The sequence below is a fragment of the Triticum urartu genome, chromosome 3 (assembly GCF_003073215.2).
Source record: "Triticum urartu cultivar G1812 chromosome 3, Tu2.1, whole genome shotgun sequence".
Classification (NCBI taxonomy): domain Eukaryota; kingdom Viridiplantae; phylum Streptophyta; class Magnoliopsida; order Poales; family Poaceae; genus Triticum; species Triticum urartu.
Genome location: NC_053024.1, coordinates 700654225 through 700726313, shown reverse-complemented (window position 1 = coordinate 700726313; position 72089 = coordinate 700654225). Strand labels below are relative to the sequence as shown.

Here is a 72089-nt window from a genome sequence, read left to right as displayed (position 1 = left end):
AAAAAAAGGAAAGGAAATATTTAAAACAACACAGATGAAGCACTTCTCAAGGACAATACCACTTTTTCATGACAGTATCTAAACAGTAGCACAACACCAATAGAGATGACAAAGCTCAATCATATGGATGAAATCAGTGGGCGAGTACCAACCTTTGTCAGGAGGCTTATTGTGTAGAGCATACAGATGAAGCAATTCTCCGGAACCATCTGTTGCAATCTACGGTGGTGGCCATGCTTACTATATACTCCTCGATTAGTTTAATGTTTCCAACATCATCTTGTGCGGTTCCACTAAAATATATGGTATCTTCAAAGAAGATCCCTGTTTGCACAAGTAGAGATACTTACATATTACATTAAGAGTGGCATCAAATCAGTGGAAAAACAATTGCTTGTTCCAGCCATAGCAATAAATTAAGATGTAGAACTATATCATTACTTGTGTCATCACAGTTCCAGTGCTTCATTACAGCACCGGGAGTTGATTTTTCTTTTTCTTCGCCTTGTTCTTCCCCTTCATCACTTGGTTCAATAACAAACAAGCTCCGCCTTCAATGTAAGATTTGGCATGTCAATTAGGGAGCACAAGTATAGTACTAAACTTAATTTTCTGATGAAAGTAGCAAAATACAGGCCAGCAGTTGTGAAATATCCTTATCTTACCTCAATGGAATATTATGGTGCATATACAGATTGGAAGTCTTGTCTCCATTTGTGCAGTTCACTAAAATCAAGCAACATTATCGTACAAGTAGCACAACATATGAATGCACACTGCAGAATCATGTGAAAGAAGGCTAGTACTGACCTCTCATGATGCGGAATTCAAACAACTCACAAGAAGAAGATCTAAACCAAATTCGCCTTAATGGATAGGAAGTAAGATCTCCTCTTGTGCAGTTCCACTAAGATCAAGCAATCAAGCAACGTTGTCGGTGTGAAATTTTGGTTGAACTGCACAAAACACTCTTAAAACAAAAGTGTTTTGTGCAGTGCAACAAAAAGGTCACAATGGCAATGAGGTGAAGCAGATAACCCTGTTTACACAGAGGTGCAAAGGAAACAATTAGTGGTCAATAACGGTGGATGACACAGAAGCCAACAAAAAGAAGCATCTACCTTATCTAAATGGGAAACAAAGCAAGATAGTAGCATTTCTCAAATGGTGGCATTGATTAATATTAACAATAAAATTCGTTAAACATATAATTTGCTTTTAACTGTGGCATTGCATCAATTTTCCAGCGGCATTATTAGAGGGTGTTTGTTTACAGGGACATTTTGGTGTAGGGACTAAAAAAACTCCGTGTCAGTCCCATCTAAACCAAAGAGGAGGGACTTTTAGGGACTAAAAGTGGGCATTTGGGACTAAAGAACGAAGACCCCGAGGGAGTCTTTTTGGGACCTTTTCCAACAGTTGCCCCTGCCATGCATCGCACCTTGTCTCTATTAGTTCATTACTAGGGGTAACATGGTCTTTTAGCATGTCATTTAAAAACCTCTAGTCCATGTTTAGTCCCTGGAACCCAGCAGGTAGGGACTAGGAAGTTTTTAACCAAACAGGGCCTTAGATTCACAATAGCTAATGAGTTGCATGGGATAGTGGACGCACCAGCACCATGTGCATCTACCGATGTACTGTGGTCATGTACAGTCTGTTGCAACAAAGAACAAGCAACCAAGGAGCATATTTGTGTTGGTCCTAGTTTTGTTATCTTTAGACGCCTTTCCCTATGTGAGCGCAGCAAATCTAGTCCTGCTCAAACTCTACAACCTTGTCCCTTCCTTTCCTTTTTGAACTAGTACTTCCCCCCCTTCCTTTCCTCTTTGAACCATGTCCTAGATTTATGCGATACAACTTTCCCCACTACTTTCCCCCATTCCTTTCCTCTTTGAACCACGTCCTAGATTAATGCTATACAACTTTCCCCCTTCATTTCCTCTTTGAACCACGTCCTCGATTCATGTTATATACAACTTTTCCCACTACTTTCCCCCACTCCTTTCCTCTTTGAACCGCATCCTAGATTCATGGTATACATGCAGCTAGAGCAATGCATGTGGAGTAAGTAAATTATACCTTAAGGTTCTTGGGGCGTGGTTCGGTGGGCGACGGGACGACGGCGAAGAAGAAGGGGTCGGAGGCCCTCCACTACAAGAAATATGGCCAATTATGACTCCCCATTTTTGTCGTTAATTCGTCATTGCTTTCGTTTATTGACCTTTTTTGACCAAATTCAGAAGGTCAACAGTTGGCCGTCAAGAACGAACAAACGTGACCTTTTTCGGAATTTTTGTCATGGCCACCCTTGACCAAAATTCATTAAATCTTTGACCAAAATTATGGTCATTACTAATGAGCCTAGACCACGTAGGATCTGATGTGGCCGAGCCAACGTGGCACATGCGATGACATGGATGCCATGTAGGATCAGTCCAAATCAGTTGTTTTAATGGGTTGAGCCCAATAATTCAGCCCACTTTTAAATTTACTTTTGGGCCACAAGCATGGGCCAAGCCCAACAGATCAGTTCTTGGGCTGAGTTGTGCAACCAATTTATTTAATCCATCATTAATTGGGCCAGCCCTTTTATCTACCCAACAAAAACATTTTGTTTTTTTATGTCAAAGGGCCTTGAAACGGTCCAGCCCACTAACACAATTTCATATTTCAGTCCAGCCCTTATTGAAGGGTGACCAACAACAACCAACAGTATCTCAAAAATAAAAATACATTGCACAATTTGGCAGTCAACCAACAAAGGAGAATATAATGACAATAATAATATAATTCTCCAGGATTTCAATAACTTAGGCCCAGCATTATCTTTACACCATAGGTTCATAAGATGCACCAAGCAAAATAACCAAACCAATGTTCATAATATGGTCATGTCCATATTGTGCACTAGTAACCAGTAACATAAGATGGCACCAACCAAAACAACACAACCAGTGAAGGAATGTGCTGGAGGGACATTCTTTGAGAATGTCAGCAACAATAGCAGCATCACTCTTTGGTTCTCCACCTTTTGGTACCTCTTGTCCCATAGCACTTTCCATGTCAGCCTGACATTTAAAGAAAGATGTACACATGAGCAGAGTACTATGTCCATCAATATATTGCAGTTGGTTCTGAATGACTAGGAAACTTTATAAGAAAACTATTCAAGAATAGATTTCCTAGTAGCAGCAATTTAAGAAGATAACATCATAATACTAATACAACACCTGACATTTAACAAAAGATGGGAAAATCTATACTTCACATGACGCACAACAGCGTCTCGTGCGACGGCTACCGCGCACGGCTAGCTACAGCGTGGTGCATTGTTTGCTCAATACAGACTAGCAGTGATTGCTACATGGGCTGGACAACACATGCTTTTGTATATCTAGACTACATGCTACTAATTAAGTAGTAGTTATTTGAAAACTTTGTAGCAGACAAGCAGAACAAATCTTACTTGCTAATTATTTTTTTGCAAGTTACTGTTAGCTACATGAAATAAGCATGGCATAAGGTTTACTAAACAAGTAAGAATGCGAAACAAACCATTGTTGAAATTTAAATCAAGCACATAGCTTAAGTGGGAACATGGAGCAGAGAAGAACTTAGTACGTTTTAGGAGCGCATATGTTGTTTCTTTAGTACAGTATACAGTATCAGATAAACTGCTGCAAGTCCTAGACATTTCATTCAGATCATATATGAAATGACACGAGTTTCTCCATTCTGAAAGCTGGGAAGATAGATGCTTCAGGCAATCACTAGACAATTAATCAAAGAGCATACAACGCCCTCTCTTAATTACCAGTGTCCAACGACAAAGCAATGCCTGCTGGACTACTATAGGAACTGAAATTGCATGTATACTATCGCATTTCCAGTACCAAAAATGAATGTGCAATGCGATTAGGAAAGGGAAAATAGCAGCCATGCAACAGAGCACCGGGACAAACAAATAAACTATAATAAAACAGGAATCACATACTGTACTACTTTGAACGAATCATCTCTATCAGATCCGTCGAGCAGAAATCATATAAGGAAATCAAGTGTAACAAGGATGAGGTAAACAAGCCACATCAACACATTAGAGAATACTAGAAACTTACTATCGCTTGAGTTGTCCCCTCCACTTGGAGTGGACGACGATCTGGTTGCTGAGCTTCTTCCTGCCTGTGCCCTTGTAGAGAGGGTCATGGTAGGCACGGCCACGGACATGGCCATTAGCTGCACCCACGACCCCTCAACGCTCTCACCGCCCGGAGAGGAGGTGCCTTCCATATGGGCTCCTTCGGGTCTGATAGAGCAAGAGCGAGGTGGGGGTTAGTAAACATCAAGGATGTTGTTGTTCTTGGTCAAGCTAAGTAAAAAATCAAGGGCATAACAGATTCAAGTAAAAAAATTAACATGTGTACATCTTGCGCAAACTATCATCATATATAAAAAAATACAAAAAATATATGCAAACAACTGTATAATGGTTAAGTGCTCATACTTATATCATATCAAGCAATGGCATTTAGCAACAGTGAGGATCAACTTCACTATTGACATATCATGAATACTTAATCCTCAAGATGCAGAACACTTATTTACAGTAGTTTGGGTTTTAAAATGTTTCATCTTGAAGCATCACACTAGCAAATGATAGGAAAGATCACAGGAAATAGCACTACCCTAATCAAGTATACTACAAGCATAAAAAAAAGTCAAACAAGCTCATTGCGCATTTTCTTTCAGCGTGAGACACAATAAGCATAAGTAACCACTAGGAAAATAAATTGCTATCTACAGGCCCTATTATCAGCAACAAGAACATTAGGCGATGAAGAATATAATTCCAATGTAATTTGTTAGCGAAACACACCTTGCCACCCCAACCATCTGACGATCCAATAAAATGTCTAGGAAATTCTATTGAGTGGCATCGGTCACGATTTCTATCTGGTGTGCTAGTAAATATGGACGATGGATGAACATCAAACATATCAAGAAAACAGTACATCAAGGCATCAACCTAATTTCCGTAAGAAAATTAACTCAATTTAAAGAGCTAGATGGCAGCTAAAAACTAACTCCCAATCTATAAGGTTCAGTTCAACAGAGTTGGGGCAGACCAACTGTATAATACTGTATCAAGGCAGCCACCTAATTTTAGTAAGCAAATTAAATGAATTGAAAGAGATAAATCTTATTTTCTACTTGGCTCCCCACACTCTACTCCACTGCGGAGGCACCAGAACTAATTTGCAATCAACTCCGAAGAGTAAGTAGAGTATATTTTAGAAATCTGGAAATAGACTAACCTATTTAATCACAACAAGGTGGCATGCATAGAAATATGGAAATAAACTAACTTATAAAATACGAATCAACAAGAGCATCTTGCCAGGCATGTGGCAGACCACACTATCTACCATGAGCACGAGCAGAGCCCAATCAGATCGGATCCTTACTTAGTGCACATCTTGTAGTCCCCCTGGCTGCACGTCGGTCACTCCTTCGCCGACACTCTCAACAATTCTATCAGCAGCTATGGAAGCAAACTTATCAGTGCATAGTTATCTTTAGCTATGGATGATAATACCTGAAATCACACAAATTTGTGGGCTTACCCAGCAGCCTTGTCACCGAGAATGCAAGGAAAGAGGCCCTCGGGATCCTGCATAGCAAAAGAAATCCTTTCATGACACGAACACAAATTCTAGTAAATCTCTACAGCATGCAGTAGGCTTTCAGATTTGCACAAACATTTTCTACTATACATCATGTCAATTCACTCTACACCCAACCCGACACTATGAGGAACAACTCGTACAAAGCTACATGGAAGTTAATTAATCCCGAATTACTCAGTCTCATCGCAACCATTGACACAGTGGAATAACACTGACGATAGGGAAAATCCAAGGATAAGTTGCTGGGGTTGGGGGAGGTGGTGACTAGCAGCAGTGCCAGCGCTGGCTACAAGCCCTGGGCAACCGCGACCATTGAAACCTAGATTCGAGGAAGCGCATGGCGAGGAGGATGGGGGGGTGACGGACCTTGCCGCTCCAGGTGTAGTAGACGGTGTGGCAGAGCAAAGTGGAGAGGACCTTGACGCAGACTCGCCGGCCAGCGGCGGCGCCACCTACACGTCCTCGACCACCAGCGGCCTGTTCGCCTCGTACGCCACTGCCGTTGCACGCAAACCGAACCCCAGCTCAGAGGCGGCAGAAGGGTGAGGAGGGGGCGCCAGGTCAGCCTTAAGGCACCGCGGCCTCCGGGGAAGACGAGGCCGCCATCATCGCCGCGCAAGCAGCCAGCCGCGAGCGCGGTCGGCAGGCGCCGCGGTGGCTTTGGGTTGCTAGGGTTTGGGTTGGGTGGCTGAGACTTGAGAATGAGTGAGAGACGTTCGATCCATTGGGTGTGGACGGTCCAGATCGGCTACAGTGGGATGATCCGTGGGAAAAGCCCTGATTGGTTTAGAAAATTTATGACAAAAAATAGTTCTAAGTACTAAAACTAGAGGCATTTTGTGAAGCAGCTATCAAAAATATTTTGCAAAACGGTTCATCTAAATTTTTCACTCAAGTTATACCACATTTTACAAATGATCACCAATTTGCATGCATTTTTTATCTTTCTAGCTATTTTTAATCATTTTTCTTGTTGCAAAAATGGTTTTTGTGAAGAACCTACCAAATATTTGTTGCAAAATTGGACCAAATCAATTTTCTAAAATACTAGGTCATATTTAATGTACAATTGATCAAATGGTTCGGTGTCAAAAGCTTTGATCCACCTCTCGTAAAAAAGAGAAATTTCCGTCGATTCAGCTGGAAGTGGATCAAATTTGAACTGCGGCTGCCTTATAGTTTTCTCTTTAATTTTTCCAAAATTCATTTCTAGGTACATAAGTATCTATTTAATCAGAGAAACACCAAAAAAATTCCAAGATTCAACCACTAGCTAGGAACGGTCATTCCCGCTGTTTTGACCGCATTTTGAAACCGGCATAAAAAATTCAAAAAAAAAATCAAAAAATTGAAAAACCTTCGCATTGTGTCACTATATGTGACCAGGTTACAAGGAAAAATAATAAACTTGTAATACGGTAATTCTTTTAAAAAACTGTTCTCAGAAATTAGCTATCATGTGCGAAGATTCATGGCTTTCAAGCCAAATGATCAATCTTATGACCACATTCATGGCATAGTTTTTTAAATGATCTCATATTGTGCACAAGGGTGTATCTTGGAATGGAAAACAATGTTTCCTAAGAAAGTTTTCATTTTCTTTGGACGGAAAATTCATTTTCCATTTTTTTGAGTGCCCAAAATGAGTTTATTTGTGAAGGACTTACCATATATTTGTTGCAAAATGGGACCAGATCATTTTTATAATATATTAGGCCATATTTAATGTACAATTTACCAAATGGTTGGGTGTCAAAATATTTTATCCACCTTTGGTGAAAAAGACAAATTTTTGCCGATCCAGCTGGAAGCATGTCAAATTTGAACTACACCTACCTTATAGTTTGCTCTTTATTTTTTCCAAAAATCATTTCTAGGTATATAAGTATCTATTTAATCAGAGAAACACCAAAAGTTTTCCAAGATTCAACTACCAGCTAGGAACGGTCATGCCCGCCGTTTTGACCGCATTTTGAAACGGGGATAAAAAATCTGAAAAAATCAAAAAATTGGAAAACCTTCGCATTGTGTTATTATATGTGACCAAGTTACCAGGAAAAATAATAAACTTGTAGTACGACAATTCTTTTAAAAAAGTGTTCTCAGAAATGAGCTATCATGATTGAAGATTCATGGCTTTCAATCCAAATGATCAATCTTATGGCCACATTCATGTCATAGTTTATTCAAATAATCTCATATCGTGCACAAGGGCGCATCTTCGAATGGCAAACAATATTGCCAAAGGGAGTTTTCATTTTCTTTGGACAAAAAATTCAATTTTCATTTTTTGAATGCCCAAAATAAGTTTTTTTGTGAAGGACCTACCATATGTTTGTTGCAAAATGGGACCAGGTCATTTTTATAATTTATTAGGCCATATTTAATGTACAATTGACAAAATGGTTGGTCGTCAAAAGTATTTATACACCTCTGGTGAAATAGACAAATTTCCGCCGATTCAGTAGGAAGCGGGTCAAATTTGAACTGCAGCTGCCTCATAGTTTGGTCTTTATTTTTCCAAAAAATCATTTCTAGTTACATAAGTATCTATTTAATAATAAATACATGGTTTGGTGGCGATACATCGAGGTTTGGACGGTGGCCGAGGGCCCCAACTCCAGAGCGCGTAAACTCGCATGCCCGCCACGTGGTCACCGCGTGACCGTGGCGTTGCCTTGTGTTTTGGGCAGCCTAGGCATGTCTAGTGGGTTGGTCACTCCTCAGGTAGGTTCTAGGAAGAAAATTACAATATAAGATTCTCACAAGGAGACCGAACTATGCTCAAACATGAATTAGCAGCCAAGTGTTTGATTAGTGGTACGGGAAATGGGCATGGCCAATGAGCATGAGTTTTGGCTGAGGATGATCAGCTACTAAGAAAACTGTCTTCACAAATTTTCAACTCAAAAGGAGGAGCCTAGGTGGTACTTGCTTTGCAAAGTACCACACTAGACAGAAATATGAATGTGGAAGCTGGGCTCAAAATAATGAATGTTGAATGTTGGTTTTCATTCTACATTTTTCTTTTAAATACTTGTTTAACTTTTTTTTTCAAATGCTTGCTTTAACATTTTCTAAATACAAGATTGACATTGTTCACACACATTGTATATTTTCTGTATACATTTTTCTTATACACGAGACACAAATTTTTAATACACAATTAACAATTTCAAGTGCTTGGTTAGAACTTTTTGAATACATAGTCAACATTTTTATATACAACATTTAAATGTTTTTTAAATACAAGATTAATATTTTTTATTTACACATTTTAACATTTTCAAATGCTTGATTTACATTTTAATATAATTGTTTAACATTTTTTAAATGCTCGATTAACATTTTTAAATACATGATCAACTTTTTCCACACACATTGTATATTTTTTGTACATATGTAAGATTTTCAAATGCTTGGTTAACATTTTTTCAAGCGTTTTATGTGAAATTTGTTTTCCAATATATATAGAATAATTGGAAGTATAAATAATAAACGAAAGTAAAAACAGATTGAAGAACAAAAAACAGACCAAAAAACAAGCCGCGGCCTAGTAGTTGGCCCACTCGGCGGACGAAAAATATAAAAGAAAAAAGGTGCCCTTGTCCCACCAAGGCCCAAGCCCACTCGACACTACCCATTAAATAGGTTACGGCAAGAATGTACCACTATCTTTGTTACGGTGTGGTGGTTTGTCTCCTTAGGCGAACTCGACTAGTAGCTAGTTCGAATCACGTAGTGTGGTTTCTTTTTTGCTTTATTCACCTTTGTGGGACGGGTCCTTTTTTTTCTTTGAGAGTGGCGTTTTGGCGTGGTGGCCTTTCTTTTTTGCTTTATTCACCTTTGTGGGACGGGTCCTTTTTTTTCTTTGAGAGTAGCGTTTTGGATCTTAGATGTAGATACACCTATTATGAAATATGTATAGAAAAAATCTCACGTGTACATCTGGACATCCTATGTTCGCACACAAAATCTCGGTAAACAAGGGCATTTTTGTTGCATGTGTAAAAAAGATTAAAAATAGCTTCTGATAACTATAATCAAGCATCGAAAATTGTCTTTTTTTACACAAGTCACAAAAAATGTCATTTTTCATTGAAACTTGATGCACACACATATAGTGTTCGGATTTACACGTGGGATTTTTTCTCAAATTTTTTTAACTTTTTAAAATATGTATTTAGACAATGGGTGCATATACACCTATGAGCCAAAGTTATTTTTCGCCTTTTTCTGCTTTATTCACCTTTGTGGGATGGGTCCCACATGTCATTTGTACTATGTTAGTTGGCCTCGTCTGTAAATGTAGACCCAGTTTAGTCAATAAATCAATCTATGGACAGACTGACACTACAACCGACACATAAGCCAAAATGATACGACACATAGGTAAAATTGATGATGTTGACGTCCAGTCATCCATGTTACAACACCATGACCATCTGGATTGGTCATAATCAGCTAGAAATAAGGCTGTCGACCATTGTTATCTGCTTATGACCATTTTGTGTAAGGCAATTATGACCTTTTTGACCAAAATAGTCACTATGGTTTATGGTTTCGACTCTCCTAAACAGGCCACGACCAATTAGATCGAAATGGTCATAGATTTATAACGATTTCTTCCACGGTCACTGCCAGAAGGTCACAATTGAGCATATTTCTTGTAGTGCTCCCGCGCCGCCGCTGGGTGGAAAGTGAACAGCTGCGCCAGTAGTCCCTCGCCGACGGCGATAGCGTTAAGCCTCGTTCCCTTCCCGGCGGACGGATCCTGCCGGCTCTTTGAGCAGCAGTGAGGGGAGAGAGAGGCCAACGAAGTCTTGTTTAGATCTGGAGAGGGCGAGAGAGTGTGAAGAGAGCAAGTACAAGCGCTGAGGCTCCAGCGGGAGAGGGCGAGAGAGTGAGCCAACAGGCTAACCAGCTACACAACCCTCCTGTTATGTTCAACGAGAGGGAAATAACCTTTTATACATTCCTGCATTCGTGTGACAAGCATGCCGTGTTTTTGTGTGTGTGTGTGGGAGTCATTGGGATTTCAATCATAATCGTGTCATGTGGCTTTTGTGGTAAGACTATCCACAGTGGTGCAGAAATAATGCAGCCTTAGTCACCTTACCTCTCTCCACGTAGTATGTTGGGTCCCACCAGTCAGAGGGTGAAACAAACAAATTAATAAGAAATATTAAAAGCGCCAGCGGTGTATCTTACCTCACACATCTCGCTACTGCTCGGGAACACTATCCAATTGATCCATCTGTTCGCTCACGTACTACTTTAAGTGAATCCTTATTATAACATGCACACAAATTTTGGGCACTTGTATTCGACTTAAGTCAGTGTGCCACCGTATCTCGTATACTTACAACTCCCTCCATCTAGGTGTAATAAGTCACGTTAGAAGGTGCAACGGGACCAAGGTGCATGCGTGTGCGTGTGCGTGTGTGTGTGTGTGTGTTTAACACCATGTGTGTGTTAGAGAGAGCGACAGATCGACCTACTCCTACAAAGAGATGGTGTGTAGTGTATGATTTTAGCTGCGAGAGTCGGTGCATCCTCTTGTTTCCGGGCGTGTCTGGTAGGGACATGCGGACAGCTGCCACGCCCGCTCCTGACCAGCCTGGCTCACCCAAAGCCCCTCCATCGCCCGCGCGCGCTTCCCGCTCGAAACGGTCAGCGCCGCTCCAAAGAATCGGTGCTGCATTCATGCCCGGGCAGAGCGGACGCGACCTCTCACTGGCGCAAGAGTGATGGTTGCTTCGTCCGTCCAACTTACTGCTGGGTCTGTGTGATTTGATGACTCATTGGTCTTTATTACTGAGGTGGTAGGACTGCTGGATGTCCCACGCTTTCGGCGAAAGGAGGTATACTACTACCACTAGATTACAATTTTCTCCATTCTTACAGCGGAGGCGTGCAAGTGCAGTGAAAACACGCAGACTCAGTGATTACATGGCCCACCTCACACTATCACCGTGCGACACCTAACTCTTTACATAGTACTCCCTCTGTTCCTAAATATTACTAGATGAGTCCCCGCGCGTTGGCGTGGAACAGCGGTATATCTCTCTGCGCAAAATTATCGATTTCATAGAACAAAAAAACTCTATAACCACATGACAAATGTGGTAGCCAAACTAAATAAACTCCCATCATCATTTAGATCATCCCATGTAAGGAAAAAAGATCAGCCAACTCCTACTGCATAATGGAATTATATTTTTCTTTTTGACATGTTAATGGGACTTAAAAGCTCACTTACATGCATGCTACCGGTGCATGCTTGCATGCAGACATGTTGATGTGATTTAAAACCCACTCACATGCATGTGGCACGGTATTTCTGCATGCTTGCATGTGGCTTAGTGCGGAGCCTCTCAACCTCAAGATCAGATGACTATTATGGACTGATTCACTTCATCTAACGGCTACATCAATTTTGATGACGTGGCTCAAGGAGAGGATAGAGAATTCCTAGTAGTGGGGGCTAGCTATTACTAGTAGATATAAGTCTTTGTAGAGTTTCCACTACATATGGAACAAAATAAATGAATCTACACTTAAAATGCATCTATATACATCCGCATGTGGTTCATGGTGAAATCTCTATAAAGACTTATATTTAGGAACGGAGGAAGTACTAGTATAGTACGTACTGTAATTTATCAGTGAGATAAATTTGTACAATGCTATGAAGCTTCCAGCTTCTGTTACATGTATCTTGCATCCAAGGTTGCCCGTTGCAACATTTTATCAAATACAAAGGAGACTAACATGCATGCTATTGCATCTCAATGATTGACAGATCATAGCAAATATGTACTCCCTCCGTTCCAAAATAAGTTTCTCAACTTTGTGCAAACTTTAGTACAAAGTTGTACTACTACTAAAGTTGATACTTATTTTGGAACAAAGGCAGCTAAAGAAAAAAATGATCCATGCAGTCCCTAGCCCTTGAACCATGAACCCTGACCATGCTTCAATTTGCTGGCAACGTTCGAGCTTCCTAATAAATGAAGTTTGCAACCTTTTGACCATCGTATCATTTTGTGCAGTTTCACCAAAATCGAGATGAGCATCCCTGTGGCAAAGAAATTGAATAAGCGTGATTAGAATAAGATTACTGGGACTAGTTGATGAGACATAAACTCATCACAAATACAGTACGTAGAAGCCAGTAGAGGTATGTGCGGGGAAAAGAAGTAGAGAAATATCCACAGGGAGTGATGTGGGCAGCTGGAGTAGTGGTGCAAGCCGACTGTAAAGGGAGTTGTACCTGAGGGACGTAGCTCAACCTTGAGGAGGGCGGCGGGAGGCGGCAACTGCCCACATCGCGGCAGTGAGCAAGGGACGAAGGCAACCTCACCGGCTTTGTGAGAGAGAACGGCGGGGACCCCTGATCAGGACGTGCCGACAGTGGGTTTTCGCCGTCGGCGACGGCCACCACATCTACACTAAGCATCCACCCCTTCCCCAAGCGGATGTGATTCGCTGGGATGTTAGAGATGTGGCCACAGTCGTTTTGTGCGAGAGAGTGTGAAGAGAGCAACCCCAGCAAGCAACCGTGTAGGCTGGCCCACCCTGACTATGTATATAGTGGAGCGGTTTCCTTTTCTCTCCATATGAACCTATCATATTGCGTACATTCCACTAAAGAAAAAAACTTTATTTATAAATGACGCGGCACCTACTACTCGTTCTCCTATAACCTTGCGCTTGGCATCTCCAAAATATTGACCTTGCGATTGGCTCTTCGCCTCTTCGAGAAGTCGAGCAATAATGGTAGTGCAGTATATATCGTTCTGGTTATATGAGACCGAATGAATTGCTGCACGTCCACCACGTGGGCGAGGGTCGAGGGGCGAGGGAGAGTGCTACATACGGAGCAAAATGAGTGAATTTACACTCTAAAATACGTCTATATATAAATCAGCGTTTGGAGTATGTACTAGTAGTTCATATTGAAATCTACTAAAGGACATATATATTCCAAACAATATGATATAATCTCTATAACCAAGGAAGTAGGGACGAGGAGTAAATGGAGGGAGTAGTAAATTTTTCTCCTAGTCCTGCGAGCCATCGCGCGCATGGGCGAGGGAGCGGGCGTAAGGCGTAGTAAGCAAGCTTCACCTCATCCTGCGAGCCACCACGCCTGTGGGCGGGGGAGACGGCGTACTAAGCAAGCTTCTCCTCGTTCTGCAAGTTGACGGGACACATCAAAAGTACTCCAGTGTATAGAGCCTTGCCTCTAAGGTAGGCCCCACATGGTTTGCCTCTTTTTTAACATAACACGTGAAATCGCAATTTGTTTGTTCATCCGTGGTAGACGATCCTCCCTCCACCAAGTGGACAACCAGTACACGTGCCAAATTACCACGTGGGCTGCCTTTTTCGTACAGAAATGAGCTCCACCGTGTACCCGCGCGGGTGTGGTTGGGAAAGAGACGGGAGTACGTGTGCCGTGCATGCACCTCTTCTCTTCGTGCACGTCCCCCACCTACGTGGGTGTGTGTGAGAGATACAAACCGCGTTCGTGAGTGTTTTTTGTTTTGGGGTGGGGGTTGATTTCGTGAATTATTTGTGGTAATATGTGCCGATGACATCTCAAACAAAATTTGGCATGCAATGTGTGTGAAATGGAGGCCTATCCATATCATACATAGAGGGTCGGGCAATCCACGAGAAGAGAGGGAGGGGTCATAGCTATCGATAGAGTCGAAGAGAGGATCAAGTGGGTGGGTGCGAGATCGATGAAGAGAGCCATTGAAATTGTGTGTGTGTACAAGTCAAAGATATAGGGCGACTAGCCTACCGGAACGTTAGAGGGCACACGTCAAGTTTGTGTGTGGCAGGGAGACATGACTAGAGCACTCAATGTATCGGTGTTTGTGGGGGGGAGGGGTGGTGGGAGGGGTAGGCAGAGGCCTAACTATAGAGGTAGAACGACTCGTATATGTGTTGAGAAGGAGAGACCCAGCTATGTCTTGAGGGAGATCGGTCGACATCCATACATAACTGAAGGACGGGAAATATGATGGGAGAGAGAGGAGAGAGAGAGGGAGGGAGAGGGAGGGAGAGGGGTAGAGTGCTGGATGGGTGATGGAGTTGCTTCTCGAAGATGGTGGGAGAGGCCTACTAGACAAACTGAGGATGGAACTGCAATGTTATCAATAAGAGTGGGGATGTGTTTCTGTGTGTGCCTGTGCGTGATAGATCTATCGGGACGCATCCATGGATGATGAAGGGGAACCATGTGTTTCGTAAGCAAACCTAACTAGATCGGTAGATCAATTGTTGTTTGTCGGAGGAAGGGATAGACACAACTAATGAGGTAAATCGATTGCTGTGTGGGTAACAACGAGTTATAAGGACCTAGCTAGCTATATGTATAGCGAGAGATCGGTCGGTGTACGTCCATTTGTTAGAGGCAAATAAGGCCCAGCGAGATGGATAGACAGAGAGAATGGAGCTAGGAGGTGGTGCGAGAGGCCCAACTACTAGCTAGATAGGGGGAGGCGTGTGTGGTTGTGAGAGCGATGAAAAGAGGGGCGAGAGTTTACACGTGTGTCTAACCGTATGAGAGACACGAGGCAAGGACACATAAAGGAGGAGATTGACGGTGTGTTTGTATGTTGTAGGCAGGCATCGCTGATGTCTACTACACAACCTTCTTCTTGTAGACGTTGTTGGGCCTCCAAGTGCAGAGGTTTGTAGGACAGTAGCAAATTTCCCTCAAGTGGACGACCTAAGGTTTATCAATCCGTAGGAGGTGTAGGATGAAGAGTGATAAAAGTAAGTGTAAACGGTATTGCAATGCTAGGAAACAAGGCCTAGGGTTCATACTTTAGCTAGTGTAAGTCCTCTCAACAATACTAACCTAATTGGATCATAAAACTATCCCTCAACATGCAACAAAGAGTCACTCCAAAGTCACTAATAGCGGAGAACGAACGAAGAGATTATGGTAGGGTACGAAACCACCTCAAAGTTATTCTTTCCAATCAATCTGTTGGGCTATTCCTATAAGTGTCACAAACAGTCCTAGAGTTCGTACTAGAATAACACCTTAAGACACAAATAAACCAAAACCCTAATGTCACCTAGATACCCCAATGTCACCTCAAGTATCCGTGGGTATGATTATACGATATGCATCACACAATCTCAGATTCATCTATTCAACCAACACAAAGGACCTCGAAGAGTGCCCCAAAGTTTCTACCGGAGAATCAGGACGAAAACGTGTGCCAACCCCTATGCATAGGTTCATGAGTGGAACCCGCAGGTTGATCACCAAAATGTACATCAAGTGAATCACGTGATATCCCATTGTCACCACAGATATCCACGGCAAGACATACATCAAGTGTTCTCAAATCTTTAAAGACTCAATTCGATAAGATTACTTCAAAGGGGAAACTCGATTCATTACAAGAGAGAAGAGGGGGGAGAAAACATCATAGGATCCAAATATAATAGCAAAGCTCGCGATACATCAAGATCGTATCACCTCAAGAACACGAGAGAGAGAGAGAGAGAGATCAAACACATAGCTACTGGTACATACCCTCAACGCCGAGGGAGAACTACTCCCTCCTCGTCATGGAGAGCACCGGGATGATGAAGATGGCCACCGGAGAGGGATTGCCCCCTCTGGCAGGGTGCCGGAACGGGTCTAGATTGGTTTTCGGTGGCTACGGAGGCTTCTGGCGGCGGAACTCCTGATCTAATCTCTGTTCTAAAAGTTTTAGGTTATGTAGGTATATATGGGTGCAGGAGGTACGTCGGTGGACCGAAGGGGGGGCCACGAGGTAGGGGGCGCGCCCCCTACCCTCGTGAGCTCCTCCTTCATCTTCTGACGTAGGGTCCAAGTCTATCCGGTAGGTTTCCCTCCAAAAATAACTTCTCTAGTTGATTTCGTTCCGTTTCGACTCCGTTTGATATTCCTTTTCTTCGAAACACTAAAATAGGCATAAAACAGCAAATCTGGGCTGGGCCTCCGGTTAATAGGTTAGTCCCAAAAATAATATAAAAGTGGATAATAAAGCCCAATATTGCCCAAAACAGTAGATAATATAGCATGGACCAATCAAAAATTATAGATACGTTGGAGACGTATGAAGCATCCCCAAGCTTAATTCCTGCTCGTCCTGGAGTAGGTAAATGATAAAAAAGATCATTTTTGATGTGGAATGCTAGTTGGCATAATTTCAATGTAATTCTTCCTACTTGTGACATGAATATTCAGATCCATAAGATTCAAGACAAAAGTTCATTTTGACATAAAATTAATAATACTTCAAGCATACTAACTAAGCAATCATGTCTTCTCAAAATAACATGGCCAAAGAAAGTTCATCCCTACAAAATCATATAGTTTAGTCATGTTTCATTTTCGTCACACAAGAATGCTCTCATCATGAACAACCCCGATGACAAGCCAAGCAATTGTTTCATACTTTACTAATCTCAAACCTATAAACTTTCACGCAATACATGAGCGCGAGCCATGGATATAGCACTATGGGTGGAATAGAATAATGAGGGGGTTATGTGGAGAAGACAAAAAGGAGAAAGTCTCACATCAACAAGGCTAATAAATGAGCTATGGAGATGCCCATCGATTGATTTTAATGCAAGGAGTAGGGATTGCCATGCAACGGATGCACTAGAGCTATAAATGTATGAAAGCTCAACAAAAGAAACTAAGTGGGTGTGCATCCAACTTGCTTGCTCACGAAGACCTAGGGCACTTGAGGAGGCCCATTGTTGGAATATACAAGCCAAGTTCTATAATGAAAAATTCCCACTAGTATATGAAAGTGACAGAACAAGAGACTCTCTATCATAAAGATCATGGTGCTACTTTGAAGCACAAGTGTGGAAAAAGGATAGTAGCATTGTCCCCTTTTATATTTGGCCTTTTTTTCCTTTTTTATTTGGCCTTCCTTTTTTATTTGGCCTTTCTCATTTTTTTTGGGACAATGCTCTATTAATGATGATCATCACACTTCTATTTATTTACAACTCAATGATTACAACTCGATACTAGAACAAAGTATGACTCTATATGAATGCCTCCGGCGGTGTACCGGGATTGCGATGAATCAAGAGCGACATGTATGAAAAATTATGAACGATGGCTTTGCCACAAATACGATGTCAACTACATGATCATGCAAAGCAATATGACAATAATGAATGTGTCATGATGAACGGAATGGTGGAAAGTTGCATGGCAATATATCTCAGAATGGCTATGGAAATGCCATAATTGGTAGGTATGGTGGCTGTTTTGAGGAAGATATAAGGAGGTTTATGTGTGAAAGAGCGTATCATATCACGGGGTTTGGATGCACCGGCGAAGTTTGCGCCAACTCTGAATGTGAGAAAGGGCAATGCACGGTACCGAAGAGGCTAGCAAGGATGGAAGGGTGAGAGTGCGTATAATCCATGGACTCAACATTAGTCATAAAGAACTCATATACTTATTGCAAAAATCTACAAGCCATCAAAAACCAAAGTATTACGCGCATGCTCCTAGGGGGATAGATTGGTAGGAAAAGACCATCGCTCGTCCCCGACCGCCACTCATAAGGAGGACAATCAAATAACACCTCATGTTTCAAATTTGTTACACAACATTTACCATATGTGCATGCTACGGGACTTGCAAACTTCAACACAAGCATTTCTCAATTTCACAACTACTCAACTAGCACGACTTTGATATTATTACTTTCATATCTCAAAACAATCATCAAGCATCAAACTTCTCTTAGTATTCAATACTCTATATGAAAGTTTTTATTATTAATCTTGTATACCTAGCATATTAGGATTTTAAGCAAATTACCATGCTATTTAAGACTCTCAAAATAATATAAGTGAAGCATGAGAGTTCATATATTTCTTCAAAATAAAACTACCACCATGCTCTAAAAGATATAAGTGAAGCACTAGAGCAAACGACAAACTATTCCGAAAGATATAAGTGAAGATCAATGAGTAGTCGAATAATTATGCAACTATGTGAAGACTCTCTAACATTTAATAATTTTAGATCTTGGTATTCTATTCAAACAGCAAGCAAAGCAAAATAAAATGACATTCTAAGAATGGCAAACATCGTGTGAAGAAGCAAAAACTTAGGATCAACCGAAACTAACCGATAATTGTTGAAGAAGAAAGGTGGGATGCCAACCGGGGCATCCCCAAGCTTATATGCTTGAGACTTCTTGAAATATTATCTTTGGGTGCCTTGGGAATCCCCAAACTTGATCTTTTGTGTCTCCTTAATTCCTCTCATATCACGGTCTCCCTAAATCTCAAAAGCTTCATCCACACAAAACTCAACAAGGACTAGTGAGAAAAGTTAGTATAAACCATTGCAAAAACCTTATCATACTCTACTGTAGCAAATCACTAAAATTATTATTCAACATTTCATACTAAATGCCTCTGCATATTTAATAGTCCTATCCTCAAATAGAATCATTAAAGAAGCAAACATATGCAAACAATGCAAACATAACAGCAATCTGCCTAAACAGGATAGTCTGTAAAGAATGCTGCAACATCCATACTTCCCTAGCTCCAAAAATTATGAAATAAAATTCCCACTGTAGTAAATTTATCAGAGCTTAATATGAAAAAGGTTTCAACATTTTATCACATTCTGACTTTTCTAGGGAATTATTGTAACAGCGGTAAACTTTCTGTTTTCAAACAGCAACATGTATACTTGTAACATAGGCATAGTAAAGGCTAACAATGCCACTTTTATTGAAATAAAAGATGCAAAACATTGTTCTATATAACAGAAATCAAATCCTAGAAAAATAAATTGACACTCCAAGCAAAACACATATCATGTGGTAAATAAAAATATAGCTCCAAGTAAAGTTACCGATGGACGAAGACGAAAGAGGGGATGCCTTCCGGGGCATCCCCAAGCTTAGGCTCTTGGTTGTCCTTGAATATTACCTTGGGGTGACTTGGTCATCCCCAAGCTTAGGCTCTTGCCACTCCTTATTCCATAGTCCATCGAATCCTTACCCAAAACTTGAAAACTTCACAACACAAAACTTAAAGTAGAAAACTCGTAAGCTCCGTTAGTATAAGAAAGTAAATCACCACTTCAAGGTACTGTAATGAACTCATTCTTTATTTATATTGGTGTTAAACCTACTATATTCCGACTTATCTATGGTTCATACCCTCCGATACTACTCATAGATTCATCAAAATAAGCAAACAACACATCAAAAATAGAATCTGTCAAAAACAGAACAGTCTGTAGTAATCTGGATCAAACGTATACTTCTGGAACTCATAAAATTCTAAAATAAATTTATGGACCTAAGGAATTTATCTATTAATCATCTGCAAAAATAATTAACTAAATAGCACTCTTCAAAAATGGAAGCAATTCTCGCGAGCGCTAAAGTTTCTGTTTTTTACAGCATGATCAACAAGACTTTCCCCAAGTCTTCCCAAAGGTTCTACTTGGCACAAACACTAATTAAAAGCATAAAACCACATCTAAACAGAGGCTAGATGAATTATTTATTACTAAAAAGGAGCAAAAAGCAAGGAATAAAAATAAAATTGGGTTGCCTCCCAACAAGCGCTATCGTTTAACGCCCCTAGCTAGGCATGATGATTTCAATGAGGCTCACATAAAGGATAAGAATTGAAACATAAAGAGAGCATCATAAGGAATATGACTAGCACATTTAAGTCTAACCCACTTCCTATGCATAGGGATTTTGTGAGCAAACAACTTGTGGGAACAAGAATCAACTTGCATAGGATGGTAAAACAAGGATATCTTCAAAATTTTAAACACATAGAGAGGAAACTTGATATTATTGCAATTCCTACAAGCATGTGTTCCTCCCTCATAATAATTTTCAGTAGCATCATGAATGAATTCAACAATATAACCAGCGCCTAAAGCATTCTTTTCATGATCTACAAGCATATAATTTTTATTACTCTCCACATAAGCAAAATTCTTCTCATGAATAATAGTGGGAGCAAAATCAACAAAATAACTATCATGTGATTGAAAATTAAGATCAAGATGACAAGTTTCATGGTTATTATTATTCTTTAAAGCATACATGTCATCACAATAATCATCATAGATAGGAGGCATGCTTTCATCATAATAAATTTGCTCATCAAAACTTGAGGGACAAAAAATATCATCTTCATCAAACATAGATTCCCCAAGCTTGTGGCTTTGCATATCATTAGCATCATAGATATTCAAGGAATTCATTCTAACAACATTGCAATCATGCTCATCATTCAAATATTTAGTGCCAAACATTTTATAGATTTCTTCTTCTAGCACTTGAGCACAATTATCCTTTCCATCATACTCACGAAAGATATTAAAAAGATGAAGCGTATGAGGCAAACTTAATTCCTTTTTTTGTAATTTTCTTTTATAAACTAAACTAGTGATAAAACAAGAAACTACAAGGCTCGATTGCAAGATCTAAAGATATACCTTCAAGCACTCACCTCCCCGGCAACGGCGCCAGAAAAGATCTTGATGTCTACTACACAACCTTCTTCTTGTAGATGTTGTTGGGCCTCCAAGTGCAGAGGTTTGTAGGACAGTAGCAAATTTCCCTCAAGTGGATGACCTAAGGTTTATCAATCCGTAGGAGGTGTAGGATGAAGATGGTCTCTCTCGGGCAACCCTACAACCAAATAACAGAGTCTCTTGTGTCCCCAACACATCCAATACAATGGTAAATTGTATAGGTGCACTAGTTCGGCGAAGAGATGGTGAAACAAGTGGTATATGGATAGTAGATAAAGGTATTTGAAATCTGAAATAATAAAAGCAGAAAGGTAGCAAGTGATAAAAGTGAGCGTAAACGGTATTGCAATGCTAGGAAACAAGGCCTAGGGTTCATACTTTCGCTAGTGTAAGTCCTCCCAACAATACTAACATAATTGGATCATAAAACTATCCCTCAACATGCAACAAAGAGTCACTCCAAAGTCACTAATAGAGGAGAACGAACGAAGAGATTATGGTAGGGTACGAAACCACCTCAAAGTTATTCTTTCCAATAAATTCGTTGGGCTATTCCTATAGGTGTCACAAACAGCCCTAGAGTTCGTACTAGAATAACACCTTAAGACACAAATCAACGAAAACCCTAATGTCACCTAGATACTCCAATGTCACCTCAAGTATCCGTGGGTATGATTATACGATATGCATCACACAATCTCAGATTCATCTATTCAACCAACACAAAGGACCTCAAAGAGTGCCTCAAAGTTTCTACCAGAGAATCACGACGAAAACGTGTGCCAACCCCTATGCATAGGTTCATGAGCGGAACCCGCAAGTTGATCACCAAAACGTACATCAAGTGAATCACGTGATATCCCATTGTCACCACAGATATCCACGGCAAGACATACATCAAGTGTTCTCAAATCTTTAAAGACTAAATCCGATAAGATTACTTCAAAGGGGAAACTCGATTCATTACAAGAGAGAAGAGGGGGGAGAAAACATCATAGGATCCAAATATAATAGCAAAGCTCGCGATACATCAAGATCGTATCACCTCAAGAACACGAGAGAGAGAGAGAGAGAGAGAGAGATCAAGCACATAGCTACTGGTACATACCCTCAGCCCCGAGGGAGAACTACTCCCTCCTCGTCATGGAGAGCACCGGGATGATGAAGATGGCCACCGGAGAGGGATTGCCCCCTCCGGCAGGGTGCCGGAACGAGTCTAGATTGGTTTTCGGTGGCTACGGAGGCTTCTGGCGGCGGAACTCCCGATCTAATCTCTGTTCTGGAAGTTTTAGGTTACGTAGGTATATATGGGTGCAGGAGGTAGGTCGATGAACCGAAGGGGGGCCACGAGGCAGGGGGTGCACCCCAGGGGGGTGGGCGTGCCCCTACCCTCATGAGCTCCTCCTTCATCTTCTGACGTAGGGTCCAAGTCTATCCGGTAGGTTTCCTTCCAAAAATAACTTCTCTAGTTGATTTCGTTCCGTTTCAACTCTGTTTGATATTCCTTTTCTTCGAAACACTGAAATAGGCATAAAACAGCAAATCTGGGCTGGGCCTCCGGTTAATAGGTTAGTCGCAAAAATAATATAAAAGTGGATAATAAAGCCCAATATTGCCCAAAGTAGTAGATAATATAGCATGGAGCAATCAAAAATTATATATACGTTGGAGACGTATCAGTCGCTGGAGAGGTTTATCGATCGGTGTGTGTCGGAAAGGAGTTGTGGAGACTCTGGGGGAACGACCTAAAGAAAAAAATGAATGTGCTCGGTGGATAGAATGCCGAGGGAGGGGGAGGGCGAGGAGGGCGTGTGCATGCTCGAGAGAAAGTTAGTGGTAGCTACAAAGGTTAGAGGATTGTGTGGGTGTAATAATTTGATATGAAAGCGGATTCATATATTTGAATAGGAGATCATAGTGTTTTAAACATTGCATGCATGAATATAGCGGTGATACACGTGATGTGCACATGTTATACCATAATGTGATAATGCATGGTGTTTGCAACTCACAGCTAAATGCCGAACAATCTAAACCATACTATACATCAAACAATCTCACATTTTATTTGAATTTGTGATAATGTGTGGCGTTTGCAGTTTACAACTAAATATCGAACAATCTAAACAATACTATATATCGAACATTCTCACATTTTATTTATATTTGTGGTAATGTGTGGTGTTTGCAACTCACATCTAAATACTTGTAGGCGTAGGGGCGGGGCACCATACATAATGTGATAAACACATTATACATATGAGACATGGTTTAGATTATGAAGATCTAGCTAGAGCTAGAAATGTAATGTGATTTGAAATCAAAATAAAGTGGATTCAAAAAATCTAGTTCGAGTTCATATAGTACACATAGTTCATATGTAACTCGAGACTGATCATGTGGTGTGCTGTGAAGATAATACACAAACGATGGTTTAACTTGACAATAATGATGATTGTAGATCTTATTAAAACAGAGAAACGAATTCAAATGCTTTGACTTCACAACAATCATTACTGTAGATCTTATTCAAATAGAGAAACGAATTCAAATTTAGTTCATATTGAAGCGGTAGTATATACGTTTGGAATGCACTAAAACGTTCATTTGAGTAGTAGGTTGCATGCATTATACACGTAGCGAAATATTTTAATTGAACATAACATGAACTCAAAGTTTTGAATGACATTTGTAGGGCGCATTGGTACAGTACACGTTAGGCTTGTCCAGAAATTTCAACCCGCGCCTTGTTAGCCCGAAATATTTAAGATATATCTTTGTCTCGTTGTGCTCCGACAACTCCCTCCATCTCAACCCGCGCCTTGCTATTCCGAAATTACAACGCGCGCGAAAACTCCCACCTCCTGTGAAGTCCCAACACGCAAAATGCCCGTGGTACCCCTGAACCAAAAGAACCACCTCAAATCGGTGGGGGTACTTCCGTAAGTTACCCCACATTTCGGACAAGCGCGTCTCTAAGCCATGGTTCCCCACTGCCATCCCATCCGCCCACCCATTCGTACATCGAGGCCGCGAAAACCCGCGACGAAACCCCACACCCTGCTCCGTCCGCCACCCAGCCGGAGCCTCTTCCCCGACGACATCGTCCACAGCAACACCTTGACGTCCCTCATCCACCGTACCGCGATGAGGATCCGTCGTCGATCTCATCGTCCCGCCGGTTCAGCCACCCTGTCCTCCACCTCCAAGGAGCTGCCCCGACGTTCCCCTCGTCTTTCGCGCCACCTCCATTCCCACACCGCCGTCTTCACTTGCACCATCGAAAGAGCATCATCATCACCGTGTCCTCGGATGAAGCTGTGGCCTAATCGGCGCCACCATAGAGGTTGTACACTAATCGCCGCATTTTCTTCTTGATTCGATCTCACGGTGCTGCCGGCGCTCGGTCCCGAGCCGACACGGCGCGGCTCCATCCACAGCGGCGTCGCCGGCCACTTCCTCCATGGCGTCGCTCCCTCGGCGGCGACGTCCACATCAGTAGGACCTGATGCTGCTTTAGCTCTCGCTCGCGCTGCTGCTCTGCTCTTGCTCTCGGTCCCTGCCTGGTCTGCTCTTGCTATTGCTCTTGCTCGCGCTGCTGCTCTCGCTCTTGCTCTTGCTTGCGATGCTGCTCCTATTTAGCTACACTTCACTCTGATGCTGCCGGGGTGAAGGAAGAGCCAGCCGTAGCGGGGAGGGGGGCTCGCCGGAGAGGTACCCCACTATCTATCTTAGGGTTCAGGATGGGGGCGGTGGTCGCCGGCGGTGGCGGGGCGTTGGCGGGGCGGTGGCGTGGGGATCGCCGGAGAAAAAGCTCGGCACGGGAGGGAGGGCTAGAGGGATGGCCGGGGCGGCGGCGGACCGGTGGTGGGGAGTGTTTTCGGGGCGGGCGGTGCGGCGCACCGCCGGCCACGGGCGGCGGGGGGCTGCTGTTTGGCCGGCTCAGGGGGTGGAGGTTGAAGATGAACCGCGGGCCCTTGATTTCGTATCCAACAGCTGCAAAATTGCCTGACCAGAAATGAAAAAGTCAGTCGACCAACGTGTAGCCTCACCTTGCTAGTGCGTTCAGTTTCGACAGCAAAATTCAGTTTCGACAGCAAAATTCAGTTTCGACAGCAAAATTCAGTTTCGACAGTTAAGTTCAGTTTCGACAGTTAAGTTCAGTTTCGACAGTTAAATTCAGTTTCGACAGTTAAGTTCAGAGATGAGCAGCTGATGTATTTTACATCTAGCACTTTGTGGTTATGTATTTTACGTCATGTATTGGAGATGCTATTAGAATTCCACTCAGGTTAACGTTGTTCGTTGTCTCTCTTGTCCCGCTTCAGCCTCGGCGTCGTACAAATCACCGGTGCTGCTCCAACGATGAAATCCTCCATCACAGCGGAGCAGTACCTCAGGCTCCATCTCCATACGCCTAAAATCTTCTTCCCCTCCTTCGACAGCCAAGTCAGCCGGAGCATCCTCACCGGCCAACCCAATCACGCTGAGATCGACATGGCTTCGCCAAAGAGGTTGTACACTTGTTGCATCTCTTTTTTACTCTACATGTTATATATATTGTCCACTGAGCACGCGGATTTGTTCCTTTAGTGTCTCCTTGAAAGAAAAAACGTAGGAATTTTAATTTTCACTTGTCCTCCTTTTCAAATTCCTATTCATGAAGCACACGACTAAGAGATAGTAGCATAATAGCATTATAACCGTGCATTTTCTTATGGTTTGACTTAATCTCACCATGCTTCTTTGCATCCTGTGATCTTCCAATTATTGTGAATCAAACACCCAGATTGGCAGAAATCCTGTGTTTTTAAATTCTCTGTTTTGCACGTGCATTCCTATCCTATTCCTGTCTATTTCCTATCCCTGCATTGTTGGAATCCTCCAATTCAAACGAGCCCTCACAGAATTACTTCTCTTACAGATAGTTGTCAAAGAAAACCTTGCGTGGTTTGTCCCGCTCCTGCTGCACCGTTGTCCATCCCAGCTCAGCTGCTCCAACGACAGAAGGGTCCAGCACAGCAGGGATCCGGCCTCCACAGTGTCTTTCGCCGCCTCAGATCTTCTTCCCTACCGCTGGCAGCCATGAAACCTGCACTACCATCATCAACCGAGCAGATGACCTCGAGAACTACACGGGTCTGCAAGAGAGGTCGCACTCTTTCATGTCTGCTTACGTTATGCATCGCTTAATATTACATGCTACTTTATCGTCCTGTTCACTGATTAGACTCTAAGTAAGCTCCAAACTAATGGTCAAACTTGAGTTTTTAAATGGTTGTGGGGTACATATCGGGGCCGCTATCAATAGTATCTATCTACTATCTGGTTAATCTCCGGTGTCTACTATGAGTTTCATGTTGGGTGGGAAACAAACAGTAAAGAAGCCATTATCTGTAATTTTTAACTGAAGCCATTATCTGCCTGCTATTATTGGTTTTGGGTCTATCCATAGGTTGCTACCATCACTCTAGATTTATGCATGCACTCCTTACATAATCTCACTATGTTTTATTCCTATGCATGACAGTTATTGTAAACAATGGAACTGAACATGTAGAGCAAAAGAGACAAGCCTTGTGTGGCAATAAAATTTCATGCAGACATCGCTCCATGGTAGGCGCAAAGGCAGCCCCCCTCCACGCATTTCAGATTGTAATCGAGAGGAAGATATCTGTTCTGAGGGGGATTCAGAAGGAGAAGACAACTCCTATTTACCCCCTGAGGTCTTCGCTCTAACTTGGCATGCTGATGTTGGTTATATCATGCATATGGTGTCTTGTATTGCTTACTTTATACATCAAATATGTCATCTGCTTAGTTTAGACATCCTTTGTGCGAATGCCATTGTTTAGTTTATTCATCGTTTATGTGAATTATGCAACGCCATCTTGTTTAGCCAGGCATCATATATGTGAATTTTGCAATGCCATCCTGCTTAGCCAGTCATCTTCTATGTAAATTATATCAGGCCATCCGTTTTTCGTTAGATATTACATTTGTCAAAAATATTATTACATTCAACTGCTCTTCGTGTGCATGAGCCATTTGACACGGTGATGGCAAATTCTGGAGTGAAAACAAGGTCTTCAGAGCAGACTATGCTATCTGATGAAGCGCATATCTCGCTGGTTACGGATAGCTCCTTAGAGGAGGATTCAGAGAAAGATGACCAGTCCTATCCCCCCCCCCCCGAGGTGTATGCTCTAACTTGGCAGGGTTATGTTGCTCATATCGTGCGTATGGTGTCTCGCATTGCTATGTCATTTGATTAGTTTAGACATGCTTTGTGTAAATGCCACCTGTTCAGTGTCTAATTACCATATATGTGAATTATGCATTGCCATCTTGTTGCAAGACATTATATATGTGAATTATACAATGCTACCTTGTTGCAAAGGCATTATATATGTGAATTATGCAATGCCATGCTGTTTAGCCAATCATCATGTATGTGAATTATATCATGCTATCATTTTTTTGTATTACGTGTTCCATTTGGCGACAACGTTTGTATATTCAACTACTCTTCCTGTGCATCAACCATTTGAAGCAGTGATGGAAGTATCTGGAGTGAAAACAAGGTATTCAGAGCAGACAATGCTACCTGCTGAAGCAGACATCTTGCTAGTTATAGAGAGCTCCTCAAAGGAGGATTCAGAGACTGATGACCAGTCTTATTTTCCCCCTGAGGTCTATGCTCAAACTTGGCAGGGTTATATTACCCATGTCATGCATGTTGTCTTGCATTGCTTAGTTTTTACATCATATATGGATTGCCATCTGCTTACTTGCTTACTATATAAATCATATATTTGAATTATATCATGCCATCATGTTTACATAGTACATACACATCATCTATCTGAATTATGGCATGACAACCCATTTAATAAAGACATCATATAGTTATATCATCTCATTCTGTTTAGTGTTTACAGTCATCATATTTTGAATTATGGCATTCTATCCGTGAATGTATGTGAATTATGGCATGCCAACCTATTTAATAAACACATTATATAGTTATGTCATGTCATCCTGTTTACATAGTCTCATATTTTGAACTATGTCTTTCCATCTTTTTTAGTTAGCCATCGTAATGTGAAATTGTGTCATGCTATCATGTTTAGTTAGCCATAATATATGTGAAATTGTGTCATGCTATCATGTTTGGTTAGACAACATAAATATGAATTATTTCATGCCCTCTTTTATTCCCCATTATCCATTGCACCTGTCTATCATACAATGTCTATACTTTCAATTACTTTTCTTGTTTATCAGCCATTTGAATTGGAGAGCGTGATGGCAGTATCTAAGGGAGTAACAACACGGTCTTCAAAAAAGATAGTGTTACCAGTTGATGCAGATAGAACCACGGTTGTACTTGCCCAAGGACCAGATCCACCACACATAACCCAGACTCTCGCAGATTGTACCCCTACCCAGTTGGACAGAGAACCAGCTACACCCCTTCTAACCCCAACCCTGGCAGATAGTAACCCAGTTCCAGTTGACACAGCACCGTTTCCACCACAGAGCACCCAAACACGAGCAGTTAGTAAGGGAACTGCAGTGCCCAAAGCACGAGGACCACCACTCCGAATCCCAACTCAATGCTTAAAGGAGAAGAAGATTTGTTCTCAGGTCAGGTTCTGTAGCTATGGTTCATACTCCTTTGCTCTTGCATGATTGTATTTACTCATACCAACTATTTTCAAATTTGAAGGATGGAATTGAAACTCCAATGGCGCAACATGTATGTTTTAAACCTGTTTCTTTAACTGGTTTGCTGTTGTAACCTGCTCTATGTTGATTTCAGTTTCAATTGAATAAACAGTTATGTTCTCATGTCATGCACATTACAAGTGTTGTTATTGCTCTATAGTTACCCACACTTATATTCTATCTATTCTGCTTTGTCTTGAACAAATATTATTTGAACTGTGTCTCTATCTTGATTTGGCAACAAAAACTAGAATGATATAGACCATAAAGTGACCATGGTACATAGATATATGTTTGTTCATGTTGTTATCCTGTCCACTTTACTACTGAACTCATTTACCAAAATGAGTTTCATATACAACATGGTAAACATGTGATGTGTCTGCTTGTTTCTCTTTTAGAATGCGGACAAAATATTGGAGAACAGTACCGCGTTATCCAATGGTAAAGGAAGTAATGTAGATAAGGTTCAAGATAGTGAGACATCCCTGTTGGTCTCCAAGAAAGCTGATAAAAACTATCTTGACGACAGTGAGGGAACCCAAAAGTCCTGTCTTGATGTAGTGTTCGAGTTACTGGCCACTACTGCTGGCACAAGCTCTCCGAACTCGCTGCCTGAATCAGTTCGTCTTCTTGAGTCTCAACTTCAAGTTCAAAGACATCGATCAGATGCGCTGCGACAGGAAGCTGAAGGACTAAGGAAGTCCCTGCAGAATTCAGATGCATATTTTCTGGGGCAACAGCAAGCGCTAGAGGATTTAAGCGCCAAACAAGAGAAAGTTAATAATCTTGCTAAGCATCTTGCCAGCATTATGGGTACCCAGGATTTTGTTTCTTGAGATCTTCTGAAGTGGTTTCAGTTCTGGATTTGTTTTGCTGCGGTGTTTATTTGCGCTGGTCGCCAACTTTGACAACCAGTGTATATGATATGCTGCTTTGTTCCCTATATTTGCACTGGTGGCGAACTTTGATGCCTAGTGGATGTAGTATTTGTAATAGCCGTGATAGCCTAGCGTTAGTTGCTTGCTTATTTATTTCCTTGTTGTCTTGTTTATTTGTTTGCTTGTAGTCATTGCAGTTCTTTTCCCGCGGTTAGCTAGTGGCTGCAATAACCTATTTTTTTAAACTAGGCCGCAATAACCATGGGCTAATATTTACTGTAGTGACACTGGGCCTCCTACTGGCCGTAGAAATAGTGGGCCTTCTACGGGCCGTAGAAACAATGGGCCTTCTATGGGCCGTAGAAACAATGGGTCTTCTGCGGGCCGTATTATCAATGGGCCTTATACGGGCCGTATAATTGATTGGCCAAACATGGGCCAAACAGACTGCATTATGGTCGTAAACGGGCTAGAGTTGGAATCGTCCGTTCATGGTCCGACCATAACGGGCCATCGTTAATAGGCCGTATTTGATGACGCTATGAAATCGGCCCAACGTATTAACGGACCACAAACGGGCCGACTGTAACCACGGGCTGAATTTGGCCCACAAGCAGAAAATGACAGTAACGGGCCGTAAGTAAATGAATGCTGGAAATGAGCCCAAGAATAAATGGGCTCTGAGAAGGCAGAAAGATAACATGGGCTGGAAACGGCCCAACGGAATAACGGGTCGTTAATGGGTATAAAGTGATACACTGTTCATTACGGGCCAGTTTCACCACGGGCCGTTAATGGGTGTAAAGTGATACACTGTTCATTACCGGCCAGTTTCACCACGGGCCGTTAGTAGGCCAAGAGTTACATAGGGCCTCATATGGGCCGAAAGACGTCATGGGCCATACATGGGCCAAAAGTGAAAACGGGCTGGAATCATATTGGATGGCCCAGATGACGCTACTGGGCCTAATTCGGATAGGGCGTAACGGGCCTTGGGTTAGCGGGCTGTAAATGAGCTATATTCGAACAGGCCGTTAACAGGCTTTCCATGGGCCGGCCCGCCAGCTTTTGACCAAGTCAAACGGGCCGGCCTTTTCACATGAATGGGCCTTTGTTGGGCCGTGCCACGTGTCAACGTATCATAGGCGCCTTCCGTCCAATGAGTGGTTGACATCTGTCCCAACGATGAGCCGACACGTGTTTCCTCCAGCCAATGATGATTTTACACGTGGAAAATCCCCATTGGTCGGGGCTGTTAACGGGTTATCGGATCCAAAACCCGACCCAATAGCTTAACGGCGTTCCGTTACGGTGGATGCCACGTGTCGGTCACCCTTGACGAAAGCACTTCTATGACGCGCAATTTATCGTCATGAAAGTGGACACTTCCGTGATGATAATTTTGGTAATGTCATGGAACACTTCTACGACAGCACACATATGACTATCTTGATTCTGTCATAAATTTCTCATGGATGTACATGCATGACAAAAAAAGCGACCTACTGTGACAAACACGTATCATCACGGAAATGTATTTTTTTGTAGTGACCCCGTGCGCCTCTACTCCAACACCGGCGCGATCGGCCGGCTTCTTCACCGACCCGGCGGCCTCGCGCGTCGTCCGCGCGTCTGCCCGTCGGTCGCCCCGACCCGGCGGCCTCGCGCGGCGTTCTTGCGTCGGCCCGCCGGTAGCCCCGACCCGGCGGCCTCGCGTCACGCGGTGGCCCTTCACCGCCGACGTTCGCGCGACGACCCGCCCGTCGATCTACGCAGGCTGTCACCGCCCTGCTCCGACCGGGACTCCTGCATCACCCTGACCCGGCGGCCTCACGCCATGTGGCGGCCAATCATAGCCGCCCTGCCGCCTGCCGCCGCCGGCTTCATCTCGGACTCCGCTGCCACCGCGCCTCCACCGAGCGGCGTCCCCGACCTCGCGCGCAATCGGATTGATCACCTGCCCGCCGCCGCGATCCGCCTCATCTACTCCGTGCAACCGACCTGGCCCGTCGGTTGCACGCGCCTCCACAGTCCCCATGAAGACCATCCCGAATTCAGCGCGCCCCTCTACCGATCGAGCAACGGGCTGCCGCTGCGTCACCCCGTCGGGCCGCAGCGCCGCCGCCCCGTGGTTCTTCTCCCGGCTGCACCGACCCACGTCACCACTGCGTTGCCCCTTCGGGCCGTAGTACCGCAGCCCGCGGTCCACCGCTGCCCAGAGGCCGTCCGCTCCAGGTCGTCCCCGTGGCGGCACCGACCCTCGCGCCGCCACTGCGTCGCCCCGTCGGGCCGTAGCGAGCGTGGCACGCGGTCCACGCCGACGTCCCGAGGCCGTCCCCGTGGTTGCACCGACCCGCGCTCCTCCGCTGCGCCGCGCCTTCGGGCTATCGCGCCACGGCCCGCGGTCCCTGCCGGCGCCCCGAGGTCTTCCCGCCGTCACCCCGACCTGCCCGCCGCTGCTGCGTCGCCCCTTCGGGCCGTAGCGCGGAGGCCCATGGTCCACTTCGTCGTCCACGCGCGTTGACTTTCCATGGTATGTGTCGCGCCGCCTCCTTTGGCGCGGGAACGCCACCGTCCGCGCCGGTCTTGGTCATGCTACCGGGTTCTTCGCCTACTTCGAGCACCGCCGCCGCGCTCCTAACCTAGCCGCCGGCGCTACCCACGTAGCCGCCGGCGCCCGTCCACCTCCTTCGTCTTCGTCCAGCACCAGCCTGTCGCTAGCATCGCCGTCATCTACCCCGACCACTTCGTCTACTCCGACCACCGTTGGTGACATCGGCCCCGCGCCGATGGACGCCGCAATCGTCGTCGAGTTCTTCTCTGCTGGCCCCTCCGACTTCTCCGACATGGCGTACAGCTCATGCAGGTCCCTCATCTACGCATGCCCGGTGTTGGCAACACCGATGCGTGCCTTCATCCACGACGTGTCCCCGAGCCTGGCAAGCCTGGTCGGCGCTTCGTCAACTTTGTCTTCGTCCGTCTATGCATGTCTGGTGCTGGCAACACCGGTGCGTGCCTTCGTCCATGATGTGTCCCCGGGCTTGGCAAATCCGTCGCGACGCGTCGTCAACAACATTTTCTTCCCGGTGCACCCCTACTTCAACACCACTGCGCCCATGCTAACTCGCCGCCCCCTTGCGCCCGCGGCTCCACAGCGACTTCCTCGACACCGGCCACCCCAACTCAACATCGACAACGGCATTTTTCGCACGGCTACCTCGACCACGGCTCCACTGTTGGGTTTCGTAGTAATTTCAAAAAATTTCCTACGCTCACGCAAGATCATGTGATGCATAGCAACGAGGGGGAGAGTGTTGTCTACGTACCCAACGCAGACCGACTGCGGAAGCGATGACACGACGTAGAGGAAGTAGTCGTACGTCTTCACGATCCAACCGATCAAGCACCGAAACTACGGCACCTCCGAGTTCGAGCACACGTTCAGCTCGATGACGATCCCCGGACTCCGATCCAGCAAAGTGTCGGGGAAGAGTTCCATCAGCACGACGGCGTGGTGACGATCTTGATGAACTAACAGCAGCAGGGCTTCGCCTAAACTCCTGCTACAGTATTATCGAGGTATATGGTGGCAGGGGGCACCGCACACGGCTAAGGAATAGATCACGTGGATCAACTTGTGTGTTCTAGGGTGCCTCTACCTCAGTATATAAAGGAGCCAAGGGGGGAGGGGGGCGCCGGCCAGGGAGAGAGGCGCAGGAGGAGTCCTACTCCTTCCGGGAGTAGGACTCCCCCCCAATCCTATTCCAACTAGGATTCCCAGGGAAAGAGAGAGAGGGTGGCCGGCCACCTTCTCCCTAGTCCTAATAGGACTAGGAGAGGGGAGGCGCAGCCCTTGGGGCAGCCCTTCTCACCTTTCCACTAAGGCCCATGTGGCCCATTGGCTCCCGGGGGGTTCCGGTAACCTCCGCGGTTCCGGTAAAATCCCGATTTCACCCGGAACACTTCCGATGTCCAAACATAGGCTTCCAATATATCAATCTTTATGTCTCGACCATTTCGAGACTCCTCGTCATGTCCGTGATCACATCCGGGACTCCGAACAACCTTCGGTACATCAAAATGCATAAACTCATAATATAACTGTCATCGTAACCTTAAGCGTGCGGACCCTACGGGTTCGAGAACAATGTAGACATGACCGAGACACGTCTCCGGTCAATAACCAATAGCGGGACCTGGATGCCCATATTGGCTCCTACATATTACGAAGATCTATATCGGTCAGACCGCATAACAACATACGTTGTTCCCTTTGTCATCGGTATGTTACTTGTCCGAGATTCGATCGTCGGTATCCAATACCTAGTTCAATCTCGTTACCGGCAGTCTCTTTACTCGTTCCGTAATACATCATCTCACACCTAACATATTAGTTGTAATGCTTGCAAGGCTTTATGTGATGTGCATTACCGAGAGGGCCCAGAGATACCTCTCCGACAATCGGAGTGACAAATCCTAATCTCGAAATACGCCAACCCAACATGTACCTTTGGAGACACCTGTAGAGCTCCTTTATAATCACCCAGTTATGTTGTGACGTTTGGTAGCACACAAAGTGTTCCTCCGGCAAACGGGAGTTGCGTAATCTCATAGTCATAGGAACATGTATAAGTCATGAAGAAAGCAATGCAACATACTAAACGATCGGGTGCTAAAGCTATGGAATGGGTCATGCAATCAGATCATTCCTAATGATGTGACCCGTTAATCAAATAACAACTTATTGTTCATGGCCAGGAAACATAACCATCTTTGATTAACGAGCTAGTCAAGTAGAGGCATACTAGTGACACTTTGTTTGTCTATGTATTCACACATGTATTATGTTTCCGGTTAATACAATTCTAGCATGAATAATAAACATTTATCATGATTATAAGGAAATAAATAATAACTTTATTATTGCCTCTAGGGCATATTTCCTTCAGTCTCCCACTTGCACTAGAGTCAATAATCTAGATCACACTGTAATGATTCTAACACCCATGGAGCTTTGGTGCTGATCATGTTTTGCTCGTGGAAGAGGCTTAGTCAACGGGTCTGCAACATTCAGATCCGTATGTATCTTGCAAATCTCTATGTCTCCCACCTGGACTAGATCCCGGATGGAATTGAAGCGTCTCTTGATGTGCTTGGTCCTTTTGTGAAATCTAGATTCCTTTGCCAAGGCAATTGCACCAGTATTGTCACAAAAGATTTTCATTGGACCCGATGCACTAGGTATGACACCTAGATCGGATATGAACTCCTTCATCCAAACTCCTTCGTTTGCTGCTTCCGAAGCAGCTATGTACTCCGCTTCACATGTAGATCCCGCTACGACACTTTGTTTAGAACTGCACCAACTGACAGCTCCACCGTTTAATGTAAACAGGTATCCGGTTTGCGATTTAGAATCGTCCGGATCAGTGTCAAAGCTTGCGTCAACGTAACCTTTTACGGTGAGCTCTTTGTCACCTCCATATACGAGAAACATATCCTTAGTACTTTTCAGGTATTTCAGGATGTTCTTGACCGCTGTCCAGTGATCCACTCCTGGATTACTTTGGTACCTCCCTGCTAAACTTATAGCAAGGCACACATCAGGTCTGGTACACAGCATTGCATACATGATAGAGCCTATGGCTGATGCATAGGGAACATCTTTCATATACTCTCTATCTTCTGCAGTGGTCGGGCATTGAGTCTTACTCAACTTCACACCTTGTAACACAGGCAAGAATCCTTTCTTTGCTTGATCCATTTTGAACTTCTTCAAAAAATTTGTCAAGGTATGTGTTTTGTGAAAGTCCAATTAAGCGTCTTGATCTATCTCTATAGATCTTAATGCCTAATATGTAAGCAGCTTCACCGAGGTCTTTCATTGAAAAACTTTTATTCAAGTATCCCTTTATGCTATCCAGAAATTCTATATCATTTCCAATTAGTAATATGTCATCCACATATAATATCAGAAATGCTACAGAGCTCCCACTCACTTTCTTGTAAATACAGGCTTCTCCGAAAGTCTGTATAAAACCAAATGCTTTGATCATACTATCAAAACGTTTATTCCAACTCCGAGAGGCTTGCACCAGTCCATAAATGGATCGCTGGATCTTGCACACTTTGTTAGCTCCCTTTGGATCGACAAAACCTTCCGGTTGCATCATATACAACTCTTCTTCCAGAAATCCATTCAGGAATGCAGTTTTTACATCCATCTGCCAAATTTCATAATCATAAAATGCGGCAATTGCTAACATGATACGGACGGACTTAAGCATCGCTACAGGTGAGAAGGTCTCATCGTAGTCAATCCCTTGAACTTGTCGAAAACCTTTCGCGACAAGTCGAGCTTTGTAGACAGTAACATTACCATCAGCGTCAGTCTTCTTCTTGAAGATCCATTTATTCTCAATTGCTTGCCGATCATCGGGCAAGTCAACCAAAGTCCATACTTTGTTCTCATACATGGATCCCATCTCAGATTTCATGGCTTCAAGCCACTTTGCGGAATCTGGGCTCACCATCGCTTCTTCATAGTTCGTAGGTTCATCATGATCTAGTAGCATGACTTCCAGAACTGGATTACTGTACCACTCTGGTGCGGATCTTACTCTGGTTGATCTACGAGGTTCAGTAGTATCTTGTTCTGAAGTTTCATGATCATTATCATTAACTTCCTCACTTATTGATGTAGGTGTCGCAGAAACAATTTTCTGTGATGTACTACTTTCCAACAAGGGAGCAGGTACAGTTACCTCGTCAAGTTCTACTTTCCTCCCACTCACTTCTTTCGAGAGAAACTCCTTCTCAAGAAAGTTTCCGAATTTAGCAACAGAAGTCTTGCCTTCGGATCTGTGATAGAAGGTGTATCCAATAGTTTCCTTTGGATATCCTATGAAGACACATTTCTCTGATTTGGGTTCGAGCTTATCAGGTTGAAGCTTTTTCACATAAGCATCGCAGCCCCAAACTTTCAGAAATGACAACTTTGGTTTCTTGCCAAACCATAGTTCATAAGGCGTCGTCTCAACGGATTTTGATGGTGCCCTATTTAACGTGAATGCGGCCGTCTCTAGAGCATAACCCCAAAACGATAGCGGTAAATCAGTAAGAGACATCATAGATCGCACCATATCTAGTAAAGTACGATTACGACGTTCGGACACACCATTACGCTGTGGTGTTCCAGGTGGCGTGAGTTGCGAAACTATTCCACAATTTTTCAAATGTACACCAAACTCGTAACTCAAATATTCTCCTCCACGATCAGATCGTAGAAACTTTATTTTTTTGTTACGATGATTTTCAACTTCACTCTGAAATTCTTTGAACTTTTCAAATGTTTCAGACTTATGTTTCATTAAGTAGATATACCCATATCTGCTTAAATCATCTGTGAAGGTGAGAAAATAACGATATCCGCCATGAGCCTCAATATTCATCGGACCACATACATCGGTATGTATGATTTCCAACCAATCTGTTGCTCTCTCCATAGTACCGGAGAACGGTGTTTTAGTCATCTTGCCCATGAGGCACGGTTCGCAAGTACCAAGTGATTCATAATCAAGTGCTTCCAAAAGTCCATCAGTATGGAGTTTCTTCATGCGCTTTATACCGATATGACCTAAACGACAGTGCCACAAATAAGTTGCACTTTCATTATCAACTCTGCATCTTTTGGCTTCAACATTATGAATATGTGTATTACTACTATCGAGATTCAATAAGAATAGACCACTCTTCAAGGGTGCATGACCATAAAAGATATTACTCATATAAATAGAACAACCATTATTCTCTGATTTAAATGAATAACCGTCTCGCATTAAACAAGATCCAGATATAATGTTCATGCTCAACGCTGGCACCAAATAACAATTATTTAGGTCTAATATTAATCCCGAAGGTAGATGTAGAGGTAGCGTGCCGACCGCGATCACATCGACTTTGGAACCGTGTCCCACGCGCATCGTCACCTCGTCCTTAGCCAATCTTCGCTTAATCCGTAGCCCCTGTTTCGAGTTGCAAATATTAGCAACAGAACCAGTATCAAATACCCAGGTGCTACTGCGAGCATTAGTAAGGTACACATCAATAACATGTATATCACATATACCTTTGTTCACCTTGCCATCCTTCTTATCCGCCAAAATACTTGGGGCAGTTCCGCTTCCAGTGACCAGTCTGCTTGCAGTAGAAGCACTCAGTTTCAGGCTTAGGTCCAGACTTGGGTTTCTTCTCCTGAGCAGCAACTTGTTTGCCGTTCTTCTTGAAGTTCCCCTTCTTCTTCCCTTTGCCCCTTTTCTTGAAACTAGTGGTTTTGTTAACCATCAACACTTGATGCTCCTTTTTGATTTCTACCTCCGCAGCTTTCAGCATTGCGAAGAGCTCGGGAATAGTCTTGTTCATCCCTTGCATATTATAGTTCATCAGAAGCTCTTGTAGCTTGGTGGCAGTGATTGGAGAATTCTGTCAATGACGCAATCATCCGGAAGATTAACTCCCAATTGAATCAAGTGATTATTATACCCAGACATTTTGAGTATATGCTCACTGACAGAACTGTTCTCCTCCATCTTGCAGCTATAGAACTTATTGGAGACTTCATATCTCTCAATTCGGGCATTTGCTTGAAATATTAACTTCAACTCCTGGAACATCTCATATGCTCCATGACGTTCAAAACGTCGTTGAAGTCCCGATTCTAAGCCGTAAAGCATGGCACACTGAACTATCGAGTAGTCATCAGCTTTGCTCTGCCAGACGTTCATAACATCTGGTGTTGCTCCAGCAGCAGGCCTGGCACCCAGCGGTGCTTCCAGGACGTAATTCTTCTGTGCAGCAATGAGGATAATCCTCAAGTTACGGACCCAGTCCGTGTAATTTCTACCATCATCTTTCAACTTTGCTTTCTCAAGGAACGCATTAAAATTCAACGGAACAACAGCACGAGCCATCTATCTACAATCAACATAAACAAGCAAGACACTATCAGGTACTAAGTTCATGATAAATTTAAGTTCAATTAATCATATTACTTAAGAACTCCCACTTTAGATAGACATCCCTCTAATCCTCTAAGTGATTACGTGATCCAAATCAACTAAACCATGTCCGATCATCACGTGAGATGGAGTAGTTTCATCGGTGAACATCATTATGTTGATCATATCTACTATATGATTCACGCTCGACCTTTCGGTCTCCGTGTTCCGAGGCCATATCTGTATATGCTTGGCTCGTCAAGTATAACCTGAGTATTCTGCGTGTGCAACTATTTTGCACCCGTTGTATTTGAACGTAGAGCCTATCACACCCGATCATCACGTGGTGTCTCAGCACGAAGAACTTTCGCAACGGTGCATACTCAGGGAGAACACTTCTTGATAATTTAGTGAGAGATCATCTTATAATGCTACCGTCAATCAAAGCAAGATAAGATGCATAAAAAGATAAACATCACATGCAATCAATATAAGTGATATGATATGGCCATCATCATCTTGTGCTTGTGATCTCCATCTTCGAAGCACCGTCATGATCACCATCGTCACCGGCGCGACACCTTGATCTCCATAGTAGCATCGTTGTCGTCTCGCCAATCTTATGCTTCCACGACTATCACTACCGTTTAGTAATAAAGTAAAGCATTACATCGCGATTGCATTGCATACAATAAAGTGACAACCATATGGCTCCTGCCAGTTGCCGATAACTCGGTTACAAAACATGATCATCTCATACAATAAAATTAAGCATCATGCCTTGACCATATCACATCACAACATGCCCTGCAAAAACAAGTTAGACGTCCTCTACTTTGTTGTTGCATGTTTTACGTGGCTGCTGCGGGCTTAAGTAAGAACCAATCTCACCTACGCATCATAACCACAACGATAGTTTGTCAAATAGACTCTGTTTTAACCTTCGCAAGGACCGGGCGTAGCCATACTTGGTTCAACTAAAGTTGGAGAGACAGTCGCCCGCAAGCCATCTCTGTGCTAAGCACGTCGAGGGAACCGGTCTCACGTAAGCGTACGCGTAAGGTTGGTCCGGGTCGTCTCGTCCAACAATACCGCCGAACCAAAGTATGACATGCTGGTAGGCAGTATGACTTGTATCGTCCACAACTCACTTGTGTTCTACTCGTGCATATAACATCAACATAAATAACCTAGGCTCGGATGCCACTGTTGGGTTTCGTAGTAATTTCAAAAAAATTCCTACGCTCACGCAAGATCATGTGATGCATAGCAACGAGGGGGAGAGTGTTGTCTACGTACCCAACGCAGACCGACTGCGGAAGCGATGACACGACGTAGAGGAAGTAGTCGTACGTCTTCACGATCCAACCGATCAAGCACCGAAACTACGGCACCTCCGAGTTCGAGCACACGTTCAGCTCGATGACGATCCCCGGACTCCGATCCAGCAAAGTGTCGGGGAAGAGTTCCATCAGCACGACGGTGTGGTGACGATCTTGATGAACTACAGCAGCAGGGCTTCGCCTAAACTCCGCTACAGTATTATCGAGGTATATGGTGGCAGGGGGCCCCGCACACGGCTAAGGAACAGATCACGTGGATCAACTTGTGTGTCTAGAGGTGTCCCCTGCCTCCGTATATAAAGGAGTAGAGGAGGGGAGACTGGCCGGCCAAGGAGGGAGGCGCAGGAGAGTCCTACTCCCTCTGGGAGTAGGAACTCCCCCCCCAATCCTATTCCAATTAGGATTCCCCAAAGGGGGAAAGAGGAGAGGGGGGCCGGCCACCTTCTCCTAGTCCTAATAGGACTAGGGGAAGGGGGAAGGTGCGCAGCCACCTTGGGCTGCCCCTTTCTCCTTTCCACTAAGGCCCATGAAGGCCCATATGAGCTCCCGGGGGGTTCCGGTAACCCTCCCGGTACTCCGGTAAAATCCCGATTTCACCCGGAACACTTCCGATGTCCAAACATAGGCTTCCAATATATCAATCTTTACGTCTCGACCATTTCGAGACTCCTCGTCATGTCCGTGATCACATCCGGGACTCCGAACAACCTTCGGTACATCAAAATGCATAAACTCATAATGAAACTGTCATCGTAACCTTAAGCGTGCGGACCCTACGGGTTCGAGAACAATGTAGACATGACCGAGACACGTCTCCGGTCAATAACCAATAGCGGGACCTGGATGCCCATATTGGCTCCTACATATTCTACGAAGATCTTTATCGGTCAGACCGCATAACAACATACGTTGTTCCCTTTGTCATCGGTATGTTACTTGCCCGAGATTCGATCGTCGGTATCCAATACCTAGTTCAATCTCGTTACTGGCAAGTCTCTTTACTCGTTCCGTAATACATCATCTCACAACTAACATATTAGTTATAATGCTTGCAAGGCTTATGTGATGTGTATTACCGAGAGGGCCCAGAGATACCTCTCCGGCAATCGGAGTGACAAATCCTAATCTCGAAATACGCCAACCCAACATCTACCTTTGGAGACACCTGTAATGCTCCTTTATAATCACCCAGTTACGTTGTGACGTTTGGTAGCACCCAAAGTGTTCCTCCGGCAAACGGGAGTTGCATAATCTCATAGTCATAGGAACATGTATAAGTCATGAAGAAAGCAATAGCAACATACTAAACGATCGGGTGCTAAGCTAATGGAATGGGTCATGTCAATCAGATCATTCAACTAATGATGTGACCCCGTTAATCAAATAACAACTTATTGTTCATGGCCAGGAAACATAACCATCTTTGATTAACGAGCTAGTCAAGTAGAGGCATACTAGTGACACTTTGTTTGTCTATGTATTCACACATGTATTATGTTTCCGGTTAATACAATTCTAGCATGAATAATAAACATTTATCATGATTATAAGGAAATAAATAATAACTTTATTATTGCCTCTAGGGCATATTTCCTTCATCCACTACCCACGCTCTCGGCTACATCGACAAACGACACAAAGGGCTACCGCCTTGCTTGAGGAACCTCGTCGGTTGTTACTCCAGCCACGACTCCGCGATGCGTCGACCGTTACGACTGTGGGGGGGTGTCCGTCGGCTTGCCTTCGGATTCTTCTCCAGTCTCACTGTCTGCGTCGCTACCGTTGTGACTGCGGGGGGATGTTGAGTAACGTGATTGTATTAGGAAACATAGGTTAGACTAGGAAATATTCTAGCTTGCCTTGTACTTCAAGTAGATCATGTACTCCTATATATATGCCCACGAGGCTCAAGCAATACAAGAACTATTCCACCAAATCCCTCTCTTCCTTCTAACACCGTTCAATACCCCTCCACCCCCTCGTTCAACCCCCCAGGAACTGTGCACCCCTTCGCCATCAGGCTGCCCGAATTTGTCCTTGCGCTGCCACTAGAAGCAGCTCTGACGAGCATTTTCGGCGAGCACAGGTGAACCCCTAGGCCAATTTCTTTCTCACTTCATCCACGTGGTCTAGCACACCGTTTTGACACCTTGACATGTCCATGTCAAGCTCAGGGCGTGGGTATCTGCACCCGACCGCATCCCCGCTGTATCAACCGTTCCAACGAGTCGAACTGCGCCCCAGACCTTGCTCGGCGAGTTCGTCCTGCTGTTGTGCGTCACGCTAACCCATTGGCTTGAACTCAGGAGCACCAGAGCGACACCAATGACCGAACCCAACAACTCCCGAGCGTTGAAGCAACTCCGACGAGATACCTCGATCATCACCGGAACTGTCCGCGTCCAAGGGTATAACAAGCAGGTCCTGAAACCCATTGTAGCATCGTTGATGTTCACCGTCGCCGACGGTCTCGATTTGGTAAGAAAATTTAGGTGAAGCCGAAACCCTAGCTACGGTTGTGTTTTGATTTTGCTGAATCAATACCGATCAGCCAGTGTTGTTCGTTGTCATTGAACAGCGTGACCCAGATCACGACACTTGGCATAGCTTTTAAACTTAAATTATTTAATTACAACCAATTAGGTAGTTTTGCATAAAAGTCCCTCTAACTTTAAATTGTCATAACTTTTATTCTTAGGGTGTGAAGAGAATATGGTGGCCCTAGTAACATTTTGGGAAGCATTGTGCCTCCACACTGCTCTAACAGAGATTAGCATCCGCAAGGGTGTGAACTTCGGGATACTTCGTCATCTCCGCATGCTCGGTTATCTCTTACCCGGGCCCCTTAGTTGTGCACTTACTTTGTGATATCCTTAGTGCTTCAATTTATAGATCTTGCTATCACATACTTGTTTATCTTCCTTAGTATAAGTTGTTGGTGCACATAGTTGAGCCTAGTATATTTAGATTTTGTGCTTGACAAATTAAACACTAATTTTATACTGCATTTATTCAAGCCTAAACTATAATTATTTTAAAGCGCCTATTGCGCCCCCTCCCCCACCTCTTGGCGACATCCACATCCTTTTCAAAGAATCCATAAATACAAATATCAATAAATAATCATGTAATATACTTCTAGATTGGATACACTAGACATGATACATAATGAAGGTATAGTCACAAATTGCATAAAATAAAATACATTATTAGTATGACAATTTAATTAAGAACATGGGAACTTAACTAGAACCCTAGATAGAATGACCTGCAGTTTGTACCCTAATATAAACCCAAAGTTGGAGTTCTAGTACAGGTAACATAGATGTAATTACATCAAGAGGGCAAAATGAACAACACGTATGAATCTAGACGCACGTCAAATCTTAGAGGGGGTGGGTGGGGCAGGGGGAAGAGAGCACTTGGTCATTTAAGATTAGGTTTTAGGGTAGGCGGAGAAGGTTTGCGGACGTTCCAGCTTCAAGTTTGCCGACCATGTCGTATGCCAGAGATGGACCCATACTCCTCCAGGATGGCACCGGATTTGCAGAAGAAGAGAGGAAGAAGGGAGCGGCGTGACTGAGGTTGCGGGGAAATGTTGTGAATCAGAGGTATTTAGGAATGATGGGGAAAGCTGAGCGTGACATTTAAAATTGCTGGAGGGAACAAAAAAAATTGAGGGAATGAAAACTTGGGAGTGGTCGGGATTATTGAGGTAACGATAATGATAAACTTTTCGAAATTGGTGGGAACAATTTTATAAAATATGTAAGCACTTTCGTAAATCTTTGGTTATACTTTCAAAAACATGATTGAAATGCAGTTTTAGGTTGTTGTACGAATTTGTATGGGTATATAGTGTACAACATTTTTTTGTATTTATACGCCATTTGCATTTTTCTTAAAATATTAAACCACCAAAATATGGCTCAAAAAAGTGAAATTTGAATGAGGTCTTATTATGTGTATATAGGAATCTGAATAAGTATCTCAAGAAGTGGCAACAATTTGGTTGTGCTTCGCTTTGAAGAGGATAGATCTACCATGATGTGTGTTATTAACGATTTGATGTAAGACGGTTGCAAAACAATAAGCAATGGTTTAGATAATATATTATATCATTGATGGTGACATAATAATCTCACATTGTCTAAATTTTAGATACAATTCTTATATCTAATTTGCTTCTATTTAGGCACCGATTGTATCCTTGCATTTTTCACAAAAAAATGAATCAAGCCTAAATATGGCCCGAACAAATAAAATTTGTCATGGGTCCTTATTATGGGTGTATTGGGAGATGAAAAAGTCTGACAAGAAATGACAACTGTTTGCTTGTGCTCTTGCCTTGAAAAGGGTGGATCTACCAAAATGTGTTCTTTATGCGTAATGCGATGTAAAAGGTCAGCAATGAATAATGCTTCGCTTTGCGTTCGAACTAAAGTCTGAATCTTTTGAAAAGAACCGTTGTAACTTATGACAGGTGGGGCACACATGTACGAAAACCACGAAAATGTCTTTTTAGCGAATCCGAGTTTGTGTTTTGCCTTTGCAACCTCTACATGTCATATGGCTGCAACCACACAAATGACAGACTCTGCTAGATTTCTCTATGTGGTAGAATTGAGAAGAGTGTACATCTAGAGATTCTAGGACAAATTATGGAGTGAAGTAAAAAATGCATTGGAAAAGTGCAAGCCATCATCTCTCTCCTTTTTAATTAACCAACCCCCAATGAGCTAAGTACATGTAGAAATTAAGAAAACCATGTGTATATTGTTATTGGTCTTGATTACCGTGTGATTGAAAGAGAAGTATTTTTTTCTAGTTTAAAATGCATTGGGAAGATAAAAGTACATTTTTTTATGGACAAATTTTGAAGCCAAACTTACACTCTTTACCGGACGAAGGGAGTACATGCGAACAGGCGTCCGTTTGGTATTTCATAGTATAGGACAAACGCCATCCATATAAGGCGGGCCAGGAGACCACTTCATATGTGCTGGGAAGCAAGAAGTAGAAGCCACGCGGCTACACAAATGATATTAGAATACCGTAAACGCAGCAGCACCACCAACCCAGCATGTCAAAGATCCCCTAAATACAACATCACATCCACCATACATAGAATAGAACTGACGAACAGCAGTTTTCTTATGCATTCCCTCTACTAGTAGGGGTCAACTCAATTAAACCGTGCCAGCGAGACTGACAAGCCTATACAACTCTTCTTGTCAAGGGATTCGTCCACGGGATTTGAATCATGAGAGAGCAGGGGCAGGGTGACGCGCCTGGCTGTCATCCACCCAATGAAGGGTGGCAGGCACAGCTGGAATCATGATGTCAAGGTAGAGTGTGACGGCGGCCCAGACATACTCGTCATAGGTGTAACGCTTGATGATGTTGCCCGTGTCATAGACAATGTAGCCACTGAAGATGAGTGCCGCCAGCGCGCCATTGATCATGTGAGAGAGCTTGCCCAGCGGGAAGAAGATCTGCAAATAGAAGTCATGATCAGTATGTGCATTGTAGAATAGAGAAGACTGATAGATAAATGGGCGACACACCTAACTAGAGAATGGAACGGACGACATCTGACCTGAATGAACCCAAAGACGAGCAAAATCACCAGAGAAGCAAATAGGAAAGGACCAAGGAAGCTAAAGTCCTTGCCCCTCCTTGCAGCCCAGAAGGTGTAAGCAGTGAGGCTCAAGACAACCACGATTGTAAGAATCCCAGCCTCCCAAATGACCTTGCCTGCGCACATAGCAGACTATTTTAGCAGTGGTTCTTTATCAAAGAACAAAACACACATATATCATATATATAAGAGCAGGACTACAAAATGAACTAATTGCCTTCTTATCATCACATACATCTCTTTACCAAGGAAACTATCATGTAAATCTGACTAAACAATAAAGCACATGCATGCTAAAATCTGAAGTAAATGGCTGTGATGCATTGAAGTAGCAATCTATCAACAACCACCTGAGATGTGGTACAAGCTAGAACGAACCTTGGAATTGGTACAACCCCAAAATGCAGTTGTATGAACGCTGAGGCAAACACAAATGAATGATAGATCACACAGTGCCTGACAACATAACTTTATATAAATCGAAAAATTATGTATTTCAATCACTTCAATCCAATGAGATTTAACCAGCACATGCATGGAGTACCTTTAAAATAACCTTTGAACATCTATTGTATTGTGAGAACACTAGTATGATATATCAAGTGAAAATCCTTTTTATTTTGATAAAAGTTTAAGCTAGTCCAGTAACCTAAACCACGTCCTTGCCAAAATCATGTCAACTTGGGCAGGACGGCTGGCATATTATTGGACAAATAGGCCTTCAGATCAACTGATACTATCACAACACTACGTATCTTACAACAAATAGTGGCCGGAAGAAACAATAAAAAAAATGCAAGATCCAACCAATGTTCTATGAAAAAAGCGAAGCTTACTGTAGGCAATTTCTTAGTTAAAAAAGTAACAGCTGGAAATAGCAAAGCAACATCCTCTAAAAAGGTAATCCTGCTAGCTGGCAATACTACAAATGCTTCTGAGACAAGCATATCAATCATAAACGGTGACCAACAGCTACAATTTGGCCCTCAACACAGACCGGGAAAATGCATCAACTACAGTCACATGGGCTGCCTGGCCGAGCCTACCATTGCATGGCCATGGCAAATTGGTATCACATGTATTTCTGAACCCAGTCCACAAACAAACAAAGTGCTTCACAATAGTGCTGCACATGGTGACTAACAAGGTAATAGTACGAAATTTTCTACTAGCCATGTACTTATATGTAATGCATTAACACAATGAGAGGGGTATTAAAGGCACATGGTGACTAACAAGGTAATAGTAGAAAAATTTCTACTAGCCATGTATATGTAATGCATTAACACAATGAGAGAGGCATTAAAGGCACATGGTGAACAGGCAAGGAGCTGGCAGATGTCACTCAAGAATCTGATGGTGCAGGAGCTATCATATTTTGATGATATGATTGTGCTGGTTTACATAAGCAGCAGAGTGACTGAAGAACAAGCTAGGAGCTGGCAGCAGGAGCAGAAATACATGGTGGGAAGACATTTACCACTATAAAAGGAACGCATGAAGCCCACAGAGAAGGTGATGGCCACTGTGAAGACGCCAAGCAGCAGCAGGTTGACTGGGTGCTTCTTGCGGTAGATAAACAGCGGGAACAGCACTGCATACAAAAAATTAAGAAGCATTTTAGAACAGATTATACTCCCAGCTGCAATTCACAAAGCAACCACGTCAAATCTAGAGTAGTTAAGAAAAATTAAGAGTGCATGGGACGTTCCTGAAAAAATCAGGAGTTATAATCCATGGCTCTGCACAAAGAATGCAAAGGGAAAGCCATAATGAAAACGCACGCATACAACTAGCAGTATCGTGTATAAATTCGTCCGAATTTCGCACTGCTTGCCTCTTGGGCCAGTTGGAATACACAGAACGACCTTCTATTTTCTGGGGAATCACTCAAAGTCTTTATGCTTGCAGGCGTACATTTAAGGAAGAGCTCCAGTCGCTAGTTCACAGAGCAAAAAGGAAATCTTATTCAGATTCAGATCTCCCATTGGGTGCGAGACTTCTGATGATTGTGCATCATAGTAGTTGTTTTGTGGCATTTAAAATGCACTTGTTGTATGTTGCAATTTAACTTTGTACAGCCCCTGTACATACATGCTCTGTTTCTTTTACCAAAAAGAGAAAACCCTCCCTGCAACTGGATCACAAATTAGAAATGGTTTGAGGTCTCACCGGTGATGGGGAAGATGAAGAGGAAGATGTAGAACCCGAGGCCGTCGTAGGAGACGATGAAGTGGCGGACCTTGTACACGACGACAGCAACGACGGCGGTGAGGAGAAGCTGCAGGTAGAGTACGACATAGATCTTCCGGATGAGCGCCCAGCGCAGCTCGGTGCTCTCCGTCGCCCCGGGGTACAGCGCGGCCTTCAGCGCCGCGGTGCCGGTGCCACCCGCCTCGACGTCGCCGCCCTTCATCTCGCCCGGCGATGGCGATGCCTCTGGTGGTAGGGTTTTCGCGGGTGTGTCGGAAGGAGCTGAGTGGGGACTGGGGTGTGGGGAGGAGCAAAGCGAACGGAGTCGAGTATATAGTCAGATCAGATGACACCGACCTGCTGGCCCCACTGGCCAGGCAGAAAAGAATCATGGACGGTGGAAATGTTACGCGGTTTCCTTCTTGTCTTGGAAAAAAAAGGGCAGATGCTATCATTTTCTTTTCTGATGAGATTTTTTTAGGGCTTCTTTTTTGTTAAGTTGAAGGGGAAGAGATTGGACACAGGCTCTGTCCGCCTCCACAACCACACAAGATAGGTTCTGCGAAGAAATGACTATGTTTTTTTTGGGGGGGAAACGAAATTGCACTTTCAAAAATCTTAAATAGTAACTTTTATGTAGATCTGGTTTTGTTATTTTTCACACAGATTGTCATGGAAGCCATTTGTTCGCAAAACTTTACACGTGAGTATACTAGACCATTTTCGTTAAAAAATCAGATTCTTTTTGTCTTCTTTATTTTCAAAAAATCAATTAGGGTGCCTGTAGAACGAGATTCAATTGGGGAGTTTTTGAACCGATAACCCCTATTCAAAAACCAAGCAAAAGGGAAACAACATGACAAAGCTAGCTGAGTTGCAAGGCCTTCTTTTGGGCAGGCACCAGGCGTCAACAATCTGAAATTACGGGAAATCATTTGGCTTGACAACAGTCTATTCTTGTTGTGTGGCCGTCATCTCCACCGAGAAAGAACCCTCCCCTCCTCCCCCACCTCCGACTCCTACCTTGCAAGGAGACCTGTTGTCGTGCCTCCATAGTAAACCCTTCCCCCTCTGCTCACAGCTCTGCCTTTGTCTCATCGTAGTAGTGCATTGAGGACCGACGACGCTCCCGTAAGTCCGGTGGTGCTCCCTGCAGCACCAACCGCAACACCAGATCTCGCGTGCCACAACAAGTCGTCGCAATAGAGGTCCAGCTGCAAGCCTGTCCTTCACATCATTGGTGTTGTTGCGAGCCCACCCTTCATAACATCAGTGAGTGAGGAAGCACACAGACGCCCTGAGATTTGCAGGATGGTTCTTGCACATTGCAACAACGCACGGCGTGACGCCAATGGTAATTTTAGAATGACTTAGCCATGTGTAGCAAGTCTAGTGGCAGGCATTTTGGCGGGCTCGCCGCTGTTACTTTTTGTGCTAGTTTTTTAAAATAATGTTAGGGTTTTAGTGTTTAAGATTTAGGCTTATGCTCCAATTTTTCTACATTAACGTGTTCCATGATGAGCACGTACAATCAGACCCCTCACCCCCCCCCCCCCCCCCCCCCCCCCCCCCCCCCTCCCACAAACGTCTGGATGGATAGCCAAGACATCGTCGATCAAAAAATCACAACCCAACTGCCTACCCACATCCAGCCCAAATGTGTAGGTTGTCCAACTAGCCATCCCATATGTGAGGCAGATATGAGGACGCTCGAGCATGCCCGGACACATCCACCATGTTGGACTGGTGGGCGGGACCCGCGAAAAAACACATCGATCCTTTGGGTTCTGCCTCTGATTTGGTGAGGACACATTCAGATTGCCCCTCCGGTGCACCGTCTGAAGTTCCAAAACCATCTATTTAAGGCGGACAACGAGGGTAAACCATAGACACCCTCGTTCCCCTCATCTCCCTCTCATCCGCACTGCTAGCGCTCCCACCCCCTCTTCCCCTTCCACTTCGACCTCGACATCTGCCATGGTCTGACAAAAGACAAATTACTACAAAACGCTCACACCCTAGCGCCAAGCGAGATCGCCACTAATATGCGTGTCGCGAAGAGTGTCGCATTGCTTAAATTGCGGCGTACTAGATGGAGGTACTAGGGAAGGGGGAGGAGGAGGATGCAGCGCCATGGGAGGAGGTCCCAAAGGAGGAGTAGGAGGTGGCCATGGAGGACATGCAGGAGGAGGTGGAGGAGGTGTTGGGCCCGGAGGTTGAGCCGACAACTTTGGCATGGAAGAGGCGGATGCGGAGTTCCAACACGCCCAAGCTGTGGAGGCGACAACACAGTTCGAGGTGAAGCAAGCTGTCATCCTTGACTGGACCCAATCCAAGTGGGAGGTGGCGATGAACCTCCATCGTATCCACTTCGCCGACATGAGGTGGGAACGACACTTCATTGAGGACAAGAAGTTGGAGCTATGCCCCGCTGCAAATGACCACGAGGCCGGTCCGTCCGACAAAGGGGTCATATACATCTCTAAAGACGAGTAAAAGTAAGGTAGTTTTTATTTGAATGGAGCTCGTTTTATCCATATATGCATGATGATGAACGTATGATGAATCTTAGGTTGTTTGGATTCGTATGTAAATAGGGGTTTGCATATGAGAGCCGATCGGCTCTGGTCCGCGAACATGCCCGCAGATATATAGAGGTCATATTTGAACATTACGCGGTTGTAGATGCTCTAAAAGTTTTACCCTTTCTACGGTTAATTTGTTATTTTTAGGACATTAAGTTTCTAGGTATTTGTTGGAGGTAAATGTGCGTAATGGTTTAAATATAGATCATAGACCCAAAAAATGCGAAATTTTGACATATCTCACATAGTAGTTATTGTTGAGTGGAATGAGTTTCAGCACAACCGAGTAAGCAGCTATTGCTTCACATGCAAGCCTGGCTCGTTTCTTCTCGAAACCTAGCTCATTCCTCATAGCTGTCCACATGACAAATTTTGCAAAACATTTTCAAATTTTTACCACGTCCTCTAGGGACCTTATCATGAGACCATCTCTAGAATTTTGGGCTTCTTTTGAATTTTTGGAAATAAAATGGGAATAACATACATGTCCGTGGCCGGGAGCTTGGCCCACTAGTGTATAGGAAAACTTTTATTTTGTGTTATATGGGCAAAACATATACTAAAGACGACAAATATTTTCTTCAAACCACTTTTATTCATAATTTCATGTATCTGCAGTTCAAACTTGAATTACATTGAGTAAATTCCTAGAAATGTACTTAATGTCTTAAATATAGCAAATGGCCCTCAGAAAATGCCAACTTTGAAATGTTACATGTAGTCGTGTGTGTTCAGTCTGGGGAAATTTTGAAGGACAATGGAGAAGCAGCTATCGCTTTCGATGTGACCTGATCTGTACCCTCTCGAAACCTAGTTTCATCTCGAAGATGGCCTGGTTTGTCAGCAGTCCACGTGACTATTTTTGTGAAACATTCTCAAATTCTATCACAGCCTTTGGAGGCCATATAAGGACACCATGCCAAGTCTCAGAATTTTCGACTTTGTTTGAAGTTCAGAATTTAAAGGATAACGACCTACATTTTGGTGGTCGGGTCTTGGCCCACTTTTGTATGAGACTGCTTTTATTTATTTTATTGGGCTAAACATATACGAAAGACCATCAATAATATATTTCAATCCACTTTCGGCCATAATTTCATGTACATGTAGTTTAAATTTTAATGATATTTATTAAATACGTAGAAATGCGTTTAATGTCTCCAATATAGCAAACAGCCTCAGAAAAAATGTGAAATGTTGACATGTTTCATGCAATGGTATGTGTTGAGTCTACACGCAATTTGCTGGCCAATGAAGGAAGCAGTAGTCACTTCGCATGCGAACTGAAGCCATTATCTCTTGAAAACTAGCTTCTTGCTTGCAGATGATCTGGTTTGTAAGTAATCTATTTGACAATTTTTTAAAAATATTCACTAAATTTACCACTACCTCTAGGGCGCATATCATGACACGCTGTCAAGCCTTGGGACTTTTGGGCTTCGTTTGAATTTTTGAGAATTAAAATGATAATAACCTACACGTTGTTGGCCAGTTGTGGCCCCATGGTCTATGAGAATGATTTTCTTTTGTGGTATATGGACTAAACATATAGTGAAGACCATCAATAATATTTTTCAACCCACTTTTGGCCATAATTTGTAAACGCAAGGTTTGTCTCATGGGAAACATGGCCATTTCCCTCTAAAAATCTGTGTAAGACATAATCTTGGCGGTACCCTCAAGGCCGGGACTACCCTTTGCGTGACATGATCCATGTCGGTATCTGCCTCGTCGTGCATACCCCCGATAAGACATGACCATCTCCTGCATCGCTCAATATGTTGCTCATCATATCATCATGTTGTAATGTCAAAAACCTTCCGCCAACAATAGACCCTCGTAGGCCCGTGTGGTATTGTAGAGCCCCCATGCGCAATCCATTTGTCCAAGTTGTCCAGCGCCCCCAAACCCGGCCTATATGTGCAGCAAATTTGGGGCCGCTCGGACGGGTCCGCCATGTCGGACTGACATTCCATACACACGGGGAACCAGTGCATCCCCATTGCGCGACAGGCGACGCGCCGCCTGAGGAGCCGCTCTCGTCTAGTAAAAGCCAATTGACAGACCCCAAACCCTAGCCATATTCATTTACCCCTTTTCTCCACCCATCCGTGTGTTGCTGCCTCGCGTCCTCGTTCGAGCTTGTCCTCCACTGTCGCAATGATGCGCGGGCATGTGATGTAGTACAAGCAGCTGGAGTTTTTTCTTTGGGGGGGGGGGGGGGGGGGGGGGTGCTCCCATGAGGTTGAATCAGTCACGTCATTAATCAGTGCTAACATAAAGGTTGACGGATGAAATCTACAAGCACCATCTTCTTTGAAGTGGTACGTACACTACCAAATCATTACCCATTGAATAGTTCCGATTCAAACGTGTTACCCACACGTACGGCGGGACAAGAGACCAGTCCAGAAGTCATGTGGCCACACAAATGATATCAGTCATTCATAGTAAGAAATGATATCAGTCATATAGTAAGATATGATATCGTAAACTCACTAACTCAGTAGCACACCACCAATCCAGGATATGAAAGACCCCGTAAATCCAACATCACATCCACCATCCATAGAACCAACACACATCAGTTCTCCTATGTTTCCTCTCTTAGCTAGGGATCAACTCAACTAAACGAACAAGCGCCTATACAGTTCTTCAGTCAAGGACTCGTGAACAGTCAGGGGCAGGGGGTGTGCTTTAGCTGTCACCCGCGCTAAACAGGTTCAGCAGTGCCATGAACAGATTGATGATGTCAAGGTAGAGCGATACGGCAGCCCAGACATACTCGTCACACGTGTAACGCTTGATGATGTTGTCCGTGTCATAGACAATGTAGCCACTGAAGACGAGTGACGCCAGCGCGCCATAGATCATGTGAGACAGCTTGCCCGGCGGGAAGAGTGTAGAAAGATGAGGCTAAAGCATATGCGTTCAGCAGGGACGCGTGCATGTTAATATAGGCAAGACGCCGCGAGATATACAGGTTGTTGGGTTGTGGATTGATCTCCAAGACACAATCTAGATAAGATGCAATCTCAACAGCCCAACTATTGTTACAACAACTACACGCACGCCACACATATATGGTTATAGTTATACCGTATGTACAATGTTTAACACTCCCCCTCAATCACAACTTATCTAAGTTGAGATTGCGTCGAAATGCCTCCAGCTGCCTCAAAGAAAGGGGTTTGGTAAACCCATCTGCAACTTGATCACCAGTAGGAACAAAGCGAACATTCAACAGCTTGTTGGCTACTCGTTCCCGAACAAAGTGATAGTCTATCTCGATATGCTTCGTCCTAGCATGGAAAACAGGGTTGGCAGACAGATATGTGGCACCCAAATTGTCACACCATAGTGATGCTGCCTTGGGATGAGAAACACCCAACTCTGTCAACATGTTTTGGCCCATATTACTTCAGCAGTGGCATTAGCTAGAGCCTTGTACTCAGCTTCTGTGCTGGACCTAGAAACGGTAGCCTGCTTACGGGCACTCCATGAAATCAGGTTACCTCCAAGAAAAACTGCAAAGCCTCCTGTAGATCTCCTGTCATCAGGACAGCCTGCCCAATCTGCATCAGAGAACGCACTAACAAGCATGGAATCTGACTTGCAAAGCTTAAGCCCATGACTCTGTGTTCCTTGAAGATATCTGAGTATCCGTTTTACTGCAGTCCAATGAACAGTAGGAGGAGCATGCAAAAACTGACAGACCTTGTTAACAGCATATGCAATATCTGGCCGCGTCAAGGTTAGGTACTGTAGTGCTCCCACGATGCTCCTGTACTTGGTGGAATCTTCGGCTGTGAGGATAGCTCCATCGTGAAGAGATAACTTCTCGGAGGTAGACATGGGTGTAGGCGAAGGTTTGCATCCAGTCATGCCCATCCGCTGAAGTATCTCTTGCACATATTTTTCCTGTGACAGAAGGACTCCACGTGCAATATTTGTCACCTCAATACCAAGAAAGAAATGCAAAGCACCCAAGTCCTTGAGTGCAAAATACATACTCAAATCCTTGAGAAGAGCTGCAACTGCTTTGGGTGAAGAGCTTGTAACGATAATATCATCAACGTGTATATCAGCATAAAGATAGTTACTCCATGCTTATGATAGAAAAACAATGATGTATCTCCTTTAGAAGCAAGAAAGCCAAGAGACCAAAGTTTGGAATACAAACGATAATACCAGGCTCTTGGTGCTTGTTTCAGGCCATAAAGAGCTTTATCAAGCTTGCAGACATGTCGTGGTGAGACTGAGCTCTCATACCCAGGAGGTTGCCTCGTGAAAACTTCCTCTTCCAAAACACCATGCAAAAACGCGTTCTTTACATCTAGTTGACGCATGCACCAATTCCGAGAAATTGCAATGGAAAGAACTAAACGGATAGTAGCAGCTTTTACCACAGGGCTAAAGGTGTCTTCATAGTCCACACCATACCTTTGCTTAAAGCCTTTGGCAACTAACCGGGCCTTGTACCTGTCAATAGTGCCATCAGACTTCCTCTTAATCTTGTACACCCACTTGCAGTCAATCACATTTCTCCCTTTGACAGGTGGAACAAGACGCCATGTTTTGTTATCCATAAGAGCAGAGTACTCCTCGTCCATCGCCTTCTTCCACTTTGGGTCACCAAGAGCATCCTGTAAAGTTCTCGGTTCACCTGCAGCACAAAAAGACCCCCAACGAACACAACCATCTTTATAAACTTTGGGTCTTGCAATGCCACTTTGTGACCTGGTATGTGTACACATAGGAGGAGGCAGTGCTGGCTGATCAGCCCAAACTTGCAGCATGTTTGTTGGTGCAGAAACAGCAGAGTCGGAGATGGTTGCACCAGGCGCAGAAGATCCGGAGTCTGCCGCACTGGATCCTGCACCGGATCCGGTCGCAGAGTCTGGTAACGACCCGCCACGCGGCTGCGGCGGAGTGGGCGCCTGTGGCTGTGAAGGGCCCGACCCGCCCAGGCCGGCGCGCCCCGCACCAGGACGGCCACGTGGGCTGTGTGCGTTTGCAGAGGAGGGGGTCCCGGCCCGCACCAAGACGGGGGTGGCCTGACCAGGGGACAGGGAGGCAGCAGGCCCGCCTGGCCGACCGCCTGTCCCACCTGGCCGACCGCCTGTCCCACCTGCTGGTCGCGATCCCGACGGGGATTCGCCTGACGCCGCGGTAGCGCCCGATCCCGAGAGGATTCGCCCGCCAAAATCAGCATCGGAGCGGGCGCCTGGATCTTCTGCGGAGTTTTCTGTTTGCTGCATAAAATCATGGGTATTTTCACCCATTTCTTCATGGTTGGCCGGCCCTGATTCCTGCACACTATCAGCAGACCCCTCATCAAGAGTATTAGCTATTGACACATGACCAGCAGCATCATCAAATCCCCCTGGAATAAAATTGGGTGATGGCAGGAGATGTGAGGGTAACAAAACAAGCTCTTAGCGAAGTTGCGCGCCGGCATTAGGATGAAGGCTAGCAAAAGGAAAAACTTGTTCGTCAAAAACGACATCGCGAGAAATATAGACCCGGCCGGAAGAGATGTCTAGGCATTTATATCCCTTGTGAAGAGTACTATAACCCAAAAAGGCACACTGCTTGGAACGAAACTCAAGTTTGTGTTTATTAAAAGGGCGCAAGTTTGGCCACACGGTACAGCCAAATATGTGAAGAAAACTATAATTAGGTTTAGTACCAAAGAGGCGTTCTAGTGGAGTTTGGTTTTTGATGACTCGACTAGGGATACGATTAATGAGGTACACGGCCATGAGAAAGGCTTCATCCCAACACTTCAAGGGCATGAACGCATGTGCCAAAAGGGAGAGACCAACTTCCACTATGTGACGATGTTTTCGCTCAGCGGATCCGTTCTGTTGGTGCGCATGAGGACAAGAGACGTGGTGGGTGATGCCAATGCGCTGAAAGAAAGAATTCAGACTTTGATACTCACCACCCCAATCTGTTTGCATGGCAATAATTTTGCGATTAAACAAGCGTTCAACATGGGCTTGAAAAAGATGAAACTTGTCAAACACATCAGATTTGTTTTTAAGCAAATATATCCAACTAAACTTGCTGAAATCATCGATAAAACTGGCATAGTATTTTTGCCTGCCTACAGAGATCGGTCCAGGACCCCAAACATCTGAGAAAATTAGCTCTAAAGGAGCTTTGGATTCACTAACTGAGCGTGGATAAGGGAGCTGATGGCTTTTGGCCATCTGACATGCATCACATACGAGGAGGTGATCTTGTTTATTGGACACGGGAAGATTAAAGTCTCGAACAATTTTCTGGACAACGGGAAGGGAAGGATGCCCTAGACGCTTGTGCCACCGGGATGTAGATGGTTTGACCGCCCCAAGTGCTTGCCGTTGAGGAGCACTGTGCCGCCCGGTGACCGGGAACAGCCGCCATCTACTCTTGTTTTGAAGTATGGTCCTCCGGGTATCTGATCCTTGACAAGAAAAGTTTTAGGATGAAGTTCAATAAGCACGTTAATATCTTTCATGAGTTGATAGGTAGAAAGTAGGCTTTGCTCATAGTTAGGAACATGAAGAATATTGTTTAGTTTCAACGATCCGGGTGTGTGCAATGTGTGCAATGTCCATACCTTGTCCACTAGCAGTGTGGATCTGTTCATTGCCGGTGTAGCGATCCCGAGCAACCAGTTTTTCCAGTTCGCCGGTGATGTGGTCAGTTGCACCGGTGTCGAGATACCAATTGGTATATACACCGTATGAATGAGCCGCGTTGGCAGCGCGATGTTGGCCACCATTGCCACCGCCGCCGCCACCATTGCCACTGCCGCCACCACCGTTTCCGCCACCGCCGCCTCCTGCGGGGTTGCGGACATTGTTATTGTAGTTCTTGTCGTAGCGCTTTCGGCAGCGCCACGCATCGTGCCCTTCTTCTTTGCAGATCTGGCATCGCTCGCGATCACCACGGTCCGCGCGGTCACCACCGCCGCGACCGCCGCCAGAGTTGTTGTTGTAGCTGCCGTTGTTGTTGTAGCCACCACGACCGCCGCCGCGGCCACCGCCACGAGATGCAAGATTGGCAGAGTGGTTGGGGGAGAAGGCCGCCTATTGGGTGGTGATGCGGGCCTCGGCCGCCAAGAGCAACGAGAAGAGCTCCGTGAGCCCGATCTGTTGATCCATGGCAGCGCGTGTGGAGATGGCAAAAACAAAACCGTTGTAGTCCGGTTCGTGCACCAGACCTTGGAGAATTTGGTCGACGAGGTCGTCTTCTCCAAGGGGCTTCCCAGCGGCGGCGAGTTCATCGGCGATGCCCTTCATCTTGGTGAAGTATGCTGCGGCCGAGAGATCCCCCTTGCGCGTGTTAACCAGGGCGGAGCGAAGCTGAATGGTACGCGCCCTGGACTGCGATGAAAAACTTCAGAGCAGAGCTTGCCAGATGCTAACAGAGGTGGTGTGGTTGGAGACTTGCATGAGAACGTCACGAGAAAGAGAAGCAATCAGGAACATGAGCACCTGTTGATCCTGCGTGACCCAGATGACATACTCCGGGTTTGGCGTGGTGACCATCCCCTTCTTCCCGTCTCCGAGATCCTTCTCAGAGACGAGGGTGGCGGCCGGCTCCTTGATCGAGCCGTCGAGGTAGCCCATCATCCCTGCCGCTTTGATATGCGGCAGGACTTGCGCCTTCCATACCAGGAAGTTCTCCCTGGTGAGCTTTTCGGTGATGGTGTGGCCAAGCGATGCGAGGGAAGGGGAGGCCATGGCGACGGAGGAGGAGGAGGATGACATAACTAGATGGGTTGGAAGAGAGAGGCTCTGTATACCATGTAGAAAGATGAGGCTAAAGCGTATGCGTTCAGCAGGGACGCGTGCATGTTAATATAGGCAAGACGCCGCGAGATATACAGGTTGTTGGGCTGTGGATTGATCTCCAAGACACAATCTAGATAAGATGCAATCTCAACAGCCCAACTATTGTTACAACAACTACACGCACGCCACACATATACGGTTTATAGTTATACCGTATGTACAATGTTTAACAAAGAGGATCTGCATATTTAGAGAAGCCATGATCACTTGATCAGTACTTATTGTAGAATAATAGAGAAGACAGATAGATGAATGGACGACACACCTAACTAGAGAAACTGCATCTAACCTGAATGAACCCAAAGACGAGCAGCATGATGAGAGAAGCAAATAGGAAAGGGCCAAGGAAGCTGAAGTCCTTGCCCCTCCTTGCAGCCCAGAAGGTGTAAGCAATGAGGCTGAAGACAACCACCGTGGTAAGAATCGCAGCTTCCAAAATGACCTTGCCTGTGCACATATATATCATATATGAGCAGGCCTAATAAATGAATTAATTGCTTTCCTATCATCTCATACACCTCTTTACCAAAGAAACTTTCATGTAAATCTAACGAAATAAACCTCCTGCAATGTGGTACAAGCTAAAATGAACCTCAGAATTGGTACAATCCCAAAATTCTGTGGTATGAAAATGGATGACAGATCACAGAGTGCCTGACAACATAACTTTGCCTAAACCGAAAGATTGTGTATTTTCAATCACTTTAATCCAATGAGATTTAACCAGCACATGCATGGAGTACACCTTTAAAAATAACCTTTGAAGGACTGATATCATGTGAAAAATTCCTTTCATTTTGATAAAAGTTTAAGCTAGAGTCTGGGGAAAAAGTAATCCTACTAGCTGGCAATACTACCCTCAAGGCCTCAGCAGAGTCTGGGGAAATGCATCAGCTAGTCACATCACATGGGCTGCCTCGCAGTGTCTTCCTAACATTTGCATGGCCATATATAGCAAATTGGCAGCAACTATCCAAATGCCGTACATAGTGATTATAACAAGCTAATGGTAGGAAAAATATTTACTAGTCATGCATATGTAATGAACTAACACAACGAGAGGGGCATTAGAGAGTGCTGATTTACATAAGCATGTAGTAGAGTGACTCAAGTAAGAACAAGGAGGAACGGAATACATGGTGGGAAGACAATTACCGCTAGTGAAGGCACATGTCATGCCCACAGCGAAGCTGATGGCCACTGTGAAGACGCCGAGCAGCAGCAGGTTGACTGGGTGCGTCTGGCTGTAGAAGTACAACGGGCACAGCACTGCATAAGAAAATTAAGAAGCATTTTAGTAACAGATTATACAGCTGCTGCAATTCACAAAGCAACCATGTCCCATTCTAGTAAAGCAAAATTAGGAGTACATGCTCTGCAATTCACTGCCAAAATCAGGGGTTGCAATTAAGAGTACATATATAGCTTTGGGGGGACGCGACGGCATCCAAAGGTAATTCAGAGCAGTGCACGCAAAGTGAAAGCTAGCTAGTCCTGTGACTCCTGTCCTCTAACCAAGGCCCTCAAAAATTAACAGCCACAACTTTCCCTTCTTCTAAACGCAATAGTAAGAAGAATGGAATACATTCGAGACGGAAACTCTACAATCGGACGGATCGAAACTGCAGCGACGTAACAGAAAAGATGGTGGTAGCTTGAATTCTTTTTTTGAAACAAGGAAGGTGGCAGGCTGCCGACCTTATATTTCAAAACAGGCCAGAGCCTGATGAAGTAACAGGTACAAGTACAAGAACAGCTTGTGTGGTGCACCAAGGTGCAAAACACAAGCAGATCGAAACGGGAAAAGAAGGAAGAAAGGAAGGAAGAGAGGAGGGGAAGATTACATCAGTCGTCTACAAACTATGCAGCAGCTTTTGTCTCCAAACCTGTAGAACCTCCCTGGTGCGTTGGCTTTGAGTTCTGAAAGTCCAAAGATGGAGCATGTCTGCGGCATATAAACAAGTGTATGTTACAGACCAGGCTTTTGAGTTGAAGACTCTGTCATTTCTAGCATGCCACAGGGTGATAGCGCAAGCTGCGAAAGCAACATTCCATTTGTGTTTGAATCTGAGCTGGTATTGCGCTTGCTCCACAAAAGACAGAACGTTAGTAGCCGAGCAAGCCAAAACGTCCAGCTCCAACTTGCCCCAAAGAACACTGGCGGATGTACATCGTAGTATTAAGTGATCGATTGACTCAACAGCGGGGCAAGTGTCACAATGTGCAAACGGGGAAGCCTCGGACCAACCCTTCTTTACCATATTATCTTTAGTGTTTAGGCGCCCACGGAAAGCAAGCCATAGGAAGATTCTGTGTTTGAGAGGAATCAACGCATCCCAAACCCATGTTTCAAGAGTTTGTCAAAACCCCCCGGAAAGTGAGCAGCCTGTAGAAGTATCCAGTGCAAAGCTGCCCAGAGCTCACAGAAGTAGACCGCTTGTCCTCATGCAGTAAGTTCGGAGCTATGCCCAACAACAAACCATGCAGAACAACTAGCTCACCTGAGGCCGTTTGAGAGAGATTAGGGTGTAGCTGAACAGCCCATGAACCATTGGAATGTTGTGAGTGCACGGAGCAGGCTGGCTGGATCGCGAAGGAATACAGCGTAGGAAACATATGATATAAACGGCCCACTTCAAGCCATTGGTCCTTCCAGAAGGAAATCAAACGACCAGACCCCAAAACACACTTAGAAGAGTTGATAACCATAGGAACGAGATCTTTAAACCCTTTCCAGATGGCAGTATCTCTGCTATTAGCACTCTGTGGAAGAATAGCTCGGCGGTAATGTGTGGCGAACCATTTATAACATGGTATGTCCGAACCTTGCAGAACTTTGGAGACGAACTTGCACATCATAGCTTGGTTGTGAGCATGCATTTGACGGATACCCAAACCACCATCGATACGAGGCAACGAGACTGTATCCCAAGCCACTAAGCATTGGCCACCTTTGACCTTATTCTTGCCTTGGCAGAAAAAAGCACGTAAGAGACTTTCCAACTTCCCGAGAGACTCCTTGGGCCAGGCAAAGCAAGACATGAAATAACTTGGGATGCCAGCGAGCACTGAATTGATGAGGGTCAACCTCCCCCCTAAGGATAAAAAAGTAGCCAGCCAGCCCGAAAGACGGCGGTCAACCTTGTGTATAACAGGCAGTAACATACCGTGCGTAATTTTGTGCAGAGAGAGAGGCAGGCCTAGGAGGAGACGATGATGGGGAGAATGGGGATGAAGATGTAGAGCCCGAGGCCGGCGTAGGAGGAGACGAAGAAGTGGGGGATGGCGGGGACCTTGACGACGACGGCCGCGATGACGGCAGTGAGGAGAAGCTGCAGGAAGAGGATGACGTAGATCTTCTGGATGAGCGCCCAGCACAGCGCGGGGCTCTCCGCCATGCCGGGGTACAGCACCTGCGCCGGCGCCGGCACCGTGGTGCCAGCAGTGCCACCGGAGGTCCCCGCCTCGATGTCGCTGCCCTTCTGGCGCCCGGCGATGTGATGACTGATGATGGTGCCTCCGGAGTTAGGGTTTTTGCGGGTGTGGCGCAAGGCGAGAGGAAAGGTGCAAAGTGAACGTGAACTGGGGACGGCGACGACGATGCGGCCATAACACTCTACTCCCTCTGTAAACTAATATAAAAGCATTTAGATCACTACTTTTAGTTATTTAAATGTTCTTATATTAGTTTACGGAGGGAGTAGTCCTCAACTTATAGTCAGATGAGATGAGATGAGATGGAGCCCACTAGCCAGGCAGATGCCGGACGGTGGGATTGCTTCGTGGTTCCTTCTAGGAAAAGGGGGGTTCCATACGTTGGTAGTTTTTTTTCCATACGTTGTCCAGGCCCTGCTCCTGCACGCCGTCGGAAAATCCTGTGCTAATCGCCCCAGCCCGTTGTCTCTCACTGTGTGCGAAACCAAATTTTGGTTATTTTCATCTTGTTTGTTGATATTGGTGGTGTTGTCTGATGGTTCAGCAAAAAATTGTTGAAGCTGAAGATGAAGAAGTATACCTGTGGAAGAGCAAAAGAAATGACATGGTAGCAATATTCCAAAACCATGCGTGAAGAAATTGGTTCTAGAGATATATAAGAATTATTACTTGCTAGCATTGGGAGCTTAATTATCCTCGATGCGACCAGTCCATCCGAGCATGCAAAGGTATCATGCATGTGCCCACAATCCGTATTTATTTTCTTAGAAATTGTGTTCATATATCATACTGTATTAGAAAGATCCGAATTAGGCCATTACTTTCCCTTAGTTGTGTCCACACAAACATAGTTTAGAACTTGCTCATGTTTCCATGGTTTTGTTTATCCAGAGCTTATTTGAGATTTGCGATTGAAGAACAAAAGACATCTTGAGGCATCAGGACAGATTTTGAAATTCGAATTGCCTTGGCATAATCAGTGTGCTGAGTGTGTTGATGATGTTGATAGTTGGGATATGGAGGTAACTCTGCTCGGTACCATCTGAAATCCTAACACTGGTAGAATTAATTACTCTAATTATCCCTTGTCCCCCCTTTTAAAAATGTATGAGGAGAAGGACGATGTGCAGGGCAACCATATTTGTAGGAAAAGAGTGCCTTCTCACCGGTGAGGCTGTTCTACATGGACCACTATGTTTGGATCTAAGTCTTCTGCCTACTGTGTAGCACATGCTCAGTTCATTACCGACTTCCTCGGCATATACAAGTTCCGCCTCGCTTACTAACTGGAGCTGTAGGCTATGGAAGCCAGTCATGTCTGAAATCTAAACCAATTGTCCAGTAATGCCTAGGTGATCACAATAGGAATTCAGGATTGAGAAAATGATGCGCTATCAATATAATCATTACAGCCAGTGTGGATTTAAATAAACAGTTTTTGTTAAGATTAGCTAATCTTAGCTCTTAAATCTCTCACTCTCTCTTTCACAGACAACCCTTCTGAATCATATTTTAACATCGCAACATGGGAAGAGGATTGTTGTTCATTCATCCTTTGCTGAAAACATTGTGGTGGTGAATACTTGCCGTTGTGTTGTACTATCCGAGGGGGCTCTTGTAGAAATCCTTCTGAAGTTGGTGAAGCAAAAGGGAGACAAGTTTGATCATATATTTATTGAGACAACAGATAAATCTCATTAATTAATCTTAAGACGTGTGAAGTTATAATGTCTAACAGAACCAATGACACAGTCCAGGACTTGCAAAACCTGGTCCTATTATTAAGTTTTTTTTGTTTTGATGAATTGGTCTTGTGTATGTGAAACTTCATGCTGCGGTTACTCTGGCTGATTGATAAGCATGCCATGAAACATTTGAATTGAAGTTAAAGGAAGGTAGGTTGTGAATAGGCAGTAGAGCAACTTGCTTATGCAGACCAGATTATATTGAACAAGCTATTTAGCCAGTCTATAGAACTATATACAAGTCTCTGATGCAAAAAAGGTGTTATTTAAGCACATATTTTTTCTGGATTTTAGTCTGTACGAAAACAACATAAAAAGTGCCTCTACGTGCCGTTGGCTGGTTGCTGGCATTATGGCCCTCCGATCACCGTCCCTTGCATTTGACATCATATATTTTAATCTTTTAGGATCACTGGCATATTTTCTATGATTGGTTTTATCTGGCTTTAAACTGGTGTTGGCCAGCAAGGAGTCGGGGGGTTCAGCATGACATCCTTGCAGGAGCAGTCGAGTAGAGCCTGCTATCGGCCATTATGAGCATCGTTGCAGCAGGATGTGTTCATGCAGTTGAGTTACGTCCATAGAGGTGCTACTGCATCGCTGGATTCGATTAGAGAATACTACACTTGGAGCAGCGTTTGACCACAACTATTGTGCACATAGAATGCAAGCCAGATCGCCTTGACATGGGATGCTGTTGTAAGGTCATGGTGTTGCACCTCAGCAAATCCATGAGGAGTAATTCATTCCCTGTCCAAGTATTTATTATTGAACATTGCTACTTCATCTGTTTATATTCTCATTTAACTAATATATTTACTAACCTTTTGAATGTTTTCTACTTTTTTAGTTTTTGGAGCTTTGTGGTGAAGGAAAGATGAATTTAGAAGAGTTCAATTTAGAATTAGTGTATTGTCTTCCCCACAAGAAAAAAAGAGAGAGAATTGATGCAGTGTCTCACACCTATTAGACTTTTGTCTATTACACTCACTAAATATATACATTGCCGGGACATGGTCGTATGGATGATTCACATCTTTTGGTAAAGGCATGTTAATTCATTGAAAAAATACTACACACCAATGACTATGAGCGTGGATGTCCACTCCTGAATTTTGAGGACCACTTTAGGACATGATCATTATGTTGCTTCACACCTGCTTGACATAGCGTAACCTTGATGGTTACTAATTTGAAAGTCGAGCTTAAGCAATGTTAAGTGGACTTCATGGAATTATTAATAAGAAAACTACATAATCGTTTTTTTGCGGGAAAAAAACTACATAATCTAATGTGTATATGTTGATTGATTATTATCATTTTCCTGTTGCAACGCACGGACATGTTTCCTAGTATGAACTATATATAAACTGAACTTAGTGAACACACTCAAACGTGTCTATATACTCCTAATTCAGAAAATAAAACATAGATCATCCTATATTTTTTAATTAAGGAAGTATATGTGCAACAAAAAATAGTTTTTTAAGGAATTAAGGGTTTCTTTTTTGAAAAAGGAGGAAGACCCTCGGCCTCTGCATCATAATGATGCATGCAGCCATTTTATTAACACAAAATAAAGTGTAGCCAAGTCTGCAATCCAGTACAGCTCGCAAAAGAAGCAAACAAACCAAACAAAAAAGGGAAAAAAATCATCAAGCCACAATCGGCAGATCATAGGATCCAGTGACTAAACACCTATCCTGTTAGTGGATCACCATCCAAACCGGTTGAAGATATCCCGTGCTACCGTCTTCCACCGATTGCACCCAGTAACAAAAAGCTCCGTGCAGTCCGTATGAGTGAGTAACGACCATGTACGGATCCATGCAGTAGCTCTGAAGATGACCTGCAAAAAATTAGTAAAAATTTTTCCATTAAAGATCATATCATTTCTGCAATTCCATATAGCCTAGAGTAAAGCTCATATTCCAATCCGAATGCGTCCCGTAGTAATAGGCTCCACACCCGCTAACCAAGTCCCAAACAACGTGGCTATGCTAGTTGGAGGGCTAATGTTAAAGGCTATATGAATCGTGCGCTAGAGTATCTTGGCTAGTGGGTAGCCAATGAAGAGATGTTGTATTGTTTCATCATGGTCACAAAAACAACATCGAGAACTGCCAACCCATTGTCGCCTCAGGAGATTGTCCTTGGTAAGAATCACTTCCTTATGGACAAACCACATGAATATCTTGACTCTGAGCGGCACTTTAATTTTCCAAATGTTAACTGATCTCAGGATTGGGCCAGAATTAATTAAATCCAGGTACATAGACTAACCATAATAAGTAACAAACTAACGCTCGATCTGCTCATCACCCCTACATGCCTTAGCCTTTTAAATGGCCCTTCCCTCACCGCAACTTCATCGTTATGCCACAACAAGAAAAAAAAAAGTCCAGGATTCCTGCTGAGTACTAACAAACCTTCAAACTGGAAGACGCCTCTATTAGACTTAAAAACTTGTGTTTGGACCTAATTTTGAATACTTGAACAAAAAATCCAACAAAACTGCCATGATGTACAAGGGGAAATTTGCCATGTGGTAAGTCATAAAAATGCCAAGGCGCAAATAGAATAACAGGAAATAGATTTTTGGCCACATGACTATATTACACCCATTCACTTTTAAAATGCCATCATTTTTTATAACATGGAATTTAAAAAAATGCTATTCGAGTAGAAAAAAATATTTTACAATTTGTCATTATGTTATCTTGTTTACATTGGCAAGTTTCACAACATTTTGATTTCTTTAAAAACATGGGAAATACTCTAACAATCTCTTATAATGCTCATTGCAATATCCCAGTATTGCCATGGCAAAAAATTACGTGTGTGAAATTGCCATGGCAAAAAATTACGTGTGTGAAATTGCCATGGCAAAAATTTAGGTGTCTGAAATTGCCATGGCAAAAATTGACATGAAAGAATAGAATAACCAGTACAAACACAAAATATGAACAAAAATTGCCATGGCAGATGCATATTAAAATTTTCCGTATTATTTTAATTATAATTTTATGCTTTTGTATAAGAAAATTGAAATGCATGTGAAATAAATTTTTCCACCTCATTCATGTAGTGAAACATGGCCATGATCCATGAACTTAAATTGCCATGGTCCCAAAACAAAGTATTCCCTCCTATCCGAATTAATTGACGCAGCCACTATATAACCTCTATACAATGTTGTATATAGGATGCATCAAATTCAGATCGGATGGAGTTTTTATTTTTTTTTACTTGCAAAAATAAATAAAAACCTGCCATGATTCATGGACTTAAATTTCCATGGTCCCATAAAAATTACTCCCTCTATTATATAATGTAGTGCGTATACATTTTTGGAAAAGTCAAAGTTTGTAAACTTTGACCAAGTTTATAGAAAAAATATTTATATCTACAATATAAAATATGAAACTCTATCTTATGATGAATCTGATGAAATATGTTTGGCATTCTAGATGTAAATCTTTTTTCTCGACATACTTGGTCAAAGTTTGTGAGGTTGGACTTTTTAAAAAAAATATATGCACTACATTATCGAGCGAAGGTAGTAATTTTTTTACATGTTACAAATAAATAAATTTGCCATGATCTATAAAAATAGACTTTACCATGCCATTTTGAAGAAAAAGATTTTTCCCATGGAATGTTACACAAAATTTTGCCATTATAGTATATATGAATTTTAACATCAGATTTCAGAAAAACTAAAATTGCCATGGCAAAAGAGGGGAGACATGCCATAAAAATCAATTGTCATGTGATCATGGCAAATTAAAAGAATTGCCATGTTTTAAGTAAAGCAAGTGTAGACATGAGAAATGTATGAACAAAAGAGTGGATGAGACATGCCAAAACATATTGACACATGGGCAACTTCGAACTCAAGTTCTGTGATGGTTGGGGAAAAGATAATTTACTAAAAAAATGCTCACGCCCAAGCGTTGGGCGAAGATCGCCACCGATATGTGTGTTGCCGAAGAGCGTCCTTCTAAATTGCGGCGTAGTAGAAGGATGTACTAGGGAAGGAGGAGGAGGAGGCAAGCATGGATGACATGGAGGAGGTGTTGGACATGGAGGTTGAGGCCGACGGCTTTGGCATGGACGATGCGGAGTTCCTACACGCCTAAGCCACGGAGGTAGCAACGTAGTTCGTGACGAAGCAAGCCGCCCTCTTGGACTCGATCGAATCCAAGTATCAGGAGGTGGCGAAGAACCTCCATCGTATCCACCTCGCCGACATGAGGTGGGAACAACTCTTCGTGGAACTCAAGAAGTATGACGAGGAAAATAAGACGACGCCACAAATGACCACGAGGCTGGTTCGACCGGCACGGGGGTCATACACATCTTCGACGATGAGTACAAGTAAGGTAGTTTTCATTCGAATGGAGCTTGTTTTATCTATGTATGATGATGAACATGTGATGAATTTTAGGTTGCATGGATTCGTATGAAAAAAGGGGTTTACATATGAGGGGTGTGGCTGCAGCATGGACAAATGAGGGGTGATGAACTTCGGAGCGCATCCGCGGACATATAGGGTGTCATATTTCAACATTATGCGGTTGTATATGTCTAAAAGTTTGACACTTCCTATGGTTAATTAGTTATTTTTAGGACATTAAGTTTCAAGGTATTTATTGGAGGTACATGGTGTAATGAAGTTTACAAATAGATCATACTTGAAAAAATGTCAAATGTTGACATATCACATGTATAATGGTGTTGGTTGAGAGTGGAATGAGTTTCAAGACAACCGAGTAAGCAGCGATCATTTCACATACAAACCTAGTTCTTTTCTTCTCGAAACCTAGCTCCTTCCTTGCAGCTGGTTTGGTGTGTAAGCGGTCTACATAACAACTTCTGCGAAAAAATCTCAATTTTTAACCACATCCTTTAGGGATCATATCAAAGACCATGCCAAGTCTCTGGAAATTTGGGCGTTGTTTGAATTTTTGAGAATTAAAATTGGAATAACCTACATGGCTATGGCGGGGTCTTGGCCAAATGGTGTATGAGACGTCTTTTATTTTGTTGTATATGTGCAACACATATACTAAAAACCACAAATAATATTTTCAACCCACTTTTGTCCATAATTTCGTGTGTATGTAGTTAAAAATTGAATTATATCTCATAAATTTCTAGAAATGCACTTAATGGCTTAAATATAGAAAACGACCCTCCGAAATGACACCTTTTGACATGTTACATGTAATGGTGTATGTTCCGTGCAAGAAAAAATTGAAGACCAATGGAGAAACAACCATCGCTCCTAATACAAACCTGATCTATGCCCTCTCGAAACCTAGTTTGTTCTTCGAGGATGGCCTAGCCTGTAAGCAGTCTACATGATAACTTATGTGAAACATTCTTAAATTTTATCACAGCCTCTGGAGGTCATATAATGACACCATGCCAAGTCTCAGAATTTTGATTTTGTTTGAATATGAGAATTCATATCGCAATAACCTACATTTTCGGTGGTCGGATCTTGATAACTATTGTATGAGACTTCCTTTATTTTGTGCTTTTTGGGCTAAACATATATGAAAGACCATCAATAATATATTTTAATCCAGTTTCGGCCATCATTTCATGCATAGGCAATTCAAAGTTTCATGACATTCATTAAATGCATAAAAATGCACTTAATGTCTTATAAATATAGCAAATGGCCCGAGAAAATTGCCAAATTTTGACATATTCCTTGTAATACTGAGTGCGCCCAAGATTTGATGGCCAACGAAGGAAGTAGTGGCTCGTAGATCTAAAAGGATCCATAAAAAAGACCGGGAAGTATGTTTGTCCACGAAAAAAAACTTGTTCATGAGACCTCGAATTCCCACATTCCAACCTGCATTATGCCAGCACCTCCCACCCCCAATTTCTTGAGTTACCCTTATCTAAAAAAGGACGGGGTCTATTTGGATCATAGGATCACTGTATTCAGAGGTCAATTCTCTTTCTTTGACCTCCCATCGTTCACGACATCCCTTGCTTCTCGCAAGAACGGCTCCTCGATGAAGGAGTAGAAGCGATGGTCCCCTTTGGTCAAGTGCTTATGCGTTCTCTTACCTACCGTCCCCAAAGAGAAGAAGGAGGAGCAGGAACAACAGGTTGTCCTCTCTTGGCCCAGTAGTTCTGCAACTACTACCGTGGGTGTTGCCAATGGGGATCCCCCATTCCAAAAGGTAACGATACCAACCCTTAGGTCCAAAGTTGTATGCCACTGTTGTGGTCCTGATAGATTCACTACTGAAGCCCCGTTATCGGACATTGCAGGCTTAGCATCTATTTTTCGTATATCGCTCCACCACACCGAGAAGAGGTATGTGTACCTCCAGCAATAACAAGAATGGAACCATAGGCTCCTATGCTGGGAGAATTTCAGGCTATAGGTATAACCACCTCAACTCCACGTTTCTGGCATGCTATAGTTCTTCTAGTCTCTTGGCGACGGGAATAGGAGATGACCGGTAAGCCAGATGCTTCGCAAACCACCGGTATATTTTGTTGCACTTAAATGACCCTCGCTAAGAGGCGCACTTCGGTACAATTGATGTCCAATAGCTTTGATAGTAATGGCTAGATCTATTAATACCACAGTCCATTGAGTATAATCGAGCAAACGATGGTATATCAATGAACAAAAGAATGACACTTGAAAATATGTTCCGAATAATTTCGATAGTAGTTCCATGAACAATCCTTTGTGGGATTGCATTAGTTTGTTCGGTGAAATACCATAAAGCGTGAGCCAACATCCGCGATACGAAAACCAAAATAAGAATGAGGAAGAAAAAGATATTATGATGTAAGCCAATGATTCCTTGCATCATAGGTGTTGCCGCGTCTTGAGATCCTAATTGCCATGCTTTCGTAGCATCACAAAGATTGGTTGTGAGGAATCAACATCTAATGAACAAAGATTCATTGGAATTTCCTATCCTTTTCAGCTCTGCTCCCGGAAAGAGAAAGGAGACTGATCTTGACGCCGTCTTTGGTTTTTCCTATAAAAATAAGAACATTTTTTCACGAACTTCCATGGCAAAATGTTAGTTTTTTTTTTACAAAAAGACTGTAAGGAAACCCCCTACAGTATAATTGGTGCAATAAACCCAAATTGCAAGTACCATGCCTTGAACCTAGTGTTGGGGAACGTAGCAGAAAACAAAAATTTTCCTACGGTTTCACCAATATCCATCTATGAGTTCATCTAGCAACGAGTGATTGGATGCATCTACATACCTTTGTAGATCGCGAGCGGAAGCGTTCAAAGAACGGGGATGATATAGTCGAACACGACGTGATCCAAATCACCGGAGATCCTAGCGCCGAACGGACGGCACCTCCGCGTTCAACACACGTACGGTCAGCGTAACGTCTCCTCCTTCTTGATCCAGCAAGGGGAGAGGAGAGGTTGAGGAAGATGGCTCCAGCAGCAGCACGACGGCGTGATGGTGGTGGAGCTGCAATACTCCGGCAGGGCTTCGCTAAGCTCTATGGAGGAAGAGGAGGTGTTGGAGAGGGAGAGGGAGGCACCAAAGGCAAAAGTATGAAGTCCTCCATCTCCTCCACTATATATATGGGTGCCTAGGGGGGGGGGGGCGCCGGCCCTAGGAGATCCAATCTCCTAGGGGGGCGGCGGCCAAGGGAGGATTCCCTCCCCCCCAAGGCACCTAGGGGGTGCCTTCCCCTTGTGGGACTCTTCCCCTTTGAAACCCTAGGCGCATGGGCCTCTTGGGGCTGGTGCCCTTGGCCCATGTAGGCCAAGGCGCACCCCCTACAGCCCATGTGGCCCCCGGGGCAGGTGTCCCCACCCGGTGGACCCCGAGACCTTTCCGGTGGTCCCGGTACAATACCGATGACCCCGAAACTTGTCCCGATGGCCGAAACAGCACTTTCTATATATAATTCTTTACCTCCGGACCATTCCGGAACTCCTCGTGACGTCCGGGATCTCATCCGGGACTCCGAAGAACATTCGGGTTACTGCATATACATATCTTTACAACCCTAGCGTCACCGAACCTTAAGTGTGTAGACCCTACGGGTTCGGGAGACAAGCAGACATGACCGAGACGACTCTTCGGTCAATAACCATCAGCGGGATCTGGATACCCATGTTGGCTCCCACATGCTCCACGATGATCTCATCGGATGAACCACGATGTCGAGGATTCAAGCAACCCCGTATACAATTCCCTTTGTCAATCGGTATGTTACTTGCCCGAGATTCGATCGTCGGTATCCCAATACCTCGTTCAATCTCGTTACCGGCAAGTCGCTTTACTCGTACCGTAATGCATGATCCCGTGACCAGACACTTGGTCACTTTGAGCTCATAATGATGATGCATTACCGAGTGGGCCTAGTGATACCTCTTCGTCATATGGAGTGACAAATTCCAGTCTTG

General features: G+C 43.9%; 1 protein-coding gene across 1 annotated transcript; it reads right to left on the bottom strand.

Moving 5' to 3' along the window:
• Positions 1–45220: 45220 nt before the first annotated feature.
• LOC125549273 (protein LIFEGUARD 2-like) lies at positions 45221–48340 on the bottom strand. Its single transcript, XM_048712722.1, has 4 exons — positions 48020–48340; positions 47328–47441; positions 45806–45963; positions 45221–45701 (listed from the first exon to the last, which is right to left on the bottom strand). The coding sequence occupies exons 1-4, from the start codon at positions 48261–48263 to the stop codon at positions 45468–45470; spliced, it is 750 nt and encodes a 249-aa protein (XP_048568679.1). The 5' UTR covers positions 48264–48340; the 3' UTR covers positions 45221–45467.
• Positions 48341–72089: the final 23749 nt, after the last annotated feature.

What these genes read in the sequence shown, in the direction of transcription:
- LOC125549273 (XM_048712722.1), bottom strand. Translation starts at nt 48,263, where the DNA reads ATGAAGGGCGGCGACGTCGAGGCGGGTGGCACCGGCACCGCGGCGCTG. An exon ending in CATGCGTTCCTTTTATAGTG is followed by an intron (nt 45,964 to 47,327) that starts GTAAATGTCTTC and finishes CTATGTGCGCAG; the next exon opens with GCAAGGTCATTTGGGAGGCT. An exon ending in TCGTCTTTGGGTTCATTCAG is followed by an intron (nt 45,702 to 45,805) that starts GTCAGATGTCGT and finishes TTCTATTTGCAG; the next exon opens with ATCTTCTTCCCGCTGGGCAA.